General features: G+C 53.8%; 5 protein-coding genes, 1 long non-coding RNA gene and 1 pseudogene across 14 annotated transcripts; 4 read left to right on the top strand and 3 right to left on the bottom strand.

The window, feature by feature from the left end:
* Positions 1 to 7870: 7870 nt before the first annotated feature.
* On the top strand, positions 7871 to 17415 carry SLC12A9 (solute carrier family 12 member 9). Of its 6 annotated transcripts, none has more exons than XM_040634873.1 (14): positions 7871 to 8001; positions 8756 to 8975; positions 9203 to 9337; positions 9784 to 9915; positions 10320 to 10628; positions 11261 to 11368; positions 11501 to 11612; positions 12180 to 12337; positions 12456 to 12538; positions 12684 to 12808; positions 12942 to 13134; positions 13299 to 13473; positions 13699 to 13845; positions 16115 to 17415. In XM_040634873.1, exons 2-14 carry the CDS (start codon positions 8795 to 8797, stop codon positions 17002 to 17004), a joined length of 2748 nt encoding a protein of 915 aa, XP_040490807.1. In that variant the 5' UTR covers positions 7871 to 8001; positions 8756 to 8794; the 3' UTR covers positions 17005 to 17415. The 6 variants fall into 6 exon arrangements, with proteins under 6 accessions (XP_040490807.1, XP_040490808.1, XP_040490810.1 ...); XM_040634874.1 differs by having other exon boundaries at positions 7922 to 7997; XM_040634872.1 differs by lacking the exon at positions 7871 to 8001 and adding an exon at positions 8534 to 8646.
* Positions 17416 to 17545: 130 nt separating this feature from the next.
* On the top strand, positions 17546 to 21269 carry TRIP6 (thyroid hormone receptor interactor 6). 2 transcript variants are annotated; one of them, XM_008698438.2, is made up of 9 exons: positions 17546 to 17964; positions 18218 to 18345; positions 18429 to 18554; positions 18832 to 19209; positions 19495 to 19588; positions 19693 to 19862; positions 20322 to 20500; positions 20766 to 20886; positions 20999 to 21269. In XM_008698438.2, the coding sequence occupies exons 1-9, from the start codon at positions 17856 to 17858 to the stop codon at positions 21128 to 21130; spliced, it is 1437 nt and encodes a 478-aa protein (XP_008696660.2). In that variant the 5' UTR covers positions 17546 to 17855; the 3' UTR covers positions 21131 to 21269. The 2 variants fall into 2 exon arrangements, with proteins under 2 accessions (XP_008696660.2, XP_040490813.1); XM_040634879.1 differs by lacking the exon at positions 18832 to 19209 and having other exon boundaries at positions 17554 to 17964.
* Positions 21270 to 22216: 947 nt separating this feature from the next.
* Positions 22217 to 34556, top strand: SRRT (serrate, RNA effector molecule). Of its 2 annotated transcripts, none has more exons than XM_040634881.1 (20): positions 22217 to 22463; positions 22739 to 22868; positions 26984 to 27112; positions 27366 to 27512; positions 27767 to 27955; positions 29807 to 29976; positions 30102 to 30286; positions 30476 to 30574; positions 30659 to 30776; positions 30967 to 31124; positions 31469 to 31530; positions 31643 to 31721; positions 31981 to 32169; positions 32476 to 32649; positions 32744 to 32897; positions 33205 to 33398; positions 33558 to 33714; positions 33922 to 34011; positions 34131 to 34257; positions 34358 to 34556. In XM_040634881.1, the coding sequence occupies exons 2-20, from the start codon at positions 22747 to 22749 to the stop codon at positions 34431 to 34433; spliced, it is 2619 nt and encodes an 872-aa protein (XP_040490815.1). In that variant the 5' UTR covers positions 22217 to 22463; positions 22739 to 22746; the 3' UTR covers positions 34434 to 34556. The 2 variants fall into 2 exon arrangements, with proteins under 2 accessions (XP_040490815.1, XP_040490814.1); XM_040634880.1 differs by having other exon boundaries at positions 22218 to 22463; positions 33910 to 34011.
* Positions 34557 to 34604: 48 nt separating this feature from the next.
* Positions 34605 to 35570, bottom strand: UFSP1 (UFM1 specific peptidase 1 (inactive)). The gene has a single exon (XM_008698442.2). It carries the CDS (start codon positions 35148 to 35150, stop codon positions 34740 to 34742), a length of 411 nt encoding a protein of 136 aa, XP_008696664.1. The 5' UTR covers positions 35151 to 35570; the 3' UTR covers positions 34605 to 34739.
* Positions 35571 to 35689: 119 nt separating this feature from the next.
* Positions 35690 to 40022, bottom strand: ACHE (acetylcholinesterase (Cartwright blood group)). 2 transcript variants are annotated; one of them, XM_040634882.1, is made up of 4 exons: positions 38761 to 40022; positions 37917 to 38401; positions 36985 to 37154; positions 35690 to 36871 (listed from the first exon to the last, which is right to left on the bottom strand). In XM_040634882.1, the coding sequence occupies exons 1-4, from the start codon at positions 39817 to 39819 to the stop codon at positions 36744 to 36746; spliced, it is 1842 nt and encodes a 613-aa protein (XP_040490816.1). In that variant the 5' UTR covers positions 39820 to 40022; the 3' UTR covers positions 35690 to 36743. The 2 variants fall into 2 exon arrangements, with proteins under 2 accessions (XP_040490816.1, XP_008696665.2); XM_008698443.2 differs by having other exon boundaries at positions 35713 to 36112; positions 38761 to 40018.
* Positions 40023 to 42950: 2928 nt separating this feature from the next.
* Positions 42951 to 53441, top strand: LOC121103664. Its single transcript, XR_005835860.1, has 3 exons — positions 42951 to 43163; positions 52571 to 52687; positions 53208 to 53441. It is a non-coding gene; the product is annotated as an uncharacterized LOC121103664 (long non-coding RNA).
* Positions 53442 to 54319: 878 nt separating this feature from the next.
* On the bottom strand, positions 54320 to 55202 carry LOC121103665 (annotated as a pseudogene).
* Positions 55203 to 66618: the final 11416 nt, after the last annotated feature.

Below are 66618 nucleotides of genomic sequence, written 5' to 3' on the forward strand. Positions count from 1 at the left end.
ACAGAAAGATCCCACTTGTACAGCTCTGGAGAAAAGACTGAAAGGGATCAAGACTAAAGGCGGAGAAACCACGGGTCACTCTCCAAACGACAGCGGAGGCTCAGAAGGACCCAAGTGTATGAAGGCACGCTACGGCAGGTAGGTCTTGGAGCCTAGCTATGGGAGTGGGGGAGACTGAAATCAAGCATGATTCAAGTTTCAGACCTGGGCAGCCAGGTAGGAGGAGTGAGGCAACCAGGGGCCATAGGGGAGGAAGAGAGGGGCAGGCTGAATTTGAGATCATGGTGTACCATCCAGACAGCACGTCCAGCAGGCAACCGAACTGCGCTCAACCGGTTTGGAGTTCAGGGGCAGCTTGCTGGCTGGAGATACTGGTGTATGGTGGTAATGAAGGCTGCCCCATGGGAGGGCGGTTGGAGGGGACTACAGATTGGGAAGTCTGAGGAAAGTCTTACACTTCACCTTCTACCTATCTATCTATCTATTTATAAAAGCAAACAGTATCATATTTAATTCATCATTAGAACTTTATTAGGACGGCGCCTGGGTGGCTCAGTGGGTTAAGCGGCTGCCTTCGGCTCAGGTCATGATCTCGGGGGTCTGGGGATCGATCCCTGCATCGGGCTCCCTAATCAGCAGAATCTGCTTCTCCCTCTTCCTCTGACCCACCTCCTGCTCATGCTAATAAATAAAATAAAATCTTTTAAAAAAAGAAAAAACTTTGTTAGAGAGGCAGGATGGGAATTATTCTGACATCCACTCTATTTTTTAAAAATTTATTTGAGAGAGACCATGCGCATGAGGGAGGGTGGGGAGGGGGGCAGAGGGAGGGAGAGAGAATCCTCAAGCAGAATCCCTGCTGAACACGGAGCCAGATACAGGGCTCGATCCCAGGACCCTGAGTTTACGACCTGGGCTGAAATCAAGAGTCAGTCGCTCAACTGAGTGAGCCACCCACGCGCCCCCTGACATCCTCTTTAAAGATGAGACAGGCTGGGGTTAAGTGGCATGTCCAGTGCATTTAGCCAGTAGTCAGCGGGTTGGCCGACTCCACTGTGGCACTCAGGATACAGGCAGACCTTCCAGCCCCACCCCCAAGGACCTGTAGGACACTGTACGTCCTTTTCCTCCTTCTCTCACCCAAGCCAGCCAAAGGGCATTTCCTTTCCTTTGCTTTGGCCCCCTTCTCTTGTGTAGCCCCTAGTTTGAAAGGGGTGTGATTTACATTCATTACAGCTTTGCCCCCAATCTTGGCGCTGGAGATAGAAGGGACGGAATTGCAGGGGGCTGAAACAGCTAGGACTGGGAGCAAGCTTAATAGGAAGGTGGGAAGGGGACCAGCAGAGCTCCCAGCAGAAGCCAAGGCTACCAGAGGGCAACGAAAGAAGGAGAGAGTGAAGGCGCTGAAGACCAGAGCTAAAAGGGAGAGGTGGAGGAGGAGTGGGAGTAGGGGAGGAGAGGTATTGGGAGGCTCATTGTCCCAGCAGGGGGAAGTCTTTTGTTTCCTCTCTTCCCTTGGCAGCCTGACAGGATATGAGGCCAAGCCCCCGGCCATGCCAGCATCCCCCCAACTGGATGTGGCCCTTCCCTTACCATTGTGTCCTTGAGAGGAATGGGGGCAGGGGCATTAGCTTTAGGAGGGAATAGGAGGACTTCGTGGCTGGGGGCTAGGCTACCAGGGTCCAGAAGGGACAAGAAGACCCCGGGGGGGGGGGGGCTGGTTCACAGAGTTTAGCAGAAAAAGCTTTGTGCCTCGGGAGGAGCAGGAAGCCAGGCCTGGGTGGGGCCAGCACAGAGGGTAGCAGGTCGGGCCAGGGGGAGGTAGGCTGGGCCCCAGAGGAGATGACGCAGGGCTTCAGGCTTTTCCCAGCCCCCCACCATTCCAGCCCGTGGGCCTGAGAGCTCACCTGAACTCCAGTGTCCCCCCACCCCCTCCATTCCCAAAAGTTGACATCAACCCCACCAGGGTAGTTGGGATCTGACGAGCCCAGCAAAGTCAGATGTCCTGCCTGGGCCCTCCACATCCACTTCTCTGGAATCCCTCCTTCCGCGGGATCCAGGAGTCTGGCCTCCCACTCTGGTCCTCCAGGAATCCTGGAATTTCATCCCTCCCCTCCGCTCCCTCCTGGACCATTTTGCTCCATCAGCTGTTCCTGCAGGAAGGGCGCCCAGCGCAGCTTCGCCTCTCTTCCCGAGGCTTTTGTTTGCTGGGTCTGCAGGAAATTGCAGGGGCGGTGGCCAAGGGCTCATCTGCCCCTGGGGCCTGGGGGAGGGGGTCTGGATTCACTAGACTTAATCCTGGGGAGCTCACGGCGGGGGTGCGAAGGGTGGATCGCCAGGGAATTCCCATTTGGGGCCTGAAATCGGAGCGGGGCACCTGCGGGCTGGATTGGACGTCCTTGTTCCCAGGGGGCGGCTCCGGTGTGTTTGGGGGTGCCCAGAACTGGAGGCCGAACTGACACTCAGGTCACTTAATAGGTTGACTCAGGAGGCAGCACCAGGAGAGAAAAACCCATATATTGAACCCCAGAACCTCGTCCTACACGCCTCGGATGCCGGGGATCCCACGCGGCGGGGAAGCAGCAGGCAGGTCACATCAAGCGTCTCCGAGGATGAGCTAATTCCTTTCTCCTTAAAAAATGGTGGGAAGGAGGACCAGCACGTAGCCCCAGAATTCGCGCCTTCCCAGGACGCAACCGCAGACCTGGCCGAGGCGTGGGCGCTCTAGCGGGCTGGCGCCCTCTCGTTGGTTGCCCTCTCTCTCTGAAGCCACCCTGGGCGCAGCCATCTTTCCTTTCCAGCAGGCGGGTCGGGAGGGGGCGGCGTTGCAGTCACGTGATACGGCTGCGATGCTGTGGCAGAAGCTCCTGTTTCGTGGACCTAAACTTTCTATTGGGACTAGGCAGTCAGGGAACGAGATAGATAAGTGCAGGACATAGATGGTGTTAGTGCTATGGCGAAAAAAAGAATAGGATAGGGGCATGGGGTGGAGGCTGTGGTTCAATTTAAATGGGATTGGTGGAGGAGATTTCACTAAGTCAATGTCTGCGTCCAGAACACAAAGGAAGCTCATGCCTTCTGGGCCAGAGCGCGTTCTTGGATGCTGGGGCAAGGAAATGAGAGGTGAGGGTGGGTTGCCCATTGGGTAGGGCTTGGGGGGGCAGAGTGGCCATGTAAAATATAGACCACCCTGGGTCACTTCGGAGCAAAGGGAACCTTGTTAACAACTGAACTCAGGCAACAGGCATAAACTGTCTATTGCAGTAGGACTATAGTTGAGGAATCATGAGGTAAGTGTGGTTATCCTAATCATTAAGGCTTTTTGGCTTTTACAATGAGGAAAATGGGAAACTATTGGAGAGTTTTGAAAAGAAGCATCATGAACTGATTCTTGCTTTAATAGCATCATTTTTAAAAAGGATTTTATTTTATTATGTATTTTTTTAGAGAAGGAGAGGTGGGGAGGGGTTAGAGAGAGAGAGAGAGAAAGAATCCCAAGCAGGCTTCATACCCACTGTGGAGCCCTAATGTGGGGCTCGATCCCACAATCCTGAGATCGTGACCTGAGCTGAAATCAAGAGTTGGATGCTTAACCAACAGAGCCACCCAGGCTTTCCACGATTTTATTTTTAAATAATCTCACACCCAATGTGGGGCTCAAACTTTCGACCCTGAGATCAAGAGTCACATGCTCTACTGAGCCAGCCAGGCGCCCCTTTAATAGCATCCTTCTAACTGCTCTGTTGAGAATAGACTGCAGGGGTAAGAGCAGAAGCAGGAGACCAGTTAGGGGGTTGTTGCCATAATGCAGGTAGGAGATGATGGTGGCTTGGACTAAGGTGATAAGATGTTGTTGGATACAGGTTATATTTTAAAAGGAATTGCTAATGGGTTGGATGTGGGCTGTGAGAGAGGGTATTTCAAGCATAACTTCAAGGTTTTTCACCTAAGGAAATGGAAAGGTGGGAAGACCACAAAAGGAGTAGGGTGTAGGACTAAGTTTAGGCGTTTGATTTTGGGCATACCAAGCTTGAGCTGCCTGTTTGAAGTCCAAGCAGAGTTGTTAATATGTTGTTGGACATACAGTGTGGAGCTCAGATGTGGGCTGGAGATACACCTTTGGGGCACCATCATAGAGATGGTGTTTAAGACTATGAGATTGGGGGGCGCCTGGGTAGCACAGTCATTAAGCGTCTGCCTTCGGCTCAGGGTGTGATCCCGGCGTTCGGGGATCGAGTCCCACATCAGGCTCCTCGACTGGGAGCCTGCTTCTCCCTCCTCCACTCCCCCTGCTTGTGTTCCCTCTCTTGCTGGCTGTCTCTCTGTCACATAAATAAGTAAAATCTTAAAAAAAAAAAAAACAAAACTATGAGATTGGAAGAGATCACCAAGGGAATGGGTATAAATCATGAAAAGAAGTCTGAGGACTGAGCTTTCAGTCTTCCGTGGAGCCTCCAAGTCCACAGTGGCATCTTGGCTATTTCTCCAACATCTAGGAGTGCCTCAGAGTTAAGATGAGAGATGAGGAAGCAAAAGAGAAGGAGTAGGAGGAAATTCAGGAGTGTGGTCTCCTAGAAGACGCGTGAGCAAGTGGTGGAGGAGAAGGTAGTAATCAAGCGCAGACATACCTCAGAGATACTACGGGTTTGGTTCCAGACCACCGCAGTGAGTATTGCAATAAAGCCTGTCAAATGATTTTTTTGGTTCCCAGTGCACATAAAAGTCACGTGTATGCTGCACTGTAGTCTGTTAAGTGCACAATACCATTATGTCTAAACACCATGTACATATCTTCATCAAAAAATACTTTATTGTTCAAAAATTTTAATCATCTGGGGCGCCTGGGTGGCTCAGTTGGTTAAGCATCTGACCAGCTCAGATCGTGATTTTGGGGTCCTGGGATCGAGCCCCGCTCAGCTGGGAGTCTGTTTTCCCTCTTTCCCCCCTCCCCCCAGGTCATGCTCTCTCTCGCTCACTCTCTCTTAAATAAATAAAATCTTTAAAAAAAAAAAAAAGGAGTTTTGCTATAAAGAACCACAAAGAGGGGTGCCTGGGTGGCTCAGTTGGTTAAGCATCTAACTCTTGATTTCAGCTCAGGTTATGATCTCAGTTGTGAGATCGAGCCTGGCATCGGGCTCCATATGGAGCCTGAGTAAGAGTCTCTCTCTCTGTCTCCCTCCCTCCCTCCGCTGGCCCCAGCTTGCACACGTGCACGTGCTCTCTCTCTCAAAAACAAAGAAATGAAGCAATAATGGGAGGAGTATAGTGTATTCAAAAGATCTTTTTTTATCCTTTTTAAGTCAAGAAGGGGAAAAAGCATATATATATATTTTAAAGATTTTATTTATTCATTTGACAGAGAGAGACAGCCAGCGAGAGAAGGAACACAAGCAGGGGGTTGGGAGAGGAAGAGAAGCAGGCTCCCAGCAGAAGAGCCCGACATGGGGCTCGATCCCAGAACTCCAGGATCACGCCCTGAGCCAAAGGCAGACGCTTAACAACTGAGCCACCCAGGTGCCCCGAAAAAGCATATTTAAACACTAATAATAATGATCCAACCAAAAAGAAAACAAGATGATGAAATGGGAAGTAGTGGCAGGTTGACCTTAGTTGGGAGCATGGTCAGTTCATCGCTAATACCAAGAGGAAGGCTCAGCAAAGCGTGGTGGGAAGAGAGTAGCTTTTAGTCTCTTCTGATGGCTTCCGTTTTCTCACTGAATTGGGAAGCAAGGTGGTGAGCTGAGTGAGAGCAGTACAGGAAGCACGGAGGAGGGTTGAGCAGAGGCGTAAGGCTTTAGGTCATCCAGGAGTGCAGGACAGTGAACGGACTAGAGAAATCTTGTCGGAATGCCGGGAAGCATTAAGGCCCACTTGAGGTTCATGGTCATGAATCTGAGAGGAGCTACCATAGTTGGGTGTTTTCTTCAGCCACATTCAGCTGCTTTGGGCAGGCTTAGGGTAGACGGGGAGTTGCAACTACCAGGGCTGTGGTTTTGCCAGGAGGTTAATAAAGTGAGAGAGGGACAAGGGAATGCTTTTCACTGACCATGAACTTTAAGCTGGGTAAGATGGGAAGTGAGTGCCGGACAGTGGGAAGACGGCAGGATCAATGGATTGGACTGACTCCAGTGAGGTGGAGAATTGTTGGGGTCATGGCACATTTCCTTGACCAAACTTCAGTCAGGCTTTTCTGAGCCCTCTTTGGACTTGGCCTCGACCTTGCTGGGCCTGCCAAGACCAGTTTAGGGAGACTCTTCCAGCCCTTGACATCTGATCACCCTGACCTGCCTTCAGCAAGAATCCTAAGTCTGTTTAGGTAGTCTTGGTGTTTCCTTTTAGTAATTACAGATCACAGACTCCCTCATTCTGCTTGTTGGCTATAAATCCCCAGCTGTCTTTGCTGTATTTGAAGAAGAGCCCCATCTCTCTCCCCTATTGTGATAGTCTTATCACCTTTTACAATAGTCCTGAATAAAGTCTTCCTTACCATTTTAACCAGTGTCAGATTAATTTTTTCCTTGGCAGGCATACCAGAAAAGGGGAACAGAAAGAACGAAGGGCTGCAGTTACTTAGTGGCAAGGACAAAGTCTGGGCATAACCATTGGGTATCGCGGAGGGTGAGATCTGTGCCGATCTATGGAGTTCGAGCAACCGCCACGCCAAGGCAGAAAGTCTCATCAGTATGGCTATTGAAATCATCAAAAACTGTGGCAGGAGGGCGTGGGAAAGATCCACAAAACAAACTCCCATCGTGGGCAGCACAAATGACCACTGAAGATGCCACAGTTCACCTGCTTGTTAGACCTGTCCCTGGCAATGCCACATTTGGGCCGCTTTGAGCCTGTTCCTCTCCTAGGGGAGTGTTACAGATAATCTACAGCCAAACACTAGTGGCAGTAACAGCGGTGTTCATTTCCTGAGGCTCAAGTGGCAGCGTAGCCACAAGGACTGTATCAAGATTAGAAACGGATTAAGGAAGCTCTCCCAGCTTCAGTTTCCTAATGAAGCATCTTCCTCACAGGGTGCTTATGCATATATAATGTATGCAAATAACTTACTGTACATTTAGGCATTGTTTTCAAGTGCCGGTGAGTTCATTGAACCCTCTGTAGCAACCTTATGCAGGGTTCTAGTTAATCCCCATTTTACAGCTGAGGAAATGTTGCCAGGTGGTGCTAATGTTGATGGTACCGGTAAAGAGTGAGGAGGGGGGGAAAATCCCATCTCCCGGAAGTTCACAAGCCCTGTCATATCTGCTAGAGGGGACAACACCGCGCGGGGAGGCATGAAAGCAATAGGAAGACATTGAGGACTGACGGTGGCCTGAGCAGCCAGGGCTCGCCGGGATCGGCGGCCGATGGCTCCCTCCGATGGCCGACGCGGAGAGCGCAGCCGGCGGGATGAAACGGCCGTGAGGGGCGGGCCTCCGCTGGGGTGAGGGCTGAGGCGGGTACCCTAGAGACATTCCCGGGACTCGAGAGGCTGGAGGAATAGGACTCCGGAAGGCGCCGCGCGACGTGGCCCCGCGTTCCCGGCGACGCACCTGGGCCAGGTGTCATGGCCCCGCCCACCTGCAGTTGCCTTCGCGGTCACCTCACGCCCCTTTCAGTGGTGACTCCTCCGGGTGCCTCCGCGAGCACGGAGTGGGGTCCCGCCAGCACAGCGGGCGCTTGTTTGCATCGGGGTTACGGGCGCCTTAGGAGCCGTGACCTACACCGTATCCTTAGGAGCGACCCAGGGCAGCATCCCGGGCGCACGTGGAGTGGGAGGGAGCAGCGCCGGCCCCCGGAGCCCGATGGGGGCGGGGCTTCCTGGGCGCGCCCACGGGGCGGGGCTGGGCCCGAGGACCAATGGGGCGCGTGGGCTGGGGGGGGCGGGCACGGGGCCTGGCATCCCGGTAGCTGCAGCTGGCTTTTCCGGCACCCGCGCCCCCTCGGCCCGTAGCAGACCCCCCTCCGGCTCTTGGGGTTCGCCCCAGGGCGGCTGCGTCTTCCGGGTGGGTGAGTGAGCGCCCTGCCGCGCCCGGGCTGTGGGGATGCGCCTGGCCGGAGAGAAGCGGATCTTGGCCCCCTCCCACCCGCCCGGGGAGAAAGTGGGCTGGAACCGGTGGGGGGGGGGGGAGGAGGACCCACCTAGTGTTGCTGGCCTGTGTCTTTGTTTTGGTAGTCGAGGGGTGTGTTTGGGTTGGTCGAGATTGGAGGATGCCTCTGTGTGTGTGTGTGTGGGAGGAATCTGGTGAGGCGGCTTGGGGGAGAGGAGCTGGTTTGAAATGGGTTGAGAGAGGACTGATGGAGGCCGGGGCTTCGGAAGATTTGGAAATTTCTCGTTGGGTGAGGTGATTGCTTGGGGGAGGTGGGAGGGGGACAGCTCGGGACACCGGCGGAGGGGGTGAGGAGGGCTTCCTGCCCGGAACTCACTTCCCTTTTTGGGGGATTTGTTTCCTCTTGCACTGCTAGTTGAAAGGGGAGAGTATCTTTGCCTCTTCCCAGAGCCACTGCCATCCTTAGTCTCAGAGATATGGGGGAATGGGGTGGTCCCCAGGAGCTGGGAGGGGACTTGGTAACCAAATGCTGAGGGTGTGGGGTCTGCCATTGTCCCAGGAAGTGGCAAGGACCAGTCTGCCCCTCATGAACTCTCAGTTGCTGGTGAGTTCTTGCAGCTCTCCCTTTTGGGGAAGTTTCCAGGTGTTTGGTTAGAGATGTTTTTGAGGGGCTCCGTGGAGCTGCTTTCCATTAAGCAAACTGTCTTTTGCAGGCCTCATAACCCACTGGTGGCTTCTGCCTGCTCTCTGCCATGGCCAGCGAGAACTCTCCTCTGCTGGCCTACCGGCTCCTGGGAGATGAGGGGGTTGCCTTCTCTGCCAATGGGGCTGGGGGTCCCGGAGGGGCATCCGCCCGGAAGCTGTCCACCTTCCTGGGTGTGGTGGTGCCCACGGTCCTGTCCATGTTCAGTATAGTTGTCTTTTTGAGGATTGGTGAGTGGGGTGGTGGGGCTTCCTCAGGGGTACAGTGGGATGGGGAGGGGTCGGACTGGGATGGGGTGGGAAGGGGTCCTGGGAGAAGTGGGTGGATGAAGAGCTTGGGGAGAGGGCTCCCGTGGCCTTGTGTTTAGCTCTGCCCTGCAGGTAACTGATGCTGATGACCAGTGTGGTGTGGGGATGCATGAGCCACCCTCTGACCTGCTTTGCCACTCCTGTCCCAGGGTTCGTGGTGGGCCATGCTGGGCTGCTACAGGCTTTGGCCATGCTCCTGGTTGCCTACTTCATCCTGGCGCTCACCGTCCTCTCTGTCTGTGCCATCGCCACCAATGGAGCTGTGCGGGGGGGTGGCGCCTACTGTATCCTCCAACATTGATGGACTGGGGTCTGGGCTTTTCTGTCTTGTAGGGAGGACGAGGGGCCGGGGCAGGGGAAGAGGGAGACAAGTTCTAATAAATGTTCAGCAGGCAGGCCGATATGGGGAAGGTGACCAACATGGCCTTGCATGGATGTTAGTGCTAGTCTCCTGTCCACCAGGTGTTCCCAGCTGCCATTTTGGTGCTCCCAACAGTCTTGTCAATTAGGTCGTTCGTTTTACAGATGAGGAACTTGGAGCTCAAGAATATTAGTGACATGTGTAAAGCCACGTAGCTTGGGAGTGGCTGTGCTGGGCCAGCTTGACCCTGGGGACACTCTTGGTGTGTGTAGGGAGACAGGGCTGCGGAGTGCTTTGTGCCCAGAACCTTCCTCCTGCTCCAATTCACTCTCTTTTCCCTTAACACTCACCCCCTTCTTCCACTTTTAGTCATGATCAGCCGGACCCTGGGGCCTGAGGTTGGGGGCAGCATCGGCCTCATGTTCTACCTGGCTAACGTCTGTGGCTGTGCCGTCTCCCTGCTGGGGCTGGTGGAGGCCGTGCTCGATGTCTTCGGGGCTGGTCTGTGCTCCAGGCAGCTCTGCGGGTTTGCGGGGTCTGGGATTCCGGGGTCCCCAGGGAGAAAGCCCTCTCTAGAAGAATGGCAACGTGGTCCATGAGCTTGGCTTTCTTGAGCGCCTCCTGTGTTTCCCGCCACATAGGGACATCCGAGAGATGGTCCTGGCACACAGGCAGCTTACTCTTTAGTTGGGGGAGCCCAGGCTAACACTCCTAAAGTCAACAGAGCAAGATTGGTGCTATCCACCAGGAAGGTGTAGGATGCTGGAGGACAGTTGGGTAGGAGAGGGGGAAAGATAGTCTTTGAGGACAGTGGGGCCAAAGAGGGGGTTTGTTCCTGCTTTGATTCATGGTTGGGATCCCTCCTGGGGGTCTGGTCTTCTAACTCTCTTCCTTCCTCTTTGTAGACTCCACAGGGTCCAGTGGGCTTCATGTCCTGCCCCAGGGCTACGGCTGGAGCCTGCTCTATGGCTCCCTGCTGCTGGGCCTTGTGGGTGGGGTCTGTACCCTAGGGGCTGGCCTCTATGCCCGTGCCTCCTTCCTCACATTCCTGCTTGTCTCTGGATCCCTGGCCTCCGTGCTGGTCAGCTTTGTGGCTGTGGGGCCCAGGAGCATCCCCTTGACCCCTCGACCCGGCCCCAATGGCTCCTCTCTGCCGCCCCAGGTCGGCCACTTCACGGGCTTCAACAGCAGCACTCTGAAGGCCAACTTGGGTGGTGAGCTGGGCACAGGGGTGACGGGGTTCGGGCAGGCCCTTGGAATCCCTGGATAAGAACAGATGTCAGAAAGAATCAGGGGCAGGAGGTCAGATCTCTGAACAGTGCAGGTCATTTAAGATCTGGCCAGCGTGTCTGGTCCAGTGGGGAGCCAGCGTGACCACGAGATGTTCGGCCTTAGAGGAACTTTTTTTAGTTAGAGAGATAAAACGGACATTCAGGAAACAATTAAATCGCACAATGAGGCCAAGAATGATTCAAGTGGATGAAAGGCAGGCGAGTAGTTGGGAGGAGGGAGGCCTGAGTGTGGGCTGGGCGTGGGGAAGCGGGTAGAGCTGGAGGTGGTCTGAGGTGGGTTGGGGAATTCAGGTAGGAGTGAGAGGGGAGGGTGTCTCAGGAAGAAGCAAGGATGAAGGCCTGGAGGGAGGAATGAGGAGAATGGGGCAGGGGGTCGGCGGGGAAGGAGGTGATGAGGCCAGCTGAGCCAGGGCCCGTGGTGGGTCAGGGCTGGGGTCTTGGGGAGGGTGGTGGGGGAGGCGTGGGGGTTTGGATGGAAAGGGTGGCAGGGCCAAGATGCCTGGATCCCTGCGAGGGATACCGACGCCCTTTCCTCCCTGGAAACCATCCCTCAGCTGGCTACGCCAAGGACTACACCACGGGGGCCATGATGACCTTTGCCAGCGTCTTTGCGGTCCTTTTTAATGGCTGCACGGGCATCATGGCTGGGGCCAACATGTCAGGTGAGAGCCTCTGCCCACCGCGCCTTGGGGCTGTGGGGTGGCCACCCTGTGCTCCTATGGGAGTGCTGAGGGCTCCAGGATGTAGGGGTTAGTGGAGGGCTGACCTCTGACCTTCTGCTCCTCTCCTTCCAGGGGAGCTGAAGGACCCCAGCCGGGCCATTCCTCTGGGCACCATTGTCGCTGTCACCTACACCTTCTTCATCTACACCCTGCTTTTCTTCCTCTCCAGCTTCACCTGTGACAGGTGCCTGGGGAGGGGGCCGGCCTGGCCCTTGAGGGGGTGGAGCGGGGCTGTGGGACAAGGCTGCCACATCTGGATCACCCAGGGCAGCAAAGGCTGGGGGGGCAGGTACCCCCGTTGTTGAAGACTGTTTCTCCCACTGGGAGAGAGAAGGAGCTGCCGCCACCACAGATGGGGACAGCTGGCTAAATGCTGGTCGCCAGCCCGTAGCCAGTATTGCTGTGTCCCTGGGACTGCTGTAGCGCTTGGTTTGGGGGTGGGGGATGGCTTTCTAATCAATTTATATTTCCATAAATATTTGGATTCTTGTGCAGATAGTGTTAGGAATGTCCACCATGTGATTAAACCCAAAGCAGCCCGATGATAGCCAGCAAATACCACGTCTTTCCCCTCGGGGCACACATGATGCATTACAATGGGCTTTGAGATCGGGCTGGGTCAGTTGAGAATACCCAGGAATACCCCCTCTTCACCTCAGAGGAGAGAGTCAGAGCACTTGTCTCACAGTGGCCCTGGGACGGATGGGACGGATGCACCCGTGTTACCGAGTCCTCCTTTCCCTCCCTCCAGGACCCTGCTGCAGGAGGACTACGGGTTCTTTCGCGCCATCAGCCTGTGGCCCCCCCTGGTGCTGATCGGGATCTACGCTACATCGCTGTCAGCCTCCATGAGCTCACTCATCGGGGCCTCCCGCATCCTCCACGCTCTGGCTCAGGATGACCTCTTTGGTGCGCCGTCCCCTGCTCCTGGCCTGGTTCTGAGCACACACCTTCCCCGCTCCCCCATGTCTGCCTCGGTCTCCACTTGGCCGAGGCTGATGTGTCTGGCGCGTTTCTGTTTGCACAGGAGTGATCCTGGCACCGGCCAAGGTTGTGTCCCGAACAGGGAACCCCTGGGGGGCTGTGCTGTATTCTTGGGGCCTAGTGCAGGTAAGCCTTCCTTTCAAGCTGTCCTTCCCCTTCCCCTAAGCCCCTCCTGGTTCTGCTCCCAGGAGGGGCTTGGGCTTGGGCTGGGAGAGTGAACCAAAAAGACAGGATGCGATGCATGAACCCCAGCCTCTTGGTCCTCGTCTAGCTGGTGCTCTTGGCTGGGAAGCTGAATACACTGGCTGCTGTGGTCACTGTCTTCTACTTGGTGGCCTATGCTGCGGTGGACCTGTCCTGCCTGAGCCTGGAGTGGGCCTCGGCCCCCAACTTCCGGTGAGAGGAGAAGATGCCTATGTCCCCGGAAACAAAGAGGGAGGAGTGGGAAGGACTCAGTCCAGGGGACTGAGTTTGGAGATGCAGTGGAGCGGCAGGCCCTGAGTGCCCTTCCTTCTCTCCCCACCCCCAGCCCCACCTTCAGCCTGTTCTCCTGGCACACCTGCTTGCTGGGGGTGGCCTCCTGTCTGCTCATGATGTTCCTCATCAGCCCTGGGGCCGCCGGCGGCTCCCTGCTTCTCATGGGCCTGCTTTCCGCCCTGCTCACGGCTCGAGGAGGCCCCAGCAGCTGGGGCTACGTCAGCCAGGCCTTGCTTTTCCACCAGGTTGGGGGGCTCAGAGGAGGTGGGGAGGGGAGGAGGCAGTCTGGGAAGCCCCCCCCAATAGTCCTTCTTTTGCCGTGGCTGGAGTCGGGGTTCTTGTCCGAGAGGTGGGGAGTGGGGGCTGTCCGCTTGAGCCCTTCCTCTCCACGCCTCACCCCTGGCCCCAGGTGCGAAAGTACCTGCTCCGGCTGGACGTCCGGAAGGACCACGTGAAGTTCTGGCGGCCCCAGCTGTTGCTCCTGGTGGGGAACCCCCGGGGCGCCCTGCCTCTGCTGCGGCTGGCCAACCAGCTCAAGAAGGGGGGCCTCTATGTACTGGGCCACGTCACCCTGGGGGACCTCGGTGAGTCGCCCTCTGTTCCCTCCCCGGCTTCCTTCTCCCTCCTGCCTCAGATGCTGTAGATGCTGTTTGTGTTCTTTGGGTCCAACAGCCTCATGCTTCTTCCCCGATGACGCTTCCAACCAGCCAGAGCCCTGCCCAGACCTTTCTCTTTGACCATTTGGGATTTGGATTCTGGGGGAAAAGCACATGGGCTTGGCCCACATCTGCTGCCTCCCTTCTCTGCAGACTGCCTGCCCTCGGACCCTGTGCAGCCCCAGTATGGGGCATGGCTGAGCCTGGTGGACAGAGCCCAAGTGAAGGCCTTTGTGGACCTTACCCTCTCGCCCTCTGTGCGCCAGGGGGCTCAGCATCTGCTGCGGATCTCTGGCCTTGGTGAGCTACTCCTCCCTAGGTCCCCTCGGCCCCCTCTGTGGCCCCTTTAAATCTCTGCTGCCGTCCCCCAGACAGTAAACCACGAACTGCAAACTCCAGAAGGAGCTCAGGGTCTAGTGCAGATAAGACGCAGCGCTCAAGTTCAAAGATAACAGATGGTGTGAAAGTCTTGAGATGCTGAAGGACTGGAGATAGGTGCCACTGTTTTTGTTTTTGGTTTTTTTTTTTTCTGACCCAAAAATTAGGGCACGGGCTCTGAAGACTGTGTTGTGTGACTGGGGACAATGGGAGACTTTCTGAGGCTGGGGGGCTGCTCCATCGAATCCAGGGCAGGTGGTTTCTAGCCATCTGACTTCAAGACCGCTATGCACTGATGGGGCTGGTGACAAGATGGTATCTCAGCTGGGGCTTGGAAGGGGCGGAGAAGGAAGGGGTGGTGTGACACTGGCCTCCAGAGACCGCAGAAGATGCAGGGGGTGTGTGGGGCCGATGCTTTCTGAGCGAGTGGAAGATTGCCTGCCTTGTTACCCTGCCTTAGTGCCAAGGCCTCCGCCCTCGCACCCCAGCTTCCTGAAAACCTGTGCTGAGCTGCCACCTTCTTTCTCAATCCCAGGCGGGTGTCAGTCCCCTCCCTGAGTGCATAGTCCCTTCTCCATTTAGCTCTGGCTAAGGTTCAAGTGTTGGACAATATCCTGTTCAGTGTAAATCAGAACCCCGGACGATGCTCAGGAAGGGGTGACTAGTTTCATTTGCAAGATCGGCTGGAGTTCACACCTGCAGAGGTGTTCTGGGCTGTTGTCAAGCATTATTAGATAGTCCCTGGAGCATGTGAGAGGCTGGTGTCTCCTCAGCCCCACCCTTCGTGGGGGAAGCTGTGCCAGGAGACCACGACTTTCTACCACATTTATCCTGAGGAAAATGATTGAAACGAAGGCAAAGATTTAGAGGAAATCTAAATAGTAAGCCCTCCTGGAGTGCAGAACTTGATTTACTGGTGGGTTTTGAGCAACCCGTCTGTTTCACGGGAAGTAAGACAAGATCTTAGAGTCTTTCTGTAAATTCAGCTGTTACAGTTGGGGGTGGGGGGGCGGGGCTATCCAATTTCACATTGGTTGTTCAAAAATTTAAAGATTTTATTTATTTTATTTTATTTATTTATTTTATTTGGCAGAGAGTGAGAGCGCACAAGCAGGGGGAGTGGCAGGCAGAGGGAGAGGGAGAAGTAGGCTCACCAAGCAGGGAGCCCGATGCAGGGCTTGATCCCAGGACCCTGGGATTACGACCTGAGCCAAAGGCAGACACTTAATGACTGAGCTGCCTGGGCAACCCCCCCTCTTTTTTTAAGATTTTATTTTTATTGGTTGTTCAAAAATTTAAAAACCAGGAGCTGTCAGCAGGGACCTGGGGCATTGTGTTTGCTACACACACACACATACACACACACACACACACACACACACACACACGGGTCAGAGGCTCAGAGAATGGGCTCTGGTGCTGGGTCCCTTGTGTTTACCTGCGGACCCCAGTATCCCCTGACCATGAGCCTTGGGGCAAGTGACTTCACTGCTCTGTGCCTCAGGTTGCTTATCTGTGAAAGGGGTGAGTAAAGAGTCCCTGCCTCATAGTGTTGCTTCAAGGATCAGATGTGTTAAAACACGCAAAGTGGTTTCAACAGGACCTCGCCCTTGGTTAGCGTGCAGATGGGAGTCATTTCTTCACCAGGGACCATGCTTTGGACTCGCCATCATTAGGGCCCTGCGGTGGTGGCAACAGATCAGGCCCGTTCTCCTCCTCCCCCAGCAGAGGCTGGGGTGCTGTTTCCCTGGGGATTGAGGCCATGAGCTCAACTGTTGCCTACTCAGGGGGTCTGGTCTGCCTGGGGAGTCAGACCTTCACCTCCCATCACGCAAAAGGCGTGCTGCTCGGAGCCTGGAGTGCAGGCACCCTCCTGCCGTGGACCGGAAGAGCTCGTTAGTTAAGAAGACTCTCTCCTGAGGCGAACTTCGCCTTATATTTAAGTGGGGGCGATTAGTCATGCAGATACAACACATGAACGCATGAAAAGCATTTGGGAAAACTAAAAGTCATTATGCAAACGTGCGTAATGTTGCCCGGAGAGCCCAAGCACGGTGCGATCACCATACCTGACGGCTGACGTGTGTCGCTGTCAGTGTGTCCGAGTGGGCGCGTGTTAGCGTGGGATGGAGTTAGTCTGCGAGTCTGATTCCAGTCCGTTCCTTCCCGCATCCCCCCTCTCTGCCCCCAGGTGGCATGAAGCCCAACACGCTGGTCCTGGGGTTCTACGATGATGCTGCTCCCCAGGACCACTTCCTGACAGACCCGGCTTTCTCCGAGGCTGCTGATGGCACCCAGGAGGGCGGGTCCCCAGCCCTGAGCATCCAGTTTCCTCCACCTCGGGCTCCGGGGAGCCCCCGGGCTCTGAGTCCGCAGGACTACGTGGCCACGGTGGCAGACGCCCTCAAGATGAACAAGAATGTGGTTCTGGCCCGGGCCTGTGGGGCGCTGCCCCCTGAGCGGCTGAGCCGGGGCTCGGGGGGCACCTCTCAGCCGCATCACGTGGACGTGTGGCCCCTCAACCTGCTCCGGCCCCGGGGTGGGCCCGGCTACGTGGATGTGTGTGGCCTTTTCCTGCTGCAGATGGCAACCATCTTGGGCATGGTGCCTGCTTGGCATAGCGCCCGGCTCCGGATCTTCTTGTGCCTGGGGCCTCGAGAGGCCCCCGGGGCGGCCGAGGGGCGGCTCCGGGCACTGCTGAGCCAGCTGCGGATCAGGGCCGAAGTGCAGGAGGTGGTGTGGGGCGAGGGGGCTGGGGCTGGGGAGCCTGAGGAGGAGGAGGAAGGGGACTTCGTGAACGGCAGGCGGGGAGACGCCGAGGCGGAGGCCCTGGCGAGCAGTGCCAACGCCCTGGTTCGGGCCCAGCAGGGGCGCGGCCGAGGAGGAGGGCCCGGGGGGCCTGAGGGTGGGGATGGCGAGGGTGGGCCCGCCACAGCCCTCACTTTCCTGTACCTGCCTCGGCCGCCGGCCGATCCTGCCCGCTACACTCGCTACCTGGCGCTGCTGGAGACTCTCACCCGTGATCTGGGCCCCACGCTGCTCATTCATGGTGTCACCCCCGTCACTTGCACTGATCTCTGATGCCCTGGGGCCTGAAGCAGGGGGTGCCCGCGTCTAGTGACCCACCTCGATCGGTGGCTGTGGAAGGGAAGGGCAGCCTCCTCCCGCCTGCTCCACATGTGGGGTGTGGAGTCCGGTGGAAGTACTAGGGGATCTTGGGCGGGGCGTCCGTCTGTCCCTGGGAGAGGGGCTTCAGCGCACTAACGCAGGGCAGCTGGCCAGTCCCCACCACGCTGAGGGAGGAAGCCAGCAGCCCTCCCCACTGGCCTCCCTCCCTTCACCGGTGCCTTGATGGAGGCTGGGTCTCTGCTTTGACTCTCGGCTACCTCAGTCTCCCCTCGCCCGACAGACTTACAGACCCCCGAGGTGATGATGTTTTTGTTTTGTTTTATTTTTCTAACCGCTGAACGTGAATAAAAGACCGAAACACTATGGGCTGGCCGAGCACTGCTGGGGGGGGGTAGGTGGGGCGGGAAGAGGGAGAGATGCGTACAGGGTTGTGTGGGAAAGAGCCGCGCTGGAGCGTCCCAGCGGTGAGGTGGCCATGTGCAAGACCTGGGGCGCCGGTCTGGGGGGACGGGGAGAAACGCAGGCGGCCCTGGAAAGCCCTCCCTGCTCAGCAGGAGGGGGCTGACTGGGGGAGGGACGGCGGTTTAGGGCCTAGGGGGCCACGTGACCCTCCCCCAGGAATGCGGTGACGTCACTGGGGGCGTGGCTGTCCCCAAAATTAGGGAGGAAGGGGAAAAAAAAAAGCCAGAAAAAGTTTCTTTCCTGGAGTTCCAAACGAGGTGTGGGACGGGAGAAGGGGTCAAGACCAGAGGCTTGGGGCTCCACGGGGCCTGACTGCTGTCTGGAGTCTCCTGTTCCAGGCCATGTCGGGGCCCACCTGGCTCCCCCCAAGGCAGCTGGAGCCTGCAAGAGCCCCTCAGGGGAGAGCACTCCCCCGAGGCGCCCCGGGGCCGCCGCCAGCCCACGGAGCAGGTAAGGCAGCCCCAGTGCCACCGAGGGGGCCACTGGCCATTCCGCCCTCACCCCTGCCTTCTGGCTCCTGCCTCCCACCTGTCCCTGCCACCCCTTCTCTGAAGCCCTTCCGGCTTCCTGCTCCTCCTGCTCTGTTCTCAGACCCCAGGTGTGTGGGGGAGGAGAGAAGAGGGACCCAAGAGGGCAGCCTCCACACGTGTCACCCTCCTCTCCTTCCCCATCCCCACCTTGGCTCTCTCTTCCCTCACCCCAGCACTTCAGCCCCACCCCAGGGTCAATTTTTGCCCCCTCCCATCTGAGCAGTGTTACCAGGCCCCCGGGGGACCTGATGATCGGGGGCTCGCCTGGGTGGGGTGCCATGGAGCACCCCAACGCTCACAGGTGAGAACTGGACTTAGGGGGTGGGAGGTGGGGGCCCCCGGGGCAAGTGATCTGAATTTTCCCTGGTTTTGCTTCATCCCCAGGGGCTCCCCCCAGACAGGGGGGCCTTGCATCCAGGGAGCCTGGATGCTGAGATAGATTCGCTGACCAGCATGCTGGCTGAGCTGGATGGAGGTCGTGGTCATGGCCCACGGCGGTCAGACCGGCAGGTGACCCCCCCGTCCCCCCCTGCTCCTTGTCTCCTGCCCTCCTCCCCACTCCCCAGCTTGGTCCCTTCTCTAGATTCTCAAGCTAGACCCCCACCCCCGCCCCCACCCCCAGTGCATGGAAGAAGCTGAGCCGCCAGAGCTTACTGGGTTGTTAGCCTCTTGAGTGTGAGCCGTTGTCAAAGACCAGCGCTTACCCTGGGGTCACACACACAGGGGGTTCCCACAGGTATGTGTCCTGGAACGGGCCTGCTCACTCCTGGTCTGTGTTTCTCCCCAGGCTTATGAGCCCCCTCAGCCCCATGCCTACCGCACGGGCTCAGGCTCCCTGAAGCCGAATGGAGGGGGTGTTCCTATTCCTCCCCAACAGCTCTCAGCGTCCCCCTATGGGGGCCCCACTCCGGCCTCCTATGCTACAGCCAGCACCCCCGCTGGCCCTGCCTTCCCTGTGCAAGTGAAGGTGGCACAACCAGTGAGAGGCTGCGGCCCTCCCAGGCGGGGGGCCTCTCAGGCCTCCGGGGCCCTCCCAGGCCCCCACTTTCCTCTCCTAGGCCGAGGTGAAGTCTGGGGGGCTGGCTATAGGAGCCACCGTGAGCCAGGGCCAGGGGGTAAAGAGGAGGCTGCAGGAGGAGGAAGAGGAGGCGGGTACGGGCCCCAGGTAAGCCTCAGGTACTGGGATTTGGGGTCCTCACAGACACTGATTGGGTGGGGCGGGGGTGGTGTTTAGTGTCCTGGTTGTCAGAGGCCTGGGATGTGGTGCTGGCTAGGAGATACGAGAGGGAGGTGCTGGAGCTATACATTGGCTCCTGGAGGCGTGCCCCTGGGCCCTGGGCCGAGACCTCCTCAGATGAGCTTTCCGGGTGGAACTGCCTGGTCCCCTTCAGGAAGTTTGACAGCGCAGGGAGCTAGAGGTAGGGCCAAACCCCTGATTCCCCCCTCGCAGGTCCCCCTGAGCCAGCCTCCTGAGGAGGAGCTGGAGAGGCTGACCAAGAAGCTGGTGCATGACATGAATCACCCTCCCACCGGGGAATACTTTGGTGAGCTGACCGGAGGTGGGAAGAGCGGGGGACAAGAGTGGAGAGTTAGAGGGACCGCAAATCCACCTTCCTGATCTGCACTGATTGTCCCTCTCTGTCTCCAGGGCGCTGTGGCGGCTGCGGAGAAGACGTGGTTGGGGACGGGGCTGGCGTTGTGGCCCTGGACCGCGTCTTTCACGTTGGCTGCTTTGTGTGCTCGACGTGCCGGGCCCAGCTTCGGGGCCAGCATTTCTATGCTGTGGAGAGGAGGGCGTACTGTGAGAGCTGCTATGTGGTGAGTGGGCATGCTGGGGGGTTGCGGTGGGTGCTGGAGTCACCAGCCGGACGAAGGGGCTCCCACTGAAGGTGGGGACTAGATGTCCAAGCCCCAAAGAGGAACGGAGCTCAAAGCTGGGGGACTAAACTGATACAAAAGAAGGGAGGAATTACCAAAGTAGCTAAATCACTGGCTACTGGAGGGAAAGGACAACAGTCTCTTCGTGAGACGTTTATTTTAGAATTGAGGGTTATATGTTGAATTCCCACACCACCGCCCCTGTGAAGCAGCTGTTCCTCCTGAAGGAACCCGAAGCTCAGAGGCTAAATCACTTCTCCAGGAAGCTGCAGTGCTGGGATTTATACTCAGATCTGTTCAAGGCCACTTTGCACTGAATCCCTTCTAGGGTGGGCCAGCAGGGTACCTGCCTGGCCTGGGCCTCCTCAGCCCTGAACTTCCCACCCTCCTTCCTAACAGGCCACCCTGGAGAAGTGCTCCACGTGCTCCCAACCCATCCTGGACCGGATCCTGCGGGCTATGGGGAAGGCCTACCATCCTAGCTGCTTCACCTGTGTGGTGTGCCACCGTGGCCTCGATGGCATCCCTTTCACAGTGGATGCCACCAGCCAGATCCACTGCATCGAGGACTTCCACAGGTCAGGCTGGGTCTCCCATCTTTGTTTCAGGATGTCTGACCCTCCCCATCTTCCTCATTTCTCCTTCATGCCCCAGTACCAGCCTCTCCAGTTTCCCACCTCTGGCTTTGTCTCTTTTTTATTATCCATCACTGTCTCTTCTAAGATCCAAGACCATACCTCTGGCCTCTCCCGTTCCCTCGCATATCCCACCTTCTCTGGGCTCCACTGTTAGTCCCCTCCAACTCAGGGGTTTGATAGCCTCCTTGGTTCCCTTCCCCCCCAGGAAGTTTGCCCCACGATGCTCTGTGTGTGGTGGGGCCATCATGCCTGAGCCAGGTCAGGAAGAGACTGTACGAATCGTTGCTCTGGATCGCAGTTTTCACATTGGCTGTTATAAGTGCGAGGTCAGGGGGCCTGGGCAAGGGGGAATGGGAGGTTCTTGGGGCCTGGGGTGCTGGGTCTGGTAGAACCCAGGGCTTCAGGCCTGATAGAAAGCTGTTGGTTCTGTCTTAACAGGAGTGTGGGCTGCTGCTCTCCTCTGAGGGCGAATGTCAGGGCTGCTACCCGCTGGATGGGCACATCTTGTGCAAGGCGTGCAGTGCCTGGCGCATCCAGGAGCTCTCAGCCACCGTCACCACCGACTGCTGAGTCTTCCCAGAAGCACCTGTTACACTCCCCCTTCCCATCAGCCACCCTCCCTGACATCTACCTTTACAACTTTGCCACCAAATGCTGTGTCCTCTTCCTCCAATCATGAAATAATAATCCCTCAAGAGTTTACAAAACACTTTCAAGTGTACTGTCTCATCTGATTTTCACAGCAGCCTCACACAAGCACAGCTGTTGCGACTGCATTTTTGTAGAAGTGATCTCCTCAGATTGTATGTTTCCCAAATGGCAGTACCAAGATCAGAACCTGGCTGGGTCTTTGTAGACCTAGATTTTTGCAACTCCACTATACACTCTTGCAAACGTAGTTTGGTGTAAAGACACCCCTCCTCTCCGTGCTTGGAGTAAGGCTGCAGCATTCTCCAAGGAGGCAGCATTTCCTATTAAACCTTAACACTGCACTCCCTGAACAAGGACTTGGTGTTATCTCTGGGGTGGTGGTGCATTTAATCTGGCGCAGGCCAGACTCCGCCCGTTGATCAAGACCTCAACCTATAACCTATCCCGACCAAGTACTGGTTGGGGATAAGGCAGATTTCCCAGTTTCGCCTACGAGATGGGGGGTGTCTGTTGAGGAACAGCGGTAACGGGTTTGCTGGTGGTAAATATTGAGGCGGCAATAAAACCTGGGTCTCTGGTGCAGCACAAAATGGTGGGAGATGCTTTAAAATGGTTGCTTTATCCCGCTAAACGCCTGCACTCCCCAACTCCGTGCCCTGCGCCAGAAGAAAGGGAAAACAGCCCTGGATGAAGGCAGGAGGCTCCCCGAGCAGGGTGGTGGAGGTCAACAACTGTACATGAACTGGTTCAGGCTCCGGACACATCCGAGGGAGAGCGACCTTCGACCTCGGTCGGAGGAAGCTCTCCATCAAGCCCAGAAGGCCCTACCGCCCTCCCAAGGCGTCGAGGTGTCGCTTGGTCCACCTCGGCTCCCGTAATTCCTCTCCTCCGCGCAGTTCTCGTCCGGGAAAGCGCGCGAGACTTCCGAGTCCCCGCCCCTTCCCATCATCCCCGGGTGCCCCCAGCTTCTCGCTCTGCGTTTTAAGTTCCAGTTCAGGCCGCGGGGGAGTAGTTTGTGGTTGGGGCCCCGTTCTGTCGGTGACGCAGGCGCAGCGCGAGTGGCGCGCGGCGACCGCCCATCCCCGGCTGTCCCACTTTCTCTTCGTCTCCTTGGCCCCCTCGCTGAGAGCCCCGCGTCTCCCTCTCATCGTCCGCGCCGTCCTCGTCGCGCGCGCGAAGCAAGAGGCGGGCCCAGGTCTCCCGGAAAACTAGCCCGCGGGAGCGCGAGGCTAACGGCCGCGACCGCTCCCAGGTGGGGGAGGGGCGGGGCCTGGAGAGCCGGGGCTGCGGCGGGCGGGAGCGGGTTCGGGCGGCCGACGGGCGTGGGCAGGGAGACCCCCGGGGGCCAGTAGAGTGTCGGAGCCGTCCACCTGCTAGGGGAGAGGGCTTAGGATGGCGGGGACAGCGGAAGGCTGGCCTTTGCGGAGGGAGGCGGGGGTGCTGCTTCGGAGCAGCTCTGGAGCCTTTCCTCCCCTCGTCATTGTTCTGCACTCTGACCACCCCTGTCCGGGCTCCGGGCCCCCTCAGACCGCGCCATGGGTGACAGCGATGACGAGTATGACCGAAGGCGCAGGGACAAGTTCAGAAGGGAGCGCAGCGACTATGACCGTTCCCGGGAAAGAGATGAAAGACGTCGAGGGGACGATTGGAATGACCGGTAAGACTTACTTTGCTCAGTTTTGTCCCCCTGCCTCATTCTGTGGCGCTCGGCCCTCATTGTATTGCCTTTCTTAGTTTTATAGGGTGAACGACATGAAGTCTCTTGATATTTGACCGTTTCAAGTCGCTCAACCTATTCGCTTTTGGCCAGAGTTTTTTGTGTTTTTTTTTTTTTTTGGCTATGGCTCGATTTTTGAAATGTCCAAAAGGTCAAAGCAATAGACCTAAGACAGTTTGAGGAGGAAGAAGTAATATTTGTGCATGTACTTAAGATGCCTGCGTTTTGTTGTTTGTAAGTTACTCCTCAAAAAGGTTGATTCAAAGAAAGTTTAGAATTGACTCGACTGGATAGCTTGTCAGACCAGACCTGTTCCCTGGCAGAATATGGTTAAACTTCTTGTAGTTGTCTTCCCTGAAATTAGAAAGATTTTTTTGGACAATGAGGGTTAGGTTAACTGATTAGATTTGACTCAGCTAGTCATTAGCCTTCTGGGATGTCTTTGAATTAAATACCATTAAGGTGTTCCCATTGAGAGACATCTGACATCGTTTCCTTCCAATAAACTAATCAAGAGAAACGATTTTTTTGATCTAACGGACATCACAAAACATTACAGGGGGAAAAGTTTGAGGTGACTTACTGTAATATTTATTCATGCAGTGTTATTTTGAAAAATGTGTTTAGTAAAGCCTTTAGTCTGTAGTCAGTATATTTCTTCACTGGGGAGACCATCTGGCGCTTTTTCCCCCTAATTTTTTTTAAGAAAGAAAAAAATCACAAGTGTTCTGAATTCTGAAGATGGGTAAGAAGTAGTTACTGTGATTAAATAATTTATAGTCTGGGGCTTGGAGTGGAGGGCAAATGGGTGTGTTGCAGTTGAGTATATATGAGAGATCATCATAAAGGTGGTGAAATGTTGAAGGAGCAGAGCTAAGGTAGTGGAGTAGTGGTGGAGGTGATAATGTTGGTGAGAGTGCAAGAGAGTGACACTTAGCGAGACTTGGAAAGATGAATGGGAATTCCCCAGGCACAGGTGGAGTCAACAGTTTGGACTTGGGAACATAAAATTGTGTGCAGAAAAGAGCCCATATTCTAGGTTTTTGTTTTTTGTTTTTTTTAAAGTAGTGGCTTTCAGGAGCTCCTGGGTGGCTCAGTCCATTAAGTGTCAGACTATTGATTTCAGCTCAGGTCATGATCTCACAGTGTCCAGTTTGGCCCCACGCTGAGCTCCTTGCTGGGCATGGACCTTGCATAAGATTCTCTCCCTCTCCTGCTGCCCCTCCCCCCCCCCAATGATAATAAAGTAGCGGTTCTCAAAATGTGGTCCACAGACCCGAGGGATCTAGGGATCTGTGGTGTTAGAACTATTTTTATAGCAACTTTAAGGTAGGATTGTCGTTTTCACTGTATTGATGTTTGCATTGTTGATGCCATAGCATTGGTGGAAAATTTGCTGGTGTCTTAGTGGAAATCAAGGTAGTGGCACTAAGCAGTTAAAAAAAAAAAAAAAGCCCGTTTCACTTAATGTCCTTAATGAAGCAGTAAAATTTTTAAATTTCATTAAGTTGGATTCTTGTCTATACCTCTTTGTAATACACATGATGAGTGGGAAGTATGCATAAAGCACTTACATTGTGTAAAGGAGGAGTACAGTGGTTATCTTAAAGAAGAGTGTGGGATTGAGTTTTGAGTTGAGCTAGCAGGTTTTTTTGTTTTGTTTTGTTTTGTTTTTTGGTGGGATTCCATTTGTACGTAAATGAAAGATTGTCAAACAGTAGTTAATCCTACTGGGGTATTTTGATATATTCTTGAAAACAGACTAAGAATCTATTACTTCAAGGAAAATTGTTAGCTTTGTTGCTAGTGAGGAAGTGGAACTTCCAGCGAAAACTAAAATTTTGGAAAACTTGCGCTACTAGTGTGAGTTTGACAGTTTCCCATTACTTTAAGACTTCTCTGACGAGATAGGTAGTGATGTTAATGAATATGATATTTTGATATCGGATAATGAGATATGTCAAGATCCACTCAAAGAGCAAGGTAGAACAGTGGATTTAAATGTATCAGAGAACAAAATGTTCATTCATATGGTTTCAGATTCAGTGCTGCAACTTGCCTTTAAAGAAACTCTTGTCAAGTTTTGGGTAATCAAAGAATATCCCCAGTTACCTGAAAAGACTATTAAAGTATCTCTTTTTCCAGCTATGTATCTGTGAGGCTAGATTTTCTCCATATTTTTCAACCAAAGAATGTACTGCAACAGATTGCATGTAGAAGTAAATACGAGGGGGCGCCTGGGTGGCTCAGTCAGTTAAGCGTCTGCCTTTAGTTCAGGTTATGATCCCAGAGTGCTGGGATCCGGCCCTGGCCCTGCGTTGGGCTCCCTGCTCAGCTGGGATTCGGCTTCTCCTTCTCCCTCTGCCTCCCCCCGCCCCCCCGCGCTTGTGCATGAGCGCGCCCTCTCTCTCTCAAATGAATAAATAAAATTAATTTAAAAAAAAGTAAATGAGAATCCAGCTGTCTGTATTAAACCAGGCCTTAAAAGATTTGTTAACTGCAAAAACAATGGCACTGTTTTTGTTTTTTTTTTAAAGGTTTTTATTTATTTGAGAGAGAAAGCGAGAAGGAGCACAAGCAGGGGGAGTGGAGAGGGCAAAGCAGGCTCCCCACTGAGCAGGGAACATGGGGCTGTATCCCAGCACCCTGAGATCATGACCCGAGCCCAAGGCAGATGTTTAACCGACTGAGCCACTCAGTGGGTCGTTAAAAAGTTTTTTTTGAAAATAGCTGTTTTTCATAAAAATGTAGTTTGTGTTGATAATATAACTTCAAAATTAATAGACTTGTTTTAATTTGAGAACAGTAAGTACTGATGTCATCCACATAAGCAAAAACTCTTTAAATCTGTAATTTTATTTAATTTTTTAATTTATTTAAAGATTTTATTAGAGAGTGTGTGCGCACGTGCTCGCTTGCACATGAGTGGGGCAGGGGTGGGGCGCAGAGGGAGAAGCAGACTCCCCACTGAGCAGGGAGCCCTGACTCAGGGCCAGATCCCAGCACCCTGGGATCATGACCTGAGCTGAAGACAGATGGTTAACCTACTGAGCCACCCAGCTGCCCCTGCAGTGATTTTAGAGTGTGAGGTGGGGGTGGCGGTCCCAAGACCAAAAGTTTGGAAACCACTCAGAGCAGAGGAGGTTGTTATATAGTTAAGGTTGGGATAGAGGTAGCTGGTAACTGGTGGAGAATCTGGAATGACAGCAGGAACCAAGGTTTTGAACAGTGTTGTGGACTGGCATTTAGCAAGGAAAGGCTTGGCATGATTGCATTTGTGTTTGAGAAAGATTGCTTTTTTTTTTTTTTTTTTTTTTTTTTTTTTTTTTTAGATTTTATTTATTTATTTGACAGAGAGACAGCCAGCGAGAGAGGGAACACAAGCAGGGGGAGTGGGAGAGGAAGAAGCAGGCTCCCAGTGGAGGAGCCTCATGCGGGGCTTGATCCCAGGACTCCGGGATCATGCCCTGAGCCAAAGGCAGACACTTAACAACTGAGCCACCCAGGCGCCCCGAGAAAGATTGCTTTGATAGGAGAGAAGTGGGAGGGACCAGATGCTGCAGTTACAGGGGAAATGACCATGGTCAGGGCACACGGACAGGGCAGTTTGTGGATGGGGCAAGGACGAGGACAGTTTTGATAGGCTCCGAGGCAGAGGCTTAGCAAGTCAGTAGCTCCCGTGAGCTGTGAGGGTGACACTTGATAAGTTGGATACCTGGTGATGGTTGATATCCCCGCTCTGGGGGAAATAGGAGGTGGGAAGCAAGCTTGGGCATGAAGTGGTAGAAATAACAGCTTGCTCCTGACACGTCAAATTTGAGGTGGCCGTGGCTGCCTAGTCGGGGATTGTTAGTGCTGATCTGATCTGGAGGAACAGTTGGAGAGCCATCGCTTGAGGGTAGTGGTTGAAGCGATGACAGTAAGCAAGAGTCTTTTTCTGTTTAGAGAATAATCTTGTAATCGTAGGCTTTTAGTCTGGTGTCTCAGGATAGGAAGGGGCTGTCCAGGAGCATGACCGTCTGTATCCTATTACTGTTACTCATTCTTATCGCCAGAGAGTGGGACCGTGGCCGGGAGCGCCGCAGTCGAGGTGAATATCGGGACTATGACCGGAATCGGCGAGAGCGCTTCTCACCTCCCCGCCATGAGCTCAGCCCCCCACAGAAGCGCATGAGGCGAGACTGGTGAGGTGGCAACAGTTTCTCTGGCTTCTCTTCTTAGCCTCAATTCCTCCTGGCCCCGGCTGTGTTCTTCACTTTCGCTGAGGACTTTGTCATTTCATTTTCTCAGACTTCTTATAAACCCATCTTTTTTTATCCCCTTAAACCTTTGGGTGAGAGACCACATTCCATATGCCCCTTCTTCTGTCCTATCCTCCTTCGTGCTCTGGAGACATGATTCCCTTCTCTGTCTGACTTTTGTGTCCCCCACCCTCAGGGATGAGCACAGCTCTGACCCATACCACAGTGGCTATGAGATGCCCTATGCTGGGGGGGGTGGGGGCCCTACTTACGGCCCCCCTCAGCCCTGGGGCCACCCAGACGTCCACATCATGCAGCACCATGTTCTGCCTATCCAGGCCAGGTAAAGACCTGGGGTTCTGGGGTTCTTGGGAAAAGGGAGATGCTGGTTTGGGGGATGGATCGGGATTGCCAAAGACTGGCTGAGCCAGGAAGTGGGTTAGGTACAGAGAGGAGTGCCTGTGGGGTGGTAGCAGTTGGTGCCTGGGGTGATGTCCATGGTGGGCAAAGGAAGGGGGGCAGCTGGCTACCTTGGCTCCCCCATCCCCCCCACCCTCTTCCCCCACAACCAAGACTTCCTGACCGGGCCCCCCCCAGGCTGGGCAGCATCGCAGAGATTGACTTGGGCGTGCCACCACCGGTGATGAAGACCTTCAAGGAGTTTCTCCTGTCATTGGATGACTCTGTGGATGAGACAGAGGCTGTAAAGCGCTATAATGACTATAAGCTGGATTTTCGAAGGCAGCAGATGCAAGATTTCTTTTTGGCTCATAAAGATGAGGAGTGGTGAGTGCCCCCGTTTTCCTGCTCTCTGTTCCCTAGCATGTTTCCCCTGGCCCCGCCAGGAGCCTGCAGCCCTGTCCTCTTCCCATTTTCCCCAATCCAGAACTTCCTGGGGGTGGGGGATGGGAAGTACAACAGCATTGGCTGATGGGTTCTCCTCCTCACTTCAGTGTCTGCCACGGCCTCCCACCCCACCTCGCTTCCCCTCTGTCCTCAGTGAGTGGGACACCTCCAGGCAGCTGGCCAGAGCCACCTGTTCCCTTGGGGCAGCAGACAGACTGCTTCCCACTTGCTGGTATGGGGTCATTGTCATCCCTGATCGCCGGGACCCTGTGTGTGGCTGTGGTGTTCTCCCAAAAGCAACGCGTGAATCCAGACAAGAAAAAGCAAAGATCTCAGGGTCGTTTGACAGAAAAAGAATTTTAATTTTTTTCCTTTTGTGGATGTTTTAATTTTAATCAACCATCTTTTCCCCCCTTCCTGCTCCTCCTCCTCCTCATCCTCTTTCTGCTCCTCCTCCTTGAAAAGAGCCAGAACTGGGAACTACACCCGCTCATCGACGGAGCTCGGAGCAAACCCACCTCCACCCCCACCATACCCAGCCCATACATGAGCCCCCTGGGCTGAGCTGCGCTGCCCCGGCCAGGCAGACAGGCAGGGCACTGCTGTGCACAATGCAGCGGTTTAGCTGAATGTGAATGCTCAGGCAGCTAGTCAGTCAGGGCCCCCACCGCGGAGCCCCGCGGGGGTGGGGCATCTGGGCCGGGACGCCCCAGCCAGGAGCCAGCCGGTGGCCCACCTGCCAGCATGGGCCCTGGGCGCGGCTAGTTAAATCTTGAGCTCTGTTTGACCAAGCGGCCAAGGTAAAGATCCTGGAGGTGATGCCTGCGGCTTTCCTTTCCTCTCACGCTCAACTTGTGGTTCTGTTCTGTTTTGTCTGTCACTGTCCCCTCTTTCTTCTTTCTCCGTGTCTTGGTCTCATTCTCTCATGTACTTTTCATTCTTTCTCAGTCCCTGTCCTTGCTCCTTGCCTAACCACTTGTTTCCTCTGGTTTTTTCAGTTTCTCTGGCCTTTAGTTTTTCCCCTTGTTTTCGATTTCTGGGACTTTCTCACACTTTCCCTTTCTGCTTTTTCTCATACTCCTCATTTCTTCTGTTTTTCCCTCCAAGGTCTTATTTTAAATGTTGCCTTTCCATGCTCCACCCTAATCCTCCACCCCTCTCCTCTCTCTCTCTCCCTGTGGGCAGTACCTGAGGTTATAAGGGCACTTCAGTTTCTCCCTTTGGTCTTTCCCTGTCCCTCCACCATCTGCTTTTCTTCCCAAGGGGGGAGAAAGCTTTTCTGCCTTTTTTGGCTTTTCCTATCTGGTGCATTTCAGGTTTCCCTCTGTCTTCCACCTAGGGATGGAGGGAGTTGGTGGGAGCAGCCCTTTTAATGACTGAAGTTTGGGGTTGGCAAGGAGAGGGAGGTTCTTTGGGGCCTACTATTTCCTTAGCCTTCCTCTTGGAAGCTTTGGGAAACTACACTTTTTTAAGTGAGTGTTTTCCAGAGACTCAGGGCAATCGTTCTGCCTCTCTAACTCTGGCCTCCCCCTGTAGTCATTGCTTTTCCCAAATCCAGAGCTCTTAGTTCCTGGCTCTCCCCCAGATCTTCTCAGAGCATAACCTCTGGTTCCTTTTTGGGGGTATTGGGTGGTTCTAGTGCACCCCTCTCCCCAGTCTTTCTGCTTTCATGGTTTTTTTGTGGGTGTGAGAGGATGGGGGCTAAGCCCTGACTTGCCTGGGCCCCTCCCCATGTCCTGGCCCTGGCATCCAGTGACTATTTTGTCTCTTCCCTCCCCACTTCCTTCCCAGGTTTCGGTCTAAGTACCACCCAGATGAGGTGGGGAAGCGTCGGCAGGAGGCCCGGGGGGCCCTGCAAAACCGACTGAGGGTATTCCTGTCCCTCATGGAGAGTGGCTGGTTTGATAATCTTCTCCTGGACATAGACAAAGCTGATGCCATTGTCAAGATGCTGGATGCAGGTGTGTGGATCGGGAAGGGAAGAGGGTGTCTGGTGACCAAGATCTTGGTTGGGAAGTAAAAGTCAGCTGATAAGCCGGAGGCTGTAGGCCAGGGCCATTGTGACCTCTGCTCCCTTTGTTGGTAGCTGTGATTAAGATGGAAGGAGGGACAGAGAATGATCTGCGCATCCTGGAGCAGGAGGAGGAGGAGGAGCAGGCAGGAAAGCCTGGAGAGCCCGGCAAGAAAGAGGAAGGCCGGGCTGGACCAGGCCTGGGGGATGGAGAGCGCAAGGCCAATGATAAGGATGACAAGAAAGAAGATGGCAAACAGGTCAGAGTGCTGGGCTTGCTCGGTGCTGCCTGTGAGCACCTGGGGAAGAGGACGGAGCAGCTTCAGTGGGCGGGGGGCCTGGAGGGCTGTGTGCTGGGTCCCGGAGCGGTGGAGGGCTAGGGCGGGACTGGGCCCTCTGAGAAAGGTTGAAGAGGAGATGGACATGCCCGGGATTGTCTGTACCTGCAGGCTGAAAACGACAGTTCTAGCGATGACAAAACTAAGAAATCTGAGGGTGATGGGGACAAGGAAGAGAAGAAAGATGACTCTGAGAAAGATGCCAAAAAGGTAGGGTATCTCTTGCCAGGGGATTGGTGTCAGGTGCAGAACCCTCGTTATGTGACTCCCTTCCTATTGCTGTGGCTCTCACAGAGCAGCAAGAAGCGGAATAGGAAGCACAGTGGGGATGACAGCTTTGACGAAGGCAGTGTGTCCGAGTCCGAGTCCGAGTCGGAGAGTGGCCAAGCTGAGGAAGAAAAGGAGGAGGCTGGTCGGTTTTATTTTCTGCTTCTAGTCCATTCTCTTCCTACTGAATAGGGGTAGGAGAGGTGGGAGTGGGTAAAACTGGTAAGGGCGCGCCTTTGGGAGATGAGGGTGGGGAGGTGGGAGCGTGACTGCTTGTGTCTTCCCCTCCAAAATCAACAATAAAAAATCGCCAACTCCCACCACTTTCTGCATAGAAGAGGCACTCAAGGAAAAGGAGAAGCCCAAAGAGGAAGAAAGGGAGAAGCCAAAGGACACTCCTGGGTTGGAATGTAAACCTCGGCCCCTCCATAAGACTTGCTCCCTATTCATGCGCAACATCGCGCCCAACATCTCTCGGGCGGAGATCATTTCTGTGAGTGGGGCAAAGCGGTATTGGGAATGGCACCCAGGCTCCATCTTTGGTGGTAGGGAGGGGGAGCTGGTGAGGCAGGGGAGAAGATAATGTGACTCTGCTTCTAACATATACCCCTGTTTCTCTCACAGGGAAGCCCCTTCTCATGGGCCCATGTCTTTTGTGGGCTGGCCCTGACTGCACTGTTTGCTTTTAAGTGCTATTATTCTGAAGCCCTTTTGTGGTTTTTCCTTACTTGAGTAAAGATTCAAAGGCAGTTCCCAGGGTTCTAAGGACATGGGGATTGGAGGAAGAAGTGAAACGTTGAATTGCTCAATGGGGTTTCTGTTGCTTTGCTTTTCCAGCTTTGTAAAAGGTACCCAGGCTTCATGCGTGTAGCACTGTCAGAGCCCCAGCCTGAGAGGAGGTGAGGAATGGAGCGAAGAGTGACCCTGGATACCCTGGAGATACGGTACAGGGGGAGGCTAGTGGCCAGTATCCCTTCTACCCTAGGGTTATGCTGACCTTTTCTTCTGTAGGTTTTTCCGTCGTGGCTGGGTGACCTTTGACCGCAGCGTTAACATCAAAGAGATCTGTTGGAACCTGCAGAATATCCGAGTAAGTGCTGAGAGTGGGCTCTCTCTGCTGCACACCGCCTCGGATTCCTTTATTCTTTGATTCATTCGTTCTACCCCCGTCCATCCATTCAGTCTGCTCATGTTAGGTATATACTGGTGTCTGTGAATAAGATCCTCCTCTCCTGGTCCCTGTTCTCGGGGAGCTAACGGTCCAGTCGCTGGTGCTGTCAGTAGGGCCAGTCCCTGGAGCTGCTCCTTCTTGGGCAAGTGTTAGTGAACTTTGCGTTCGTTCCCTCTAGCTCCGGGAGTGTGAGCTGAGCCCTGGTGTGAACAGAGACCTGACCCGTCGAGTCCGCAACATCAACGGCATTACCCAGCACAAGCAGATAGTGCGCAATGACATCAAGCTGGCCGCCAAGCTGATCCATACACTGGATGACAGGACCCAGCTCTGGGCCTCTGAGCCTGGGACACCTCCCCTGCCAACAGTCAGTGACTCCCTGTGGAACTTTTCCAAAAGCAGCCGATACCGTGTCGTCTGCTATGGGCACCTCTGGTCTTGTCTGTAGCGTTGACCCCTTGTTCTTATCCTATCTGGGCAGCACCTCCAGCTTCCAATAGAACAGACTGGCATTAGTGACGATGTATTGGCTAGCTTAGAATAAATAAGAAAAAGCCAAATAATGAAGCAGTGGTAATGGGCCAAGTGAACCCTGGATTCTTTTCTGCTTTAGATGTGGAGCTTCTGAGATTTTTCTCTTGTTGTCTCACTTGCCCTTCTTCCTCCCTACCAGAGTCTGCCCTCCCAGAACCCAATCCTGAAGAATATCACTGACTATCTGATTGAGGAAGTGAGTGCGGAGGAGGAGGAGCTGCTGGGGAGCAGTGGGGGGGCTCCCCCCGAGGAGCCCCCTAAGGAAGGGAACCCAGCAGAGATCAACGTGGAGCGGGATGAAAAACTGATCAAGGTGCCAGCAAGAGCAGGCGGGCAAGGTCCTGGCATGGGAGGGCAGCAAAGGGGCAAGAAGAGTATGGTGACTCATGGATTTTCATTTCCCTCAGGTTTTGGACAAACTCCTTCTCTATTTGCGTATTGTGCATTCCTTGGATTATTATAACACTTGCGAGTACCCCAATGAGGATGAAATGCCCAACCGCTGTGGCATCATCCATGTTCGGGGGCCCATGCCACCCAACCGCATCAGTCATGGAGAAGGTGGGCTCCCAGCTTCCCCATTCCTGATTCCCCTTTGGTTTCCCTTTCTCCTCAGCTGCCTCTGATCTTAGATTGTTCTGGTAGCAGTGCCTTACCATCCTCTCCTCTTATCCTCTCCTTTTTTTTTCTTTAAAGATTTTATTTTTAAATGATCTTTATGCCCAATGTGGAGCTCAAACTCAGGACCCTGAGATCAAGAGTCACATGCTCTGACTGAGCCAGCCAGGCGCCCCTTATTCCTTCCTTTTTATTCCTTGCTTCTGGCTCTCTTCTCCAACCTGCTGTTATCTCTGTTCCCATACCACAGTGCTAGAATGGCAGAAGACATTTGAGGAGAAGCTGACTCCACTGCTGAGTGTACGGGAATCTCTTTCCGAGGAAGAAGCTCAGAAGATGGGTCGCAAAGACCCTGAGCAGGAAGTGGAAAAGTTTGTCACCTCTAACACCCAGGAACTGGGCAAGGATAAGTGGCTTTGCCCTCTCAGTGGCAAGAAATTCAAGGTCTGGGATGTTAGGGAGTTGTGTGTTACAACTGTGGGCAGAGGGGGTTGAGCCAGGAAACCTCCTCAGGCCTGGGGAGGAACTGGCTCTGGAATTGGTGGGCGGGGAGGTTGATTGTCCTTCCACATTGCTCTCTTCTGACTCTCTTTCTTTACCCAGGGCCCTGAGTTTGTACGCAAACATATCTTCAACAAGCATGCAGAGAAGATTGAGGAAGTGAAGAAGGAGGTGGCATTTTTTAACAACTTTCTTACTGATGCCAAGCGCCCAGCTCTGCCCGAGATCAAGCCAGCTCAGCCACCTGGCCCTGCCCAGAGTAAGATACGATCCATGAGGGTCTGCCACATTTCCTCTCCCTCGACTATTCAAGGACTCCCAGTTCTCTTATTCTGTGATCCTCTGAGAACTTTCTATCCTACTGTCAGGCAATATTTCTTAAAAGCCAGTTGTTGTTCCCCAGTCTGTCCCCCCCCCAACCCCCCCGCAGTAATTCATGTTCCTGTCCATGTTGTACTCCCCCCAGGCCTGACCCCGGGACTCCCCTACCCACACCAGACTCCCCAGGGCCTGATGCCCTATGGTCAGCCCCGGCCCCCCATCTTGGGCTATGGAGGTAAGTATAGGGGAAGACCGGGAAGGGCTTAGTGGCTGTGAGGGGCTGGGGGAAAGGAAGCTTAACCAAGGTATAGTTGAGGTCATAGGTTTTCAACTCAACACTGATCTCTTGCGTAGCTGGTGCTGTCCGCCCTGCAGTCCCCACGGGAGGGCCTCCATACCCTCATGCCCCCTATGGTGCTGGCCGAGGGAACTATGATGCCTTCCGAGGCCAAGGAGGTTATCCTGGGAAGCCTCGGAACAGGTGAGAATGAGCTAAGACGTCTAAGCTTTCTTGCTCTCTTCAAGTTCCCTTTCAGGGACCCTCAACTGTCCTCCCATCTTACCTCCTCCGTATCTCACAGGATGGTCCGAGGAGACCCACGGGCCATTGTGGAATACCGTGACCTGGATGCTCCAGATGATGTGGACTTCTTTTGAGCCATCTACTTTTCCTCACTCCTGGTATCGTCTATAATTGTGACTGCCTCGTCCCATCCAGCTGAGAAGGTTTTTTTTTTTGTACGTTCAACCCTACTGCCAATAAAAGCACTTCCATAGTGATTATTATGTACCTTCCCAGATTCTCCCAAAGATTGGCTGGGGCCATAATTAGCTGAGCCTCACCACTTTATTGACGTCAAAGGCCCAGGCAGCTTTTGCCTTTGGAGTAGGGTTTAGGTGAGTGTGTTTGGGGCCGGAGACAGTCTCCATTCTGGGACCTGAGCCTCAGTCCAGGGCGTACTGCTACTCCTGGGAGTTGCGGCTGGTCAAACACAGGTTGTAGAAGGAGTTGGAGTCAAAGGCTGTGCCTACGTCTCTCCATCCCACCCACCCAGCTGCCTGTAGTTCACTGGGATTTTTCGGAGCACCCCAGAAGTGAGGGTCCAATACCAGAACATAGGCTTCCGTGCCTGGACCCAGGCAGACTCCCAGCAAGGCCTTGGACTGGGCATCTGCATCCCCGCCAACCATTACAGGCCCCCCGCCCCCTGCAAAGTGGGAGTAAAGCCTCTCCAGTTCCCCCTGAAGCCCTGCTCCGCGGGGTACGTGACGCAGGTGCCCCTGGGGCCCTCCGAAGTGGTCGAGGCAGAGGCTGGCTTCTACACAACCGATCCAGCTCTGGGAGCCCCGGAACCCGGGGGGCTTGTCGCCCATGTCCTCCAGGGCCGCCTGCACGGCGGCCAGTCCGGGCACGCCCGCAGGCCGGCCCTCTGGCCACGAGCACAGCGTCTGCAGAGTTCGGTAGCCGCAGCCCCAGCCCCGGTCATCCAGGCCGTCGCAGCCGTAGTGATAGTAAAGGTAGTGGCCCGAGAGGAGGGCCAGGCGAGCCGGCCCGCGGCCGGGCGGGGCTAGGCCCAGGTGGACGTCCTTCAGCGGCTCCAGGGCGGGCGGTGGGGTCCGAGGCCGGGCAGACGCGTCCTGGCGGCGCGGACGGAACTCCGGTTGCAGGGTTTCCTCTCGGCCCCGGGTCTTGAGCTAGGCGCAGGCAGAACCGGCGCGCGGGCGCTGGGGACGTCCTCGCGGGTCTCCGGCAGCAGCAGAGGCGCGAGCCCTAGCCGCGGGGAAGGCGCCACCCGCGAAGCTCCCACAATGCACCGCCGCGCTGCGGTCGCTACTGCGCAGGCGCGGGGCGAGCCGGCGCAGTGGGAGCTGACACCCTCCGCCCGGCTACTGAGATCCGCAAGTTCGGATGGCTCTCGCACCTGCCCCTCTGTCTACTCTGCTCGGGTGTTTGAGACCCGCTTCCCGCTCCCTAGTCGCGCACACTGCTGTGGCTGTAACAGTTTATTGGCAGCCCAGAGGGGCGAAGGCACCGCGGGGGAGGGGCTCGGCCCGAGACATGCAGAGGACGGGGAGCCTCCCGGGATAGTCGGGGAGGTGGGTGGGCAGGGTCTAGGGCTCCTCCGTGTTATATCCCAGCCCTTAGATAAGTATATACAGCTAAGGGGCCGGGCGGGGCGAGCAGGGCGGGGAGACATGGGGGTCCCGTCTGGGTCACAGGTCTGAACAGCGATCCTGCTTGCTGTAATGGTCAAACTGGTTCTTCCAGTGCACCATGTAGGAGCTCCAGCGGTGGAACTCGGCCTTCCACTGGCGCTCCGCCTCGTCCAGCGTGTCTGCGGCCAGGGCGCCCGGCAAGTGGGTTGGAGGAGGACAAGGGGAAGGTCAGGGAACATACATGGTGGGGGGCGTGAGTGCAGGAGGATACAAGGAGAATGCAGGAGAGCACGTAGGACGGTGGAAAGAGCATCAGGAAAATATGCGAAAAGACGGAAGACCAGAGGAAGGATGAGAGTGGAGGCGGGGCCAGAGAAGGATGGCGGGAAGGGAGGGGTGGGGGGAGGAGAAAATGACCGGAAGACAGGGGGACAGAAAGGATCAGAAGAGGGAGGATCCGTGGGTTGGTGGGGAAAAAAGAAGAGACAGAAATGGTTGACTGTTATAGCCCCACTAGGGGGTGCTATCTAGCTCCTGGTCCTCCCTCTCCCCCAACACCAGGCTCCGGCTCCAAATAATTTTATAAAAAAAGAAAATTGGCATTTTCATTTCCATTTAAACAACAAAGGCGTGTGGGTCCCTGAGACGGGTCATAGGTCACCACCCCCTCCCAGCCCGGCCAGTTTGAGTTTCTCGGTTTGAGGAGGGAGGGTGCGCTGGGTCGGAGATCCCTGAGTGGGGCCCTTCCCCACTGTCCGACCACTCATTAGAGGAGGGGCCCCCTGAGGCCGGAGGGGTAAGTGGCCGTGGTCACAGCCGCAGGAGCCGGGAGAGGTGGAGGAAGAGGAGGAGAAGGAGGGGCAGGGGAAGGCCGGGCCTGGGCCTCGGGGCCGCCTCCCCGTGGGCGGGGCCTGAGCAGGTGCTGGGAGCCTTCGAGGCTGGGGGGGGAGAAGAGAGGGGTTACGCCCGGCCGGCTCCCACTCCCCTCTCTCTCTTCGCGCCCCTTTTTTGCCCTCCTCCACCCAGCCCCTGCCCGCTGGCCCCTGCATACCGGTGGCGCTGAGCAATTTGGGTAGGAAGCGGTTCCAGAAGGCGCAGGCCTGGGCGCGCAGCCCCCGCCGCACCTCCAGCGGCCGAAGGTTCAGGCTCACGTACTGCTGCGCTCCCGCCGTGTACGGTGGCCACTGCGGGACTTTGGGGTCCCGGGGGTCATTGGGGTCCCTTCGGAAGGAAAGGGAGTCTTAGCCTCAGGCAAGCCGGCCCCGCCCGCCCTTGGAACTGGGGACTGGAGATTGAGAGCAGGAGGAGACAGGCTGCTTCCTGACCGGTGCCCTCTTCGGGTCACCGGAGAACACATCCCCTCCTTCCCACCACCTCTTTAACCCCTCTTTCTGGTCTCCCGGATTCCCGTCATCTGGAGCCATCCCCTTCCTCCTGCCCTCCGTCTTTCTGCCTTTCCCTTGACTTTACTTTGTCTTTGTTTCTCCCATTTAAAACATCGATTTATGAGCCCTTACTGTGAAAGCAGGCTCAGTCCTAGGTCTACAAACATCTTGTTTTTGCTTTTGACAATACCCATGAGATGTCGGATTTATGGTCCCCTTTTTCAGACTGGTAAACTGGTGTGTGAGTACATATGCACGTGTGCATGTCACAGCTAATAAAATCACCACTGGCCCAGTTGAATCCAGCTCTCTACAGTTCAAGCTCCTAAGTACTATGGTAACTCCTTTTCTCCCCGTCTCTCTTCTCTTCTCTTCCGCTTCCCTCCCCCTCTGTCCTTGCCTCTCCAGGACCTGCCATCCGGCTTTCCTCTCCAGTCTCCTTTTATCATTCTGACTCCCTCTTTGTCTCCTTTCTTTTGTGAACTTTTCCCTCCCTCTCCCGCCCTTTCTGCCTGTCTCTGTTTGTCTTCCTCTCTCTCTGTCCCCTGCTCTTGCTTCTCTGGCTCCTGGAGGCCCTCCTCCCCTCAGTACTGCTGACCCTGTGCGGGCGAAGTTGGCCCAGTATCTCATCAGTCGCTGGGCAAAGGTTCTCTCCTCGGCGGTATAGTTTAGCGAGGGTTCCAGAGGGAGCCCAAAGATGAACTCGATCTCGTAGCCATGGGGCACCCCCATCCAGAGGGGCCAGGAGAGCGTAGACGCGCGGTGTTCAAAGATGTAGGCATAGACCCGAGCACCCTGGGCAGCCAGTCGCCCAGCCAGCTGGGCCACAGGGCACACGACGTTGTGGTCGCCCACGACATCACTCATGGCCTCTCTCAGGCGTGCCGGGTCCTCAGGGTGCAGCCAGTCTGTGTAATGCAGGACCACAGCCTCGGCAGCTAGGTCACTCGCCTGGGGGACCCCGACCCGCACCCCAGCCAGGAACTGGGCCCGGCTGATGAGAGATTCGTTGTCTTTGCTGAAGCCTGGGGCCCCGTAAACCAGAAAATAGGAGCCCTCATCCTTCACCACACCCACCAGCACCTGGGGGGACAGGATGGAGAGATAGGAGGGCACAGACAGACAGGCAGACAGAAACAGATGGACAAAGAGCCAAAGAGATCAATAGTTACAGACCCCAGAACCATGGAGGAAGAGAGTGTGACGTTGGGGAAGGGACTGAGAGAAAGTGAAAATATACCCATGTTTCCTTTTCTCTCTGCCCCACTGACCACCCTGGGATCTGAGCTCTCGGGGAGGAGGGGGCGGCCATGGGGCCAGAAGCCCAGGCCTTGGGGAGTTGGATCTTGAGAAGCCTTTATGCCTGGGTCCTGGGGCTGGGGGGTGGGGGTGGGGGAACAGGCCTTGAGGCACCAGCTCCACCCCTTCCAGCCACTAGTCACCTGCAGACCGTGGAAGTCTCCAGCATTGATGAGGGCCTCGGGTGTGTCACTGAGGAAGTCTCCATCCACCACAGGCACGAAAGAGAAGCGGAAGACACTCTCCTGTGGCAGCAAGTGCCACTCGTGGTCCACCAGGTCCTGAGCTGGCCGTGTCCTCAGGCAGGCGACCAGCTCTGTGTCATTGCCACCAGCACCCCCCGGGGGACAGCCTACGAGGCGGGCCAGCAGTGTGGCCCTGCGGCGGGCCTCTCCCACACCCACTGTGGCCCAGGGGCCGTTGGGTGCACCGCTCTGCAGCACAGCCCGGTGGAACAGGCCCCGGCTGGGAGGGGACAGCAGGTGCATGCCCACTGAGGCAGCACCGGCACTCTCCCCAAACAGAGTCACTGACATGGGGTCGCCCCCAAAGGCTGCCACATTCTCCTGCACCCACTGTAGTGCCAGCCTCTGATCCAGTAGACCCACGTTGCCTGGGGCCTCCCGGCTCCCTGGCAGGGCCAAGAAGCCAAAGGCTCCCACCCGGTAGTTCATGGACACCAGCACGGTCCCCTCAGCCTGGGCCAGGAAGCGGCCATCATACACGTCCAGGGAGGAGGCCCCACTGTAGAAGCCACCCCCGTAGATCCAGACGAGGACAGGGGTGGGGGATGCAGGCCGGGGGTATGGTGTCCACACATTGAGGTAGAGGCAGTCCTCACTGAGCTCACGGTTCGGGTTCCACATCTCGGTGCCCTCAAAGCCAGGGTACAAGGTGTCCACATATTGGTAGCAGACACTTTGGAAGGCTGTGGCGTCCAGCACCCCTGGCCAGGGCCGCTTGGGCTCTGGCGGCAGAAAGCGGCGGGGGCCCACAGGTGGCTCTGCGAAGGGGATGCCCAGAAAAGCAGAGACAGGGCCCCCAGGGGCCATTAGGCGGATGCCCCGCAGCCGGCCCCCACGCACCGTTGCCAGCAGCTCCGGGTCCTCAGCCTCTGCCCCTCCTCCCAGGAAGAAGAGGAGGAGGAGAAGGATTGGGGAAGTCAGGGAGGGCGCGTGCAGGGGACACCAGGGGGGCCTCATGGCTGCCAGGGCAGGCAGGCGTCTGCTGGGAGAAAGAAAGGCAGAGGGTGAAGGCCTGAGGCTGCCAGGAGGGAGGAGATTAGGTAACACTCTTGCCCAGGGGTTATCACGGAGCTGCAGAAGAGGTGGGGCAGGTTGGTAGACAGGAGAGAAACGGAGGGAGGGAGACAAGCAGGGACAAGGACACAGGCAGACAAGGAGAAGCAAGAGGGGACAGAGATCAGGCACACACTCAACACCCAGACAGACCGACGGAGGGAACAGAGATGAGGCCTGCCAAGCAATCCCTTCCCCTGCCCCACAGAGGGCCCACCACCCTCACCTCCTTCCCCCAGCTGGGTGGACCCGGTTGGGCCCAGCCGGAGCCCAGCGGGCACCGGCACCAGAGGCCGCAAGCAATCCACACACAGGCCACCCGACAGGGGCGGGGCCCTCACTGACGGGAGGCGCCGATGGGGAAGCTTGCGGTGGCGTGAAGGCGCAGCCTCTCTTGAGTTGGCCAGGGTCGGGGTCCCTGGGGGGTGGGTTGGGCATTCAAGGGTGTGGGAGCTACAGGTCCCGGGGTACCCCAAATCCTGCTTGCTCCACACCCTGCCCCACCCTGCCCCTCCTCATCCACTGTCTGGCACGGGGCGTTGGTACCCGTGGGTGCCAGTCAGCTGCGCACTCGCCTCGCCTAGCCTCAGACATCAGGCTCGCCAGCCCGGGTCCCCCAGGACTCGAGTCCCCCATCCATCCGACCCTGAGAGGCACGCTGCTGCCAGTGGGGGGCAGTAGAGACCAAGAAAAGGACGGAGCTCCCCGCCCCGAGTCCGGAGCCGGGAGCTTGGGGCCGGGGTCTGGAGGTTCGCGGGCGTTGCGGAGGGGTCTGAAGGGCGAACCGGGAGGCCTGTGTTCTCGGAGCTCCGGAGATCCCCGGCTGCAGGGGCGAGGGCGCTATTTTGGGGCAGCAGCTGCTGTGGTTCCGGCATCTCCAGCCAAGGGATCAAAATTCCCCGGGTCGGAACTCCCCCCTCTCGCGGCGGTCACCTCTCACCCAGCCAACCCCCGCCGCCCTGAGCCTGGGGTGGTGGTGGTGGTGCTGGGGATTAACTAGGAAACCCGAGTGGGGCTAATTATAACTCGGGGCTTCCGCTGAGCCTCCCCTTTCCCCAAAATAGAGACGGAGTCCCCGTGGGAGGGGGACGCCTGGGCCTCGGAGGGGGCTTCGGCTGGGCGCTGCGCAGGGGCGCTGGGGTTGCGGGATCTGGGGGGGGGGAGTCAACCCGGCGCCAGCAACCTGCGCAGCTCGGGTCCCGCCCCAAGCAGGGGGCGTCTTCCAGTGGCCCCACACTTGGGGGCGGGCGGGGGAAGGGGCGCTCGGGGGTCCCCACAGGAATTCGAGAGCAGAGGCGGCGGCCGGCCCTGCAGGGTGCCGGCTCCCGCGCGGGCGACCGTAAGTATGCGGCGGCGAGGGAAGAGTTAAGGATGAGTGTGGGGCGGCGGGGGGCGTCGCTGGGCAGGCCCGGGGGCGCGGTGGGCGTCCCGTTTGGGGGCCCGGATCCCTCCGGGAGCGCACATTTTCCCGGACGCGGAATGGGCCGCGGGCCAGGGGAGGGTCCCGGCCGGGGCGGGAGACTCACCTGAGGCGGCCGAGCCGGGCCGGGCCGGGCCGCGCCGGGAGCTGGAGGCGGCCGATGTTTCCCGGCGCAGGCTGAGCCGACTCTGACAGCCGCCGCCTCCGGCCCCCCGCACACACCCCCTCCGGGCCGCACGGCGCCCCCGCCCGCCCCCGCCCCCGCCCCCGCCCACTGTCTCCGCCCCCGCCCCTCCCCGCCTCCCCGGGCTGCCACCTCCCCTCCCTCCCCCTCCCTCGGAGCCGAGACCCAGAGACCCCGGGGGCCCGGACGGACTCCAGTGACAGACGCCGACAGACGGTCAGATACATGGTGACACGACCGAAAGACCCGCAGCGGCGGAGCAGACACCCACAGTGACAGACGGACAGAAGCCGCGGAGACAGACGCGCAGACGGACAGTCGCACGCAGTGACCGCTCCAGACAAACTGTGACCAACATTCACAGACGGACGGACACACTCAGACACAATGACAGCTTCAGCCCAGCTGGGGGCCGAATAAATGAATATTCTTGGCCACGACACAGCAGGGGTAGCATGGGAGGACTGGCACGTGAAAGTGTGGCTGAGGACCCCCTTAGGGGTCCGGGTGGTACCGGTGGAGAAAAGGGGACGTGGGACACTCCTGGGGGATGAGGGCACACCTGTGGGAATGAAGATGAAAACATGGGATCACGAGTGGAAATGAAGCCCCCCCCCCCCGGAAGAAGACCCCCGGGGCAAGGGAGAGGTGACTCGGGGACACCCCAGAGGCAAAACGTGGTGGCACGCGCAAGGCTGCGGGGCGAGGCCGCACTTCGCTGCCGCAGTGGAAACTTCCGGAACCCCCGCGGGTGGGTTTGCACTGGTTCCCTGACGGGTGACCTGGGACTTTCGTCACCAGGGTCCGGTCGGGGCATGACATCACCAGACCAGGCTCTCATTGGCCGCCGCGGCCGGCAGGTGGGAGCGGCCTGGCCCGGGAGCCCCCAGCCTGCTCAGGGGGGCCTGGGCCGCACGGACCCCCCCTACTCTGACCCGCCCTCCAGGGGGGTCACCCAAGGGGACAGTACGGCCGCGGCGGCGTCCCCACGCCGGAGGTGAGGGTGGAAAAAGCGTGCAGCGGTGTGCCCGCAGGAGTGCGCCCCTCGGAAAGGCCTCCCACTCCCAGAACACTGTGTTCAGGCGCCCACCGCCCACTGCGTGGGAGACCGGCCGGCGCGTGCAAGCGCCGGGGCTTGCGTGCGCGCGCGCGGCGGTGCGAGATGCTGCGTGGGGCGTGCGAGCGCACGCACGTTGACTCGGGCGCCCAGCGCCCCGCAGCGCCCCGGCCTGCGGCTTCCCGTCTGCGGCGGCTAGGGGCCGGCGTCCCCGGGTCTTCTCGGGGCCTGGCGGGGGTCGTGGGGTCCGCCCGAATCCAGGAACGCTCCCCGCCCCGGGCCGCGCGGTCCCGGCTCTCCAAGCTGGGCGCCCCGCAGCCCGTCCGCCCCGCGGTAACCGGCCCCCGCAGGCCCGGGGACCCGCGCTGGCTCCACTCTCCGCTCGCGCGCGACGGCCGCCAGGTGGCGCCGAAGTGAGCCGCTTCGGGCCTCGGAGACTGGGATGGAGTTGGGCGTGCGGAGATGAACCTCACACAGTCTGTTCCCACCGTTTCCGCCTTCCGCCCTTCGCTCTTCAGGCACCCCAAATGCCCCGCGTGGACACCGAGGTTCCCTGCATCCGCCTTTCAACGTCCTGGGCCCACTGGGTGAGAGCTCCCCATTGATCAGACCACGGCCCCAGTTCCACTCCCTCAAGAGCAGGCATAAGGGCTGTGGGTTTGGGTAGGGGACGGAAAAATGGACATCATTATTAGAATGATGAAAACAAACTGTGAGTGAATGAGCAGAGGCCTGCTCCAGGCCTGAGGCAGTAGGGATTTGGGGCCCTTAAAAGGCCCTGGTAGTGATGGGGGCTTGTCCCCTTGTCACTTTCCAAACGGGCTGCACCACACGGGTGCCTCACCTGACTTTTTAAATCACGAGCTCCTAGGTAGGACAGGGACAGCTTATAGCCCAGGTAGTTATGAACAAGGGATACCTTACATGGCTTAGAAAGTGAGAGGACAAAACCCTCCTTGGAGAGATCAATACTGCCTCAGACTGGACCTGCCTTTGAGTCAAGGACAGGACACTCAGGGTGGGCTGGAATCTCCCAGGGAAAAAGACCCTATATTCAGCTGGGTGGGAGTAAATGGATTTCACCAAGGGAAAAGGTGCCCGGTTGTGTCTGCAGGGGCTGGAGTTGAGAGCGAGGACAAAGGCCGTTCCTGCCTGCTTGGGCATGGCATTGGTGGGGCAGTACCTGAGGGGTATCCATGGGAGGTAAGGGCAAAGCAGGTTGTGCAGTATTCTGAAGTCGGTCAGAGCTTTATTCTTTCCAGGGGCGGGGGTGGGCTATGGAAGTTCAACCAGCGGGAGGGGGAAGGGGCATCCGAGGATGCTTGAGAATCTGGGGCAGGAGGAGATGCAGCCATTTATGGCAACACCATCCTCCTCGTCCCCCAGGCATGGGGAGGGCAGGGCAGGGCTGTGCGGGGAGATAGGAGGAAAGGCATCAGGTCTGGTAGGGGGTAGGTTGGGATCTCAGGGGGGTGTCCTGCTCCTGGAGAGCCCCCGATGTGCTTCCCCAGGCCCTGACTCAGGGAGGGGTCAGTTGAATGTCCAGTCAGACGAATCTGCAAGTCTGCATGGAGTCCCAGGGCAGGCAGGCTAGTAGGTGCGGCCAGGGCTCTGCAGCTGCAAGCAGATCTGAGAGATGTGCTGAGGGGCCACAGGTGTGTCCTCAGCCTGCAGATTGTGAGGATGGAGGAGACCATGCAGATCGTGTCCCATCTCAGACAGTCTTTAAATTAGCCAGGCACCACCTGAGCGAGCCAGGCCAGGGGATCCACGTGGCATTGGAGTAAACTCTGGACTGGAGGTCCTGACTGCTGGGTTCTCACCCAGTGCTCCGCTCTCAGTGAGACTTCTGGAGAGTTCCACTCCTTTCCTGGGCCTTAGTTTCTCCATGAGTAAAATGGTGGATTGGACTTGAGTGTATGTCAGATTCATGGGGACCACTAGCAGGACTGATCCATCTGGTGTTGGGTGGAGTCCTTAGAGTCTGCAGTTTTAGGAAGTCATTAGGCCGTCTCATGAGGGTGGTGTGAGGATCACGTGAGGAGCCATGTTGGACTAGGTGTCCCCACATTCAGTCCAAACTGACCTCCTGAGACTGAGTGGATCAGAAGACTGTGCTGTGGGCAGTCAGCAGGTATAAGAACTAACAGGACCCCCTCTGGCCATGAAGGGAGATGGTCAAGGATTTGAGCCTGTCCTTAAAAATGGACAGAAATTTCAGCAACAGTCCTCTTTTTACCTTGAGCTTCTCCCTAATCTTTGTTAACACAAGGGACCACTACTTCTATTACATCCTTGCCCGACTTCTGCCAACAAGGAGGATTTTTAGCTCCTCTGTTTGTTGGTTAGGATCCTGTTCAGTTACATGAGACAGAAAACCAAACAGTAATGGCGCGAATGAAATATAATGGAAATACATTTCTCTTACCAACCCAGAATAGACCACACAGGATTGGCAGAGCACCCTTCACACCAGGGACTAGGTTCCTTTGCACAGAATTTTGTTACTTAACCATCCTCAGCATATAGCTTCCACTGCATGGTGTAATGTGGCTGCTGGTGCATCGGTCATCACATCTGCATTCCAGCCAGCCTGCAGGAGGAAGGACTGAGGAAGAGCATCACTTCTCCCTTTAGGGACATTTCTTGGAAATCATACACACAACACTTCGGTTTATATTTCTTTGGCCGGAACTTAATCCTGAGGTCATAACTGGCTATGCCCGAGGTTCAGAGATGAAGTTTTTGTCCTGGAAGACTGTGTACTCACCTAAAATTTGGCTGTTCTAATACTAGAAAGGGAGGAGGTACTGGGGGACAGCCATCTTCTGCCGAACTCCTTTGCCTGTGTTAGTGCAGGACTGAAACACACTTCTAAAACGTCTCAACTTGGGGACGACGCCCCCCTCCTTTCATGGACACCAACACACCCTGCGATTTTTGTGACCTGTGACCCCTCCTGTTCTAGCGGCTTCTCTATGGAAATGCAGTTTCTCAGGCCATCCGCTGGAGGGCGCTGGACGGGGGCCTGGCGGGGCCGCGGGGCCGGGCTGGTGCTGCCGCAGGCGGTGGCGCTGAGCGTCTTCGTAGCGAGCTGCCAGAGGAGGCGGGGCCAAGGCGGCGACCCGTGGGCACGCTGAGGTGGGGGTAAGGGCGGCAAAGGGGTCCCGGAGAGGGGGCGGCCCGGCTCTGGCGGTGCAGCGCCCCAACTCGGCTCGTCCCACCATCCCCGCCTGCAGAGCAAGGCAGGGTAATTGCTTCTCAATGTCCTCAGGGGTTCCAGCCCACTTAAGGCTGAAGGGTGCCTGGGGAAGCCACTGTCCCTATCCCCGTTAAGCGGGGTCGTTGGCCTAAAGAGTTGGGAGCATGAGCCATGCAAGAGACTCTCCTCCCCTCTCTCCTCTCCATCCTCTGGCCCCTTCTGCAGGTTGGGCTAAAGTTCACACTTGGTCCAGGTTACATCGTCATGCACGATTCCTGTTAGGAATCACCCATCCATCCTATTTGTATCTTTTCCCCCCTTTTTTGCTAGTCTTGGGCATTTCACACTTTTATCCTGTCTCTGGATAGACTCATTTTTTTAAAAGATTTTTTTATATTTGTTTATCAGAGAGCACACACAAGCAGGGGGAGCGGCAGGCAGAGGGAGCAGCAGGCTCTCTGCTGAGCAGGGAGCCCGAGCGGGACTCAATCCGAGGACCCTGAGATCATGACCTGAGCCGAGGGCAGACACTGAACCGACTGAGCCACCCAGGCGTCTCTGGATAGACTCATTTTATTTTCACGATTCTGTTCAATATGTAACCAGTTTACAGTATTCCCCATGCCGTTCATCAGACATCCTGTGGTTTATCCTCACCCCCTCTCTGGCTGGGGAGAGGGTCGAGCGGGGGTGTCATACCCTCGTACCTCAGATTGATTAATGACAGACATCAGCGCGATTCTCTGGTTGATCTCCCCCCAGGAGCTGTGATGGTCCAAAGGAGTGAAACGTATGCTGTCATTGACCGGGAGTGCGTTTAGTCCCATGTTTACCATTTATGTGCTCCGGTGTCAGAACCTCAAAGGAGCTCAGGATCCTGGAGGAGGGCTCAGCGCCCACCTGGCGGGGTCTGTGGTGTGCTGACCCACAGCCGGCTCTGATCCTGTTTCCACACAGGCACCCGCCAGCCCCGATGCTGGCTTTGGCTGAAATGTTAGCCGTGCGGGCTGGCTGACTTCTCAGAAGCAGCTGGTGAGGTCGCACTAGGTACTCTATGTTTGACACCCAGGGAGCTCCTGAAAACATTGCCAGCTGCTCCCGGCTGCCCTGTGGGTATCCGCCAGCCAGGGAGAGCCATCCCAAAGCGGAGGTTCCCTTCGGAGGAACCTGGCCGTGGTTGCAGCTTCAGTAAGCATCAGAAACACACATGGTATGGAGATGGGGAGGGCGTGTCTGGGAGCCCCCACCTTGCCTGGGGACAGTGCAGGCTGGCTGCAAGGTTGGCCGTATGGCCAGCGGTCCTGTGGACAGGTGGGGCCCCGAGGTGAATATCTACACCGTTGGGGACGCCACAGTGCGGTTGGCGAGGAGCCCAGACCCAGTGTCAGGTCCACGGTCGCGTTACTGGGGGCTTGCAGTTCAGCAGCTGCTGGCCTGAAGGCTTTGCTAAGCGTCAGCCCATTGAATTCTGGCTCCAGCCTTGCAGTGGGGGTGGGTGCAACTGTTCTTTCATCCTTATGACGTAACAGTGAGGAAACCGAAACTGAAGCACAGAGAACTTAAGTTTTTGCTTACTTTCTCCTCAGCAGCCCAGCGGAGGCCTTGGATGAGAACTCTGACCTGTGATAGCATTGGTATGCTTTGGAGTCACTCACCTTTTTTTCTGTGACTTCCAGAAAACTAACCCCTAGAGTCCAAGACAAGAAAAAGTGTGGGGCAGGTCTCCTGTGCCTCCTGGACAGCTTCGTCCCTGACTGCCACTGTCCTCCAACCACCCTTCTGTTCCTCCGCCCCCTCGGGCCTCACTCAGGTCTGGGCCAGAGGCCCCGGGCATTGCCCCAGCATTCTGAATGAAGAGAGCAGGTGCAGAACACCCAGCTCTGGGGGAGAAGAAGGATGTGTGACAGTCTCCGCAGTCTCAAGGGGCCCTGCCTCCTCTCCAGTTGGGACCTCACACCTCCACCCAGCTCCCATAGCCGAGCCCTCTCCTGAGGGCGAGATTCGGCCCTCCTGAGCCAGGCCAAGGCCTGAGGGTGTGGAACGCCCAGCCTCTTGTGTGACCAGAGGAGTTTAGTGCCTCCTGAGGCTCCCCATTCTGTCCTGAACCCACAGCCCGGCACAGGGGCCTCTCAGTCCCAGGCCCCTTCTCCCCGACTCGTCCCTGACCACCTCTCATCGCCGGGGCCATTTCTGGAGCCCCTTCCTTCCACCCAGATCACTCCATTTACTGGGCTCCACGATTTTCTTGATGGAGACTTGAGGGGAAGGGCACCCCGTCCCCTAGGTCCTTGTCTGTAGGCTGGAGGGCTGGCGGGGGTGGGGAGCATGAAATCCACAGGGACCCTGGGGTCTGAGGAAAAGCGGAAGGAGTTTGTTGTGAGGTGGCAACACTTCTAGCCCCTTCCACGCCCCTGTTTCCCTCCCCTCCCCTCCTTCTTTGCCTCCCTTGTGTGGTATTTTGTCGTTTCTGTCACCCCAGCTGCCCTCTCCCATCCTGGCCTGAGGCAGAAGCCCCTGATTCTCAGGCACAGGTGCTCCTCTTCTCCCCCTCCCCCTCCCCTCCCCCTCCCCCTCCTCCTCCTCCTCCTCCTTCTTCTTCTTCTTCTTCTTAAGTAATCTCTACACCCAACGTGAGGCTCAGACTCACGCCCCGAGATCAAGAGTCTCAAGCTTTACCAACTGAGCCAGCCAGGGGCCCCACACTTGCACTTCTTTGAATTGTCAGAGGGGCTGCTGGGTATCTCTTCTTCTCTCCCTGGCAGCCCCTGTACTTGGTGGGGAGCAGGAGAGGCCGTGAGGGAAGTGGGGAGCATCTGGTTCTGTGCGAGGAAGGAGGGCTGGCTGGCAGGGCCAAGAGGCTGGCTCTGTCCCGATAGCAGGGGTAGGGCAGCACCTGTTACTTATACCAGGCCAAGGGAGGGGCTGGGACTGTGGCGGGCAGGGCCTGGGCCACTGTCAGGGAGATGGATTAGCTCGAAGCATCTGGGGCTCTTCGGATTTAGGGCAAGACCTCCCCCCTCCTCTAGTTCAGCTGTGATACCGCGCCCCTCCTGGGCACCCCTGCAATGTCTGCAGTGTTGGCCAATGAGAGCTGAAGGATTTCAGAAGAGGGGGAAGAAGTTATTTCCTGGCTGGGGATTTCTTTTGAAGCTACATTTTATTTATTTGAACTGTTAATGAATTCATAAGATTCAAAAGGTATAAAGTGCAAAGTCCCCTTCTTACCCCTACCCCAGACACCCAGTTCTCATCCCTAGAAGCAGGGGTACCTGTTCATTGGTCATTGCGATTATTGAAATAGAGACTCTTCTGCTCGCCGCCCCCCACCATATTTTCACATAAATTGTAGCATCTTCTCTTTCTGCACCTTGACATTTTCTTTTAACCAAACCATGTAACCCAGGGATAGTTCCACATTGCTACATAGACTTCTTCTTCTTTTTTTTCCCCTCCTTTTTTAATTTTAAAATATTTTATTTATTTATTTGAGGGAGAGAGAGAGCGAGCATACAAGTGGATGAGCGGGGTGGAGGGGGCAGAGGGAGAGGGAGAAGCAGATTTCCCACTGAGTGGGGAGCCCGACGTGGGGCTCAATCCCAGGACCCTGGGATCAGGACCCAAGCCAAAGGCAGATGCTCAATGGACTGAGCCATCCAGGCATCCCCATTTTCCTCCTTAAAAAAAAAAATGTATTTATTTATTTGAGAGAGAGCTATCAGGGGTAGGGGAGGAGGAAGAGGATCCCAAGCTGACTCCACGCTGAGCGTGGAGCCCATGCCAGGCTTGCTCTCACGACCCTGAGGTAAAGACCGGAGCTGAAATCAAGAGTCAGACGCTCAACCAACTGAGCCATCCAGGCTCCCCTGTTTCCCTCCTTTTAATGAAAAGCTGCATATTTTATATTGCATGGACTTTACTCAATTTAATTTGCCCCCCCCCCCCCACTAAGGGATATTTAAATTTTCAGTTTACTTGCTATTACAAACTTTGTACATAAATTCTTTTGCAATGTTGCAAGTGTACCCTGGGATAAATTCCTAGACTGGTGTTGTTCCAACAATGAAAGTGACAGGTTTCCTGTAGTCTTGCCAACACAGTCTGTTAGATTTTGTCTTTCCTTCTTTTGTTTGCTTTTTTCTTTTTCAAATCATGGCTCAAATCATTTAAGAGGCAACTGGTGTTTCAGTATAGCTTTAATTTCTTTCTTTTTTTTTAATGATTTTTTATTATATTATGTTAGTCACCGTACAGTACATCCCCGGTTTCCGATGTAAGGCTCGATGATTCATTAGTTGCGTATAACACCCAGTGCACCATGCAATACGTGCCCTCCTTACTACCCATCACCAGTCTATCCCATTCCCCCACCCCCTTCCCTCTGAGGCCCTCAGTTTCAGTAGAGCTTTAATTTCTATTCCTCTTATTATGAGTGAGTTTGAGCATCTTTTCATTTGTTTAAGGCCCCCCACTTTTCTGAGTTGGAATTTAATTCATTTCTTCTCATTTTTTATTTATTGATGTAATTACTTACATGCTATGAATTTTCCTCTGAACATTGCTTTAGCTGTATCCCATGGCCTTTTGTGTATTCTCCTCATTATTTCTGTTTTCTAGATGTTCCGTAATTTGGGTTTATACCTCCACTTTGTCTCAAGAGTTTTTAAGAAAGGGTTTTAAAATTCCAGGTGATAGCGTTTATTTTTTAATGGATTTGTTACTAATTTCCAGATTTATTGCATTAAGATCAGAGAATGTTGTCTGCTCTACCATATTCCATTGAATCTAGGATGTTCAAGTTGTAAGATGTGTCATTATTTAATTTCTAAACTTTTTGATTTCGGGACTTTCTTTTCTAAGGTATGCATTCAGTGCTATAAGTTTCCTTCTAAGCACTGCTTCTGCTGTATCCCACAACTTATGATAAGTTGTGTTTCCATTTCCATTTGTTAAGCATATTTTAAAATTTCTCTTGAGATTTTTTTGACTCGTGATGTTTAGACGTATGTTGTTAGATCTCCACATATGTTGGGATTTTTCCAGTTATCTTTCTGTTATTGATTTCTAGTTTAATTGCATTTTGGTCTGAGAGCAGACATTTATGATTTCTATTTAAATCTGTTAACATGTGTTTTATGGCCCACGACATGGTCTATCTTGGTGAATGGTGCATGTGAGCTTGAGAAAAAAGGATTTGCTATAATAGTCCAGTCAACAGTGTTTTATTTAAAACCCATTGGACTACATTCCGTGTAGTATAAAGTATAATAATACTACTGGACCTGGTAATATATATATATTTAAATATACATTCATTCACATCATCAAAGTAGAACTACATTGTAAAAGCGATTTCTAGGAAAGAAAAATGTTATATAAATGTTACCTGGAACAGTTAGCAACCCAACACTGTACCCTACAAACTAAGTTTCCTAGGTCTCTATGTGTATAGTGTATATTTTATCTTAGATTTTACTTTAAAATAAAATACACACTTTAACAAATTCACTAAGACCACATACTATAGATAACTTAAGATTACAGTTAAAGAATGGTACTTAATAGTATTTTAATTAAGTTTTATTTTAGTAAATAAAACTGCTAAGCATACTTTTTAAGATCATCAACAAGGAAACACCAGTTTTCTTTCTAAAACATTCCAGAGATTTGGGGGCAACAGCATTTACCAGCATGGTTGGAGTTGGAGGTTGATCTAGATATTAGGAGAGAAAAAAACCCCAAGACGGGGCGCCTGGGTGGCTCAGTCGTTAAGCCGTCTGCCTTCAGCTCAGGTCATGATCCCAGGGTGCTGGGATCGGGCCCCACATCGGGCTCAGTGGGAAGCCTGCTTCTCCCTCTCCCACTCCCCCTGCTTGTGTTCCCTTTCTTGCTGTGTCTTTTCTGTCAAATAAATAAAATCTTAAACAAAACAAAACAAAAAACCCCCAAGAAAACCAGACCCCAAACTCAGCAAGAACTGAGGTTCTCCAAAGCCCAAAGGTGAATTGTACATTAATTTCTTCTTCTCTTTCTTTTTCCTCTCCTCCTCCTCCCCCTCCTCCTCCTTCTTCTTCTTCTTCTTCTTCTTCTTCTTCTTCTTCTTCTTCTTCTTCTTCTTCTTCTTCTTCTTCTCCTTCCCCTCCTTCTTCTTCTCCTTCTCCTTCTTTTTTTAAGATCTTCCTTTTAAGTAACCTCTACACCCAGCATGGGGCTCGGACCCACAACCCTGAGATCTAGAGTTTCATGCTCTACGGACTGAGCCAGCCAGGTCCCCCCATTAATTTCTTAAATAAACAAACAATGCTAGGAGAAAACCTGTGCTTTCCAGAAGTAACTTTTCCAACCAGAAAACAAACCAAACCAAACCAAAGCAGACTTTTTTTTTTTTTTTTTTTATAAAATTTTTTTTTTTTTTTTAAAGATTTTATTTATTTATTCTACAGAGATAGAGACAGCCAGCGAGAGAGGGAACACAAGCAGGGGGAGTGGGAGAGGAAGAAGCAGGCTCATAGCGGAGGAGCCCGACGTGGGGCTCGATCCCACAACGTTGGGATCACGCCCTGAGCCGAAGGCAGACGCTTAACCGCTGTGCCACCCAGGCGCCCCCCAAAGCAGACTTTGGAAGCAGCAAGACTGTAACTCCTAGGAAGTCAAGCCTGCGTGGCTGCTTACGGCCCCTGCTACTCAGCAAACGGTTCAGCGTCATTAGTTTGGTTCAAAGCTTCAGTCGTGGTTTAGGTGAGTGTTTGCCATTCGGTGTTCTGTTGACGTTAACGGCACCCTCCGTGTTTACAGGAAGGCAGCAGTGTTCCAGGGCTGACCGTGTGGGATAGGCTTGTGTTAACAGAACTCCCTGATACACCAGACTCCAGGATGAGAACTGTATAAGAGAGAAATAAATGTCAGGCAAAGGTAAGTTTCAGTTTCCCTGATTTGATATCACTTTGTCGAACCATCAAAAAAATCCTCAAGCTGATGTGGACTTCCTTATACGCTGTATTTAGAAATCAATTATCACGTGAGAAATGTTTGCACAAGATTTCTGTGGGTTTTGATTTTTTAAACCCCATCAATCCATAACTGGTGGCATTCATTTCTCTGACTCAATGTGAGCATTTCTCCTAAGGGGATAAATCCCATGCTTACATCAATTAGGATCTTTGTCCTCTTTAGGATCAGAAACAATAGCGTATTAAGTCATATTATGAGCAGAAACTGGCTCTGGCTCTCTCCCTCCCTCCCCCTACTTCCTTTTCTCAAGGCAAAGTGTTTGCATTAAATCATAAAGCCTGTGATGAATTTATAGAGACTGTATGAAAGCAGGGGTGATAAAGTGAAATTGCCAATAAGAAAGTTAAAAACAGACCTGAAATGTCACTTTGTGATCTTAGGTTCCTGAGTAGTGTGAGCTAAACACTTGGTTTTATTCTAGAAATCACTCTGCATGCATAAAACAACGAAGGAGAGAGAGCGTGATTCATGGGACAAAGTTCACACGGAATAAACTTCACATGGAAACAGAGGTTTCAAAAAATATATTGAAAAACATTTTGCCCATGATGTTCCTATATCATAGACATACTACAGACATACAGACGACCGCCAAGTGCATGAAAAGACGCTCAACGTCAGGGACATGCAAATCAAAGCCGCCATGAGATCTCACCTCACACCTGTTAGAACGGCTAGTATCAGGGGCGCCTGGGTGGCGCAGTCGTTAAGCGTCTGCCTTCGGCTCAGGGCGTGATCCCGGCGTTCTGGGATCGAGCCCCGCATCAGGTTCTGCTGGGAGCCTGCTTCTTCCTCTCCCACTCCCCCTGCTTGTGTTCCCTCTCTCGCTGGCTGTCTCTATCTCTGTCAACTAAATAAATAAAATCTTAAAAAAAAATCAGTGTTGCAACCAAACCATTAAAAAAAAAAAAAAAGAACAGCTAGTATCAGAAAGACAAGAAATAACAAGTGTTGGTGACGATGTAGAGAAAAAGGAAACCTTGTGCCCTGTTGGTGGGAATGCAAACTGGTATAGTCACTATGGAAACAGTATGGAGGTTCCTCAAACAATTAAAAATAGAACTGACATATGATCCAGCAATCGCACTTCTGGGGATTTATCAAAGGAAACAATAAACACTAACTTGAAAACAGTAGCCAAGACATGCAAGCAGCCTGTGTCCGTTAGTGGATGAGTAGATAAGGAAAATATCACACACACACACACGCACACACACACACACACACGCACACACGCACACACACACACACGCACGCACACACGCACACACACACACACACACACACACACTATTCAGCCATAGAAAAGAAAAATCCTGCCATTTGCAACAACACACCTGAACCTTCTGGCCATTATGCTAAGTGAAATAACTCAGACCGAGAAAGACAGGTACCATATGATCTTACTTATATGTGGAATCTAAAAAAAACCCAACAAAACAAAACTGATCTCATTGATACAGGGAACAGATTGGTGGATGCCAGAGGTGGGGCGTGGCGGGTGGGTGAAACGAGCAAAGTGGGTCAAAAGGTTACAGAATAAGTCAGTCCTGGGGTTGTGACTGTGGTTAACCAGGCTGTACTTCGTATTTGAAAGTTGCTAAGAGGATAGACCTTAAGAGCTCTCATCACAAGAACAAGGTTTGTGGAGCCATGTGTAGGGATGGACGTTAACTACACTTACTGTGATCATTGCACCGTCTACATCTGTAGATCTATTTTATGGGAGAAGCAGCCGATGCCATGGCTAGTCTTTCCTGGAAGGAAGAAACTTAAAACAGTCCGTTTTGAGTAAGTTAGTGCCGAGGCTCAGTGGGTCAGCTGCTGGGGCACCGGCTTGTCATGGGTTCCGCAGTCAGGGCATCGCCGGGTCTCACCTTCGTGCAGCCAGAAGCAGATGATGGCAGTATCGTCCTCGCGGATGCAGCCCACTGTTCACTTGGTGGCGATAGATGGGGACTAAGTCAGGGTCTTCCTCGGTGCCCGAAGCTGCGTTCGAGGCTAGCATCTTGTATGTGTCCAGTCCCTTCCGTGGAGCCATCAGAACCTCCCTCTCCAGCCCACTTGCCTGCTCGCTGTCAGTAGGAACATGGCCTCCAGATGCCATGGAACACCGCGGCAACTCCACTGGGACCACGGTCCCTGAGATCCTGTGCTGCCAGTGCTCTGACTCTGGGAAGTAACCTTGAAGTCACCGTGCCCACCACAAACAGCAGCACTTCCAGTACATACATACACCGAATCATTACGTGGTACAATGTGCATCAGTTATGGCTTAATTACAAAACGAAATAAGACAAACATACTCCAGAACATTTAAACAACCAACAAAAGCATACTGTCGAGATTCTGAAAGTATCTTTGGAGACATTAAATACACAGTGCCCATGAGGATAGGGTTGAACAATTGGTGTGGTTTTTTTTTTTTTTAAAGATTTTATTTATTCATTCGACAGAGAGACAGCCAGCGAGAGAGGGAACACAAGCAGGGGGAGTGGGAGAGGAAGAAGCAGGCTCATAGCGGAGGAGCCTGATGTGGGGCTCGATCCCAGAACGCTGGGATCACGCCCTGAGCCAAAGGCAGACGCTTAACCGCTGTGCCACCCAGGCGCCCCAATTTGTGTGTTTATTTTAAAAAGATTAATTTATTTGAGAGAGAGAGAGACTGGAGGGGGCGGTGGGGAGAGGGAGAGAGAGAATCATGAAGCAGACTCCCCACTGAGCACGGAGTCCAGCAGGGGGCTCCATCTCAGGACCCTGAGATCATGACCTGAGCCAAAGTCAAGAGTTGGCTACTTAACTGACTGAGCCACCCAGGTGCCCCCGATTTGTGTTTTTTAAATATAAATTTGTAAATGCTTTTTGTATATTACGAATACTAACCTCTTATCTGTCATCCACATTGCAAAAAAGTCCCCCAGTCTATTCTTCGTCTATTTTGTATTGTTTTGATACATTACTTTTTTATGTAGTAGGAATGTGGAATTTTACTTTTGTACTTTTTGGGGCTCTCGTTTTGATTAAAATAATTTCCTCAGCTCCCAAGTTGTATGAAGAGCCTCCTAGATTTTTCCCTAGAAAGTTTATTTTTTTCTTATGTTTTTGAGTTTGCCTTAAAATCCAATGTTGTAAGGTAAAGATCTAACTTATTTTCTGCTATGGGGATATTCAGTGCCATTATTAAATAAACCATCCTCTCCTCTGAGTTAAATTCCACCTTGGTTGTGTCTGAAATGGTGGGATTTATTTCAGGCTTTTCCATTCCGTTTCATGCGTGGGTCTATTGCTCGTTCTTAGCATAACATCATACTGTTTGGATTGCAGTCGTTTTATGGTATGCTTTTAAAACTTAAAACAGTGCGGTTTTGGTTTTTGTTTTAATTTTTTGTTTTTGTTTTTTGTTGTAGTAAATTTTAATATATGACAAGACACAATTATTTTTCATAATTTTCCAGTATATCGTTAGACATTTATTCATCTACGTGGACTTTAAGGTAATTGTGTCCATGAAGAAAATTCAACCCTGTTGGGATCTTCATTAAAATTGCATTAAATGGGGCACCTGGGTGGCTCAGTCTGTTAAGCATCTGCTTTCGGCTCAGGTCACGGTCCCAGGTTCCCGGGATTGAGTCTGGCATTGGGCTCCCTGCTCAGGGGGGGACCCTGTTTCCCTCTCTCCCTCTGACCATCCCATCACTCGTGCTCTCTCTCTCACTCTCTTGTGCTCGTTCTTGCTCTCTCAAATAAATAAATTCTTTAAAAATAAAAAAAAGACCCATCGGGTTTGATCCTGTCTGCCAATGTCACTGATGGCTCTTAAAAAATTTTTTTTTTTCCTAGAGAGGAACAGAGGTGAGGGGAGGGGCAGAGGGAGAGGGAGAGAGAGAGAATCTTAAGCAGGCTCCACGCCCAGTGCGGGGCCTGACGCAGGGCTCCATCTCACGACCCTGAGATCAGGACCTAAACTGAAATCAAGAGTCGGACGCTTAACTGACTGAGCCACCGAGGCACCGGACCGATGGCTCCTGATTAGCATAAACCATAGCGACTGTCAGGATCCCCGCTGCGGTAGGTCGTGTTATTGTTCAGTGTATTTGCTTCCCCTCCCTGGGGCGGATTCTGTCTCCCCGCACCACTGATAGCAGGCTTGGCCTCAGATGTGCGGAGCCTGTCTCTGGTGAAGGCTTTACGTTCTTGTCCGTCAGGCTCAGGGCAGCCATGCGACTCGCTTTAGCCAACAGAATGTGGGCGGAGGGTATGCGACGTCACGTCTGGAAAGAAGCTTTAGGAGACAGCTCGTGGTTTTGCCATCTGTCATTTCCCACCGCTGTGAGACTGGCAGAGTCCCAGATGGGGGCTGCTCCGTCGGCCTGGGACCCCGAATGAACAGCACAGATGTTGGGATGGGCAAGTAGCATGAGCGGGACAGAAATGTCTGCTGTTGGGAGACATTAGGAGGCTTTAGGGTTGTTTATCTCAGCACTGCCTGAGCTCTCCTGACTAATACGCCAGCCACCACTGGCTCCCACTTGTTGTAAAGCCAAGTGTCAGCTTTTCATCCGCCATCATGCAAATCAGTGCCCCCTTCCCCACTTACCATGACTTCAGAGACAGCTCTGGTCAGCACCTTGATTCCTATCACCTGACACCATCCATGATAATTGCTACCACAATTCAGATTAGGACACAGTGGAGGGGACGGTGAGCACACTTGTCCTAACCTTTCGAGCAAGCTTGACTCACTCGTGAGGTGAAAAGGAGTGACATGCCCCTGGCCTTATCTTTACGCTTTGTCCTTAAACCTTGGCTTTTGAAGGATGGTGCCAGCCTGTATTTTCCTGGGTTTACGTTTCCCCACAAGTACCTGTGATAATGGTGGAATCTCGAAAAGAGACCAGTACCCCTGACTGGTCTCCCGTGAACTGCACTTTAATGTCACGTGGCCTGGGGGGTGAGGTGTGGGTGCTGGGAAGGGGTCAGATGGTGGGTGTCACTGTTGATGGCTCTAACCTCACAGTCCTCAGCCCCAGTCTCCCCAGCAGGCCTCCTGTTTGTCTCAAACTCTGGCTAGGGCCATACGCATGTCTGGACCATACGCCTCCCCTCGGTCTCAGGTGCGTTTCCCAGTTGCAGCGTCGCACGGTGGTACAGGGGACTGAGGCGCTTGCCGCTCTGTTCCTTCCTTTCCAGCTTTCTCGTGAAGCCTGGAGGCCAACATGGGGAGGAGGCATTCCCCAACAGCAGCTAGAGGACTCCAGCAGTTTTAGATTGCCCGTCTCCTCCTTAGTGAGGTGGGGCTCTGCTAGCTCAGGGGGGAAGTGGCCGCTGCCCCAGTTCAGGGCGCACAGGTGTCGCCTTCCCCTCCCCCTTCTGGGCAGGCATTCAAATGACTAATACCTGCCACTGCATGATAATTGAGGAGCGATGTCAGCAGTAAGCACCATTGCATTTCAAGAGTGGGAGAGGTCACCTCCTCAACACACACGGCTTCCTGGCGGAGGAGAGAGAGAAGCAAAGCCATAATAAAGAATGGGTAGGATTTTCACAGGCTGGGAGAAAGAGAAAGGGAGGTAGGCAGGGCAGTCCTACTGTGGGAAACAGTTCACGCAAAGGCTGGAAGGTAGGAGAACCTAGACAAAGAAGCCTGTTGGCTGGAGTAGAAAGAGGTCTGTGTAGGAGAGGGAGAAGAAATTGAAAGGGTGGAGGAGGAGGAATCAGGGAGCCTGATGTTGGGTTGGGATCCATCTCCCCAGGAGCCTGGTGACCCCTTCCAACAGGGATCCATCTACATCTGTGTCTTTGGTACAGTAACTGGCCTTTTTGTGCTTTGTTTCCAGCATCTTGGCCAACACTGGGGCTTGACCACATAGCTCCAGTCCCAGGGAGACTCTCGTGAAAAACCAGAACAAACCTTTCCAAAAACAAGAGCTTTAATATTGTGCAGTTGGTCAAAGGTGTTAAGAAATCAAAGTGAAGGGGGCGCCTGGGTGGCTCAGTCGTTAAGCATCTGCCTTCGGCTCAGGGCATGATCCCGGCATTCTGGGATCGAGCCCCACATCGGGCTCCTCCGCTGGGAGCCTGCTTCTTCCTCTCCCACTCCCCCTGCTTCTGTTCCCTCTCTTGCTGGCTGTCTCTCTGTCACATGAATAAATAAAATCTTTAAAAAAAAAAGAAGAAAGAAAGAAATCGAAGTGAAGGATACCAAGAATGGCCCGGCTCCCCGTGGACTCCTTCGCCTGAGCCTCCTCTGTGGGGCTGCTGTCAGCTCTGGGTGCCACCTCATCTTGCTGATTTATCTTTCCACTCCTTTGCTCACTTCCCCAACTTGACCACACACCCTCTGAGGTCAGAGCAACATAAGGTGTCCCCCAAATTTTGGTGAGTCCGGGTGTGTGTCTGGCATTTAGCCAGCACTGCTTGGTGAGTATTCACAATGCCTCTTGTTTGCAGTTCCTTCAGCGACTCTGGATAAAGACGTGTTCGCCCTTGAGATGTGAGAGGCACTGAGCCTCAAGGAGCTCCCAGAGGGCCTGGCCCAGGTGAGTTTGCCAACTGCCTTTCCACTTTGCAACCCCCTTGAGACCTCCTGAGTCTTGGGCCTCCCAGGAAGAGGAGAATTTATGGGGTTCCCCTCTGCAAAGACTCCAAGGCCTTAGGGATTGTCATATCTAATTTTATATTCATAATTTTGTATTCTTTTCTAATAAAAAGAAACCCCCCCCAGTTGTGGTGAGTGGCATTTCGACCTCCGCCTTCCAGTGTTCCCCCCCCTGGACTGTAGTCCTTCCCACACCTACCTCTGCCTCCTCCAAGCTCTCTGGGCCCACTGCACTCTTCAGTTCACCTGGAACAGGAGCACCACCTAACTGTGTCACCCTGTGCTGGAGCTGATGTCACCTTCTGGTCTGAATTCACATGTGAAATCCATTTCTTAACTGAATGGGGCTTCCATGGTAGACTCCACTTTCCTGCGTGGCAGCCTGCATTACCCTGCGTGTATGTTCACATTACTGGGCAACCGTCACCACCATCCATCTCCGAAGCTCTTTTCATCTTGTAAAAGTGAAATTCTGTGGCCACTCAACAGCAGTTCTCCATCTCCCCTGCCCCTGCCTCTGGCATCCACTATTCACTTTTAATCTGTTTGCCTCTTTGTATCTCAGATCTCTTGCAGACATATATCTGTTGGGCCATGAGTTTTTATCCATTCTGCTAATCTCTGTCTCTTGAATGGAGAGTTTAATCCATTTACATCTAAAGTAATTCCGGATAAGAAGGGACTGTTGTCATTTTGCTCTTTGTTTTCTATACGCCTTATAGCTTTTTTTGGTCCTTCATTTTCTGCATAACTTTCTTATGTTTTGTGGGGTTTTTTGTAGTGAAATATTTAAATTCTTTTCTTATTTCCTTTTGCATACATTCTAAATCTTGTGTATATTCTATAACTTGTGCTTACCACAGGGCTTGCATTTAACATCCTAAGGTTATAACACTCTAATTTGAATTTATACCAGCTTAACTACAATAACACACAGAAACTCTGTTCCTTGATAGCTATGTTACCATCTCTTTTGGTTGTTGAGATCACAGAATTACATCTTTATATATTGTGTGCCCCCAAAACACTAATAATTCTTTTAAATGCATTAGTCTCTTAAATTATGTAGAAAACAAGCTTTGGAGTTTTAAATCAAAGTTACACTAATATTAGCTCTTACACTAATAATTGTTTTTTTTTTTAATTTAAATGTATTAGTCTCTCTTTTTAAAAAAATTATTTATTCGAGCGAGTGAGACAGAGTGAAAGAGAGAGAGCACGAATAGGGGGAAGAGGTAGAGGGAGCAGGAGAAGTAGACTCCCTGCTGAGCGGGGAGCCTGCCACGTGGCTCAATTCCAGGAGCCTGAGATCATGACCTGAGCTGAAGGCAGACACTTAACTGACTGAACCACCCAGGTGCCCCTAAATATTTAGTCTCTTAAATCATGTGGAAAGGTGTTAGTTAAAAACCATTGTTACAAAACTGGTAGCTTTTATAATCGCCCAATGTATTTACCTTTATTGAGATCTTCATCACTCCATACAGATTTGAGTTAAAATCTAAGTGTCCTTTAACTTCACCTTGGCGGACTCCTTTGAGCATTCCTTGAAGGTCAAGTCAGTGGTCATGAACTCCCTCAACTTTTGTTTACCTGAGAATGTCTTGAGTGTCACTTTTGAAGGACTGTTTTACTGGATATAGGATTCTTGGCTGACAGGTTTTTTCTTTTAGCACCTTGAACATATCCGGCCTCCAAAGTTTCTGATGAGAAATCTGCTGATAAACCTATTGAGGATCTCTTGTATTTGACAATTTGCATCCCTCTTGCTGCTTTCAGGATTCTCTCTTTGTCTTTTGAAGGTTTAATTATAATGTGTATTGGTTTGGGTATCCTTGAATTCATCTTACTTAAAGTTTGCTGAGCTTCTTGGGTGGTTATATTTATGTCTTTCATCAACTTCGAGAAGTTTCAGCCAGTATTTCTTCAAATATCTCTCTACCCCTTTCTCTCTCTCTTGTCCTTCTGGGATTCCCAGAATGTATATGTTGTTCCATTTGATGATGTCCCACAGGTTCCTTAGGCTCCATCCACTTTTCTTCAATGTTTTTTCTTCCCATTTCACCAATTTAATAATCCATGGTCCCAGGGGCACCTGGGTGGCGCAGTCATTAAGTGTCTGCCTTCGGCTCAGGGCGTGATCCTGGCGTTCTGGGATCGAGCTCCACATCAGGCTGCTCCGCTGGGAGCCTGCTTCTTCCTCTCCCACTCCCCCTGCTTGTGTTCCCTCTCTCACTGGCTGTCTCTCTCTGTTAAATAAATAAAATCTTAAAAAAAAAAAAATCCATGGTCCTATCTTCAAGTTTGTTGATTCTTTCTTCTCCTGCTCAAATATGCCTTTGAATCCCTCCAATGAATTTTTCACTTCAGTTGTTGTGCTTTATAGCTCGCTCTTTTTTTATTTCTTTTTAGATTTTCTCTCTCTTTATTGATTTTTCTGTTTTGTTCATACATCTTTTTTTTTTTTTTTTTTTTTTTTACTCTCTCCATATCTTCCTTTAGTTCTTTGAACACCCTCAAGACAGTTGTTTTAAAATCTTTGCCTGGTATATCTTCTATTAGGTCTTCTTCAGGGATAGTTTCTGTTTAATTCTTTTTTCTTTGTACCATACTTTCCTGTTTCTTTGTATGCCTTCTGATTTTTTTGTTGTTGTCATTGTTGGACACAGAACATTTGAGTCTAATAGTGTGGTAACTCTGGAACTCAGATTCTCCTCCTTCCCCAGAGTTTTTGATTATTGTTTTTGTTGGTTATTGTAGGGTGTCTCTGTGCTGAAGATGGGCATAAGGTATAAACTAAGGTCTTCTTAGGTTTGTTCTAATTCTTTCCGTGAGCATGCATGGTCACTTTCTAATTTTTCCCACATATGCAGATGTTTTGAATGTCCTAGTCTTTAACATGCAACTCCCAAAGGGGAAAGAGAAAAAACTGAAGGGGAGGGAAAAGGAGGTCAGCTGCTGCAACACCGCCTGCGGAGCCGTGGCGCGATTCGGAAAAAGACGAGGCACGGACAGGTTAGCTGCAAAAGAAAGTGTGGGTGCGGGGGACGACCGCAAAGAGTGCAATCGCCCCAAACAGCTGCAACCTCACATATTTATTGGCGGTAAACAATCAGGGACGATCAAGGGGAGTCTCGTGATCCGTAGCACATCCTAGTGAATGGTAGTACATCGTGGGGAAGGTCACGGGAGTAGATGATGTAACGTTCAGCAAGTGAGGCCTATTCTTTTTTTTTTAAGATTTTATTTATTTATTATTAGAGAGAGAGAGAACAAGCGAGAGAGGGAACACAAGCAGGGGGAGTGGGAGAGGAAGAAGCAGGCTCCCAGCAGAAGAGCCTGATGTGGGGCTCGATCCCAGAACGCTGGGATCACGCCCGGAGCCAAAGGCAGATGCTTAACGACTGCACCACCCAGGCGCCCCAAGCGAGGCCTATTCTTAAACGTGTTTCTATGGACCCCGTGGGCTACTGTCAAGAGCAGTCAGGTTTCGGTTGGGGTGGCGTTCTCCGCTTACCAGACCAGGCATTCCTGGCTGCTTGTTATCTGAGGGGGTTTCGGGAAGGGCAGCGTTCCACCCTGAGCAAGCTGGGCGTTCCCAACTGCTCGTGCTCTCACATTCACACTAAAGCCGGTGGGGTCACAAACATGTTTTCCTATTACATCCTTAGCATAAGCTCTCGGCCAGGGGGCTGCTGCAGTCAGCCTTTTAAATCCCCTGGAATTCATTTCAAATGGAGGGGGAAGGGCTTGTAAGAATGGCTGTTTGCCTCTTTGTCTGCACCTTTGTGATCAGAAGCTATAATTAGGGGCGCCTGGGTGGCGCAGTCGTTGGGCGTCTGCCTTCGGCTCAGGGCGTGATCCCGGCGTTGTGGGATCGAGCCCCACATCGGGCTCCTCTGCTGGGGGCCTGCTTCTTCCTCTCCCACTCCCCCTGCTTGTGTTCCCTCTCTCGCTGGCTGTCTCTATCTCTGTCAAATAAATAAATAAAATCTTTAAAAAAAAAAAAAAAAGAAGCTATAATCAGTGACCAAAGTGTGTCACATCAGACAGATTTTGCTAGTGCAGTTACAGTTGTTCTCCAGGTGGCGAGATCAATTCCTGATTCCTCCTCCACCGTCTCTCCAGAATCTTCCTCCTCTTCCTCCTCTTCCTCCCCTCCTCCTTCTTTTCCTTCTTCTCCTTGTCTCGTCCTCCTATTCATTTATTTTAGAGAGAGAGAGCATGAGTGGGAGGGAGAGGGAGAAAATCTCAAGCAGTCTCCCCACTGAGTGGGGAACTGAATGCGGGGCTTGGTCCCATGACCACAAGCTCATGACCTGAGCTGAAATTGAGTTGGACGCTTAACCAAATGAGCTACCCAGGTCCCCCAGAGTCCTTCTTCTAAACTACTTTTACATTACCTTCAAAAGCATAGCATCATCTTCAAGTCGTCAAGGATAAACAGAGCCAGACCCTAGTTAAAGTGGGAAGGCCAGATTTTAATCACTAACATACTGTTGCCGTAGGAAGGAGTCCAGAATGAATGAACTCTGGTTTGCACAGAGGTTGCTGGCTGATTTAAGGGAGAGTGGGGGCGGGGAGGGAGGGAGTGGAGCTCAGGGGACTGCGGGAGTGAACAGTAACAGGAAGGGTAGGGGATGTGGTCCATGTGAAACCCATCTGAGTTTGCTAACTGGTGCTTATCAAATTTAGGCTCCTACCCTTCCCCAGAGGCTGGGAGACAGAGGGCCTATTTTTGGGTGTTGGCCGGGACAAATAGTAAATTCTTTTGGTGGCCTTGAGTTTTCTCAGGCAAGCACTTGAAGGGAGGCTGGGGTCAGCCTAGGGATGTGGTCTTGAGCTCTTAGAACTGTGTTAGTGATTGTTCAAGTCTCTATGGGCCAGAGTTAAGGATTAGTTGGGAAGACGGCTCAGGGGAGTCCGGTCAGAGTTTGGCCAAGGAGAGAATCTTTGTCAAAGTAAAAAGTAAAAACTACAGGTAGAGCTAATGTTCTCTGATTATTATCATTCTGAACCCTAGTTCCTTCTCGCTTCTCTGAATTAATCTTACCCTTGTTATTGGGGTAGGTGAGACTTTTTCCCTCCAAATTTTGAATGCACTTACCTGTGTGTCTGTGTCTGTGTGTGTATTCATAGGAGATACATATGCGTGCGTTTTAACCAAACTGTGTCTATCGGTTTCACTGAACAAGCCGTTCTGAGAGTCTTTCCACTATGGTTCTATTCTTTTTTTTTTTTTTTAAAGATTTTATTTATTTATTTGACAGAGATAGAGACAGCCAGCGAGAGAGGGAACACAAGCAGGGGCAGTGGGAGAGGAAGAAGCAGGCTCACAGCAGAAGAGCCTGATGCGGGGCTCGATCCAATAACGCCGGGATCACACCCTGAGCCGAAGGCAGACGCCTAACCGCTGTGCCACCCAGGCGCCCCGACTACGGTTCTATTCTTTTTGATTCAAGCGTGGTAGTCTACAGTGTGACTATTCCATAGTCATTCTGGATTCCTACTGAGGGATATTTGGGTTGTTTCCAGTTTCTGCTGGAATCACAATAAACTGGACGGCAATAAACACCCTTGTGAGTACCGCTGTGAAGTCCTTCTCGCACACAGAGATGGAACGGAGGAATTCCTGGGTCCTTGAGCATGCATTTAAAATTTTAATAGATGTCACCAAATTGCCTTTTGAGAGCGGCCCAGCACACTTACACTCCCACCAGCTGGGTAAGAGTGTTTGTCCTTCACACCTTTCCCAACACTGAATGGACTCAGACTTCCTAATAGTTGCTAATCTCCTGCGTCCAAACATCCTTTTTGTTTGATTATTTCCACTGGCCATCTGCATTTTCTTTTCTGGGACTGGCCCAGATCCTCAGATATTAAAATGACTTCTGATTGAACGCTGCGTTGCTCCCATGGCTTTGGTTATGGGGTCTCAGCCCAAGTCATGCTAAGGGCAGGATGGAGAGAGGGAAGAGCAAGGGGCAGAGGGAGTGAGGAGAACAAGTTTTCACGTCCCTCTCCTGAAGCTAGGACTGAAACTAAAGAGAGGCTGTGAGAGCCAGCCCCAGACTTCAGAGTCCAGGGTCTTGGCCAAGTGTATCCTCCATCCAGTTTTGCTGGTTCTTGGTGGGGGGCAGGGGAGGGGAAGGCAGGGTCCTAGGAACTCCTCTGCGTAGGGCCACCAGCCGCTCTCCCTGTGTGGCGCCTCCTGGGCTAGCCCTACCTTCTTGGTGTCCTTCCCAGTCATGCAGTCAGATACCTGGAGAAGGGGGGAAGAGAAGTGAGGTAGGCGGTGCAAGTGTGAACCCATGCTTAGCCCCCACGTCTAGCAGGCAGGTAAGCACAGCTTTTACTTCCAGACCGGCGCTGCTGTGTACGTCGTGGCCGCCTCCTGAAGCTGCGCCCGGTGCTCCCGCCCGCTCCGCCGCTGCACCAGGCCCATGCAGCAGCTCAGGCGCCTCGGCTTCCTCTGGTTGCTCAGGGTCCCCACGGGGGCCGGAGGTGAGGGGGCAGATGGGAGGAGGGCTGGAGACAGCCTCCTGATGTTCTAGGGCAGGGCTGTGCGGGGACGTGGCGTGGCTCCGAGGCCCCAGGGGAGACCGAGGAGGGAGTCCTCGGACCTTTGGGTGCGGGAGGCATTAAGGAGAAAGGAAGCTGGTCCGGCAGGTGCTGCTCTCCACCCAGGACCAAGCAGGTTGCAAGGGTTGGTGCTTGCATCGGGAGAGTGGGCGTGACCTCTTTTCAGAGGAGTGCTCTTCCCTTTGATTTGGTTTTCTGAGCCCCCACCCCTCTTCTGTCCCTCCCCCCCACTAGCCCCGGTGCTCCATCCACTCTGGACTCTTCCTTTACTTTCGTGGGTTCTCTCTCTGTTCTCTCTTTCAGGCGCCCCTCCCCTGCCCCTGGGGTTCTCTCCTCTGTCTGGGGCATCTCTGCCTTTTGTCCCGGTCCCCTCCTCCTGCTCTGCCTCTCTCTCTCCCTGCCCCCATCCAGCCCATGTTTCTGGGCACAGCTGTCACTGGCAAGGCTGGGCTGGGGAGATCCTGATTGTTCCCAAAGGGTGGGTGTGTACCACCCATCGTGGGGTCCAGGGCTTTCTCTTTTCTATCACTTAGAAATCGCGCAATTCCTCTGTATTTCCCTTCCCTCTGTCTCCTGGTGCCTATTCCTGACCCCCAATCCTACACCTTCCCAACCTAGAGGCCCATGGACCACTCTCTCACTTACCTCTAGG

Source organism: Ursus maritimus, unplaced genomic scaffold (assembly GCF_017311325.1).
Source record: "Ursus maritimus isolate PB19 unplaced genomic scaffold, ASM1731132v1 scaffold_2, whole genome shotgun sequence".
Classification (NCBI taxonomy): Eukaryota; Metazoa; Chordata; class Mammalia; order Carnivora; family Ursidae; genus Ursus; species Ursus maritimus.

Coding starts and splice junctions, on each gene's coding strand:
- SLC12A9 (XM_040634873.1), top strand. CDS start 8,795: ATGGCCAGCGAGAACTCTCCTCTGCTGGCCTACCGGCTCCTGGGAGAT. Junction 12,338..12,455: donor GGCTCAGGATGACCTCTTTG/GTGCGCCGTCCC, acceptor CTGTTTGCACAG/GAGTGATCCTGGCACCGGCC. Junction 13,474..13,698: donor CGTCACCCTGGGGGACCTCG/GTGAGTCGCCCT, acceptor CCTTCTCTGCAG/ACTGCCTGCCCTCGGACCCT.
- SRRT (XM_040634880.1), top strand. CDS start 22,747: ATGGGTGACAGCGATGACGAGTATGACCGAAGGCGCAGGGACAAGTTC. Junction 34,012..34,130: donor CCCCATCTTGGGCTATGGAG/GTAAGTATAGGG, acceptor TCTCTTGCGTAG/CTGGTGCTGTCCGCCCTGCA. Junction 34,258..34,357: donor CCTGGGAAGCCTCGGAACAG/GTGAGAATGAGC, acceptor CGTATCTCACAG/GATGGTCCGAGGAGACCCAC.
- UFSP1 (XM_008698442.2), bottom strand. CDS start 35,150: ATGGGCGACAAGCCCCCCGGGTTCCGGGGCTCCCAGAGCTGGATCGGT.
- TRIP6 (XM_008698438.2), top strand. CDS start 17,856: ATGTCGGGGCCCACCTGGCTCCCCCCAAGGCAGCTGGAGCCTGCAAGA. Junction 19,210..19,494: donor GAGGCGGGTACGGGCCCCAG/GTAAGCCTCAGG, acceptor CCCCCCTCGCAG/GTCCCCCTGAGCCAGCCTCC. Junction 20,501..20,765: donor TGCATCGAGGACTTCCACAG/GTCAGGCTGGGT, acceptor CTTCCCCCCCAG/GAAGTTTGCCCCACGATGCT.
- ACHE (XM_040634882.1), bottom strand. CDS start 39,819: ATGAGGCCCCCCTGGTGTCCCCTGCACGCGCCCTCCCTGACTTCCCCA. Junction 38,402..38,760: donor GAGACTTCCACGGTCTGCAG/GTGACTAGTGGC, acceptor CTGTCCCCCCAG/GTGCTGGTGGGTGTGGTGAA. Junction 36,872..36,984: donor CAAATTGCTCAGCGCCACCG/GTATGCAGGGGC, acceptor CTCCCCCCCCAG/CCTCGAAGGCTCCCAGCACC.